Source organism: Zea mays, chromosome 7 (assembly GCF_902167145.1).
Source record: "Zea mays cultivar B73 chromosome 7, Zm-B73-REFERENCE-NAM-5.0, whole genome shotgun sequence".
Classification (NCBI taxonomy): domain Eukaryota; kingdom Viridiplantae; phylum Streptophyta; class Magnoliopsida; order Poales; family Poaceae; genus Zea; species Zea mays.
This window is the reverse complement of record NC_050102.1, coordinates 3,992,221-4,063,886: the sequence shown is the minus strand read 5'-3', so window position 1 is coordinate 4,063,886 and position 71,666 is coordinate 3,992,221. Positions and strand designations below refer to the sequence as shown.

At 48.1% G+C, this 71,666-nt stretch overlaps 2 protein-coding genes, 1 long non-coding RNA gene and 2 pseudogenes across 7 annotated transcripts; 2 read left to right on the top strand and 3 right to left on the bottom strand.

Moving 5' to 3' along the window:
• Window positions 1-40,785: 40,785 nt before the first annotated feature.
• On the top strand, window positions 40,786-42,657 carry LOC100501471 (uncharacterized). The gene is made up of 2 exons (NM_001368224.1): window positions 40,786-41,577; window positions 41,717-42,657. The coding sequence occupies exons 1-2, from the start codon at window positions 40,916-40,918 to the stop codon at window positions 42,396-42,398; spliced, it is 1,344 nt and encodes a 447-aa protein (NP_001355153.1). The 5' UTR covers window positions 40,786-40,915; the 3' UTR covers window positions 42,399-42,657.
• A 3,559-nt stretch (window positions 42,658-46,216) lies between these two features.
• Window positions 46,217-47,289, bottom strand: LOC115208754 (DUF594 pseudogene; annotated as a pseudogene). Its single transcript, NR_163897.1, has one exon. The product of NR_163897.1 is annotated as a DUF594 pseudogene (transcript).
• Window positions 47,290-48,136: 847 nt separating this feature from the next.
• LOC103631923 (uncharacterized) lies at window positions 48,137-48,792 on the bottom strand. The gene has a single exon (NM_001371230.1). The coding sequence runs from the start codon at window positions 48,768-48,770 to the stop codon at window positions 48,408-48,410; it is 363 nt and encodes a 120-aa protein (NP_001358159.1). The 5' UTR covers window positions 48,771-48,792; the 3' UTR covers window positions 48,137-48,407.
• Window positions 48,793-52,229: 3,437 nt separating this feature from the next.
• On the bottom strand, window positions 52,230-52,700 carry LOC103633665 (heme oxygenase pseudogene; annotated as a pseudogene). Its single transcript, NR_163896.1, has 2 exons — window positions 52,428-52,700; window positions 52,230-52,319 (listed from the first exon to the last, which is right to left on the bottom strand). The product of NR_163896.1 is annotated as a heme oxygenase pseudogene (transcript).
• Window positions 52,701-57,972: 5,272 nt separating this feature from the next.
• On the top strand, window positions 57,973-62,102 carry LOC118472897 (uncharacterized). Of its 3 annotated transcripts, none has more exons than XR_004851324.1 (3): window positions 57,973-58,288; window positions 58,396-58,506; window positions 58,839-62,102. It is a non-coding gene; the product is annotated as an uncharacterized lncRNA (long non-coding RNA). The 3 variants fall into 3 exon arrangements; XR_004851325.1 differs by having other exon boundaries at window positions 57,982-58,288; window positions 58,396-61,330; window positions 61,440-62,102; XR_004851323.1 differs by having other exon boundaries at window positions 58,396-62,102.
• The last annotated feature ends 9,564 nt before the right edge of the window (window positions 62,103-71,666 follow it).

The following is a 71,666-nucleotide window of genomic DNA, read 5'->3' as shown; positions in this document are numbered from 1 at the left end:
GCCAAATACACTAAAGACTTCAACCTGCATCAGCTGATCAAGAGAATGGCTCTAAAGGGAGACATGACTTGAGATCCTTGTTTGAAGTCTAGATACATTCTTGGTCCGACAAAGAAATTATCTAGGCATTTATTGATATGTGCTTGATCTTGGTTCACTACACACGAATATAGCCTAATCTTGGGTTTAGGCAATTAAGTCACCAACTCTCTATTGGTCATAACTCAACCTGATGGTTCTCAGATCAGGGTTGAGAATTACTTTTTGCTGGACTAACCAGTTCATGCCCAAAATGACATCTATGTCTTGACTTTTTAGAACAACCATATTAGTAGGAAAGTCCCGTCTGGCCAATGTTAAGGGCACCTGGTAAGCCATTTTTTTACTGTTGGTAGCTTTACTATTGGGCATAGAAGACCATTCGTCAACCAACTTCATAGAGGGAGGGGGCCTGAAAAGGTCTGGTTCACCATCAAGTGCTTCTCCCGCTACATGAGAAGGTCCGGCTTCCATCCCAACAGGATTCACAGGGACGTTCGGGTGTAGTTGTGAATACAACACATGAACTCCTCCATGTAGTGTATTATAATACACATGCAAGTTATCCATGACTAAGCTAAGCTCCTCCACATGGGCTCGAGCTTTGGCTTCCTTAGTCCAGGCGAGTAAACGAGAGTTAACCACCCAATCGAGTGCTAAATCTCGTTTCGCGAGTTGGTCTTGCAAGTAGCGGACGGCTACATCCGCGATCCATAGATCATTCCTGTGACGGAATTCTGATTGAAGCAGTTCGACTTGTGCTTCCAGATCCCGATAGGATCGTTGCTACCACTGCTACTTTCTTCATGTCTTGGGGCAAGTTAATGGCGGAATATGCCAATAGGTCTAGTAGATTTGCGCGCGGTCTTTCTGATGCGCGACAACATTTCTCTAAGGGGGAAATTTTATTAATATAATGCTTAGCATGATGCATGTATAATTACAGAATCAACCTTAGTCGATTCAACCTTCTATACATTGCACTCTTCCTATCTGGTCTTTAAGATAGACTCTTCAGAATACTTAGGTAAGAAGAGAAAATAATTTTTAGATAAGACTTTTGAAAATCCTTTTGAAGATGCCTCATAATATCTGCCAAGAAGGGCTACGCTCCGATACCAGCTGTGACGGAACCTCCCAAGTAACTAGGCCCACCTACAGTTGTCCTTGTCCAACAGACATCAGACACCCTGTAGATGTTCCTAAGTCACTTGACAAGTTCGGTATCTTTCCTTACCTCACCAGGAACGTCTCACCCGTCTTGCAGACATTACAGAACATCGGAGATATGCGGAAGAAGTTACATAAACTTACATTTATTTCAAAAGCAAGCTTGAGTTATTTTATTACAGACCAGAACTAAAAGTGAGTGCAGAGTAGTAATATTATACAAACCAAGGGAGGCATAAACTCCTCCCGATAAGCTATAAGCAAAAGATTCTAAGAGGAGGACCGAGTCCTCCCGCACTTCAGTCTTGTTTTTCCTCATTTGGTACCACCTTGGAGCAAAAGCAACAAAAATTTGTCGCTTCCTCACCTAAAAACAACAAAGGGATAAACCCTGAGTATGGAATTACTCAGCAAGTCTTACACGACTAAGGAAAAGACTCTCAAGGGTATGCTGGATAAATAGGAGTCAAGGAGAGGCTTTAGCAAAAATCAACTTATACTTTTGCAGAAGTAGCTTACTAAAGTGAGTCCTTGCTTTCAAACTTTTAACGCCATATTAAGTATTAATAGACTCTATTTGCATCTAGTCTAATTTCACATCACATCAAGACAACATCATTTTTATCCATAGTGTTCACATCCTGACTTTAGGTTGCAGGGAAGTGACCAAGTCTTCATAACCGCGAAGGTACGGCGATCCGAATCGATTATACTCAGCTGAGGATCTCCAATCACACGACATATGTAGCACTTAACCCTTGCATATGTCAACCCGCCACCGGGGTTCTTAAGACCGGATCAGGTTCACGCAAACCGAGAGCACAGATACACCACCGTCCAGCCTCTTGCCACGGAGGGTACACGCTACTCTCGCCACCGCTCCACGCCCATTTCGTGTTATCTTATTCCGGCCTTAGTCTGCCCGAGGCAAGGCTTACCCATGACGAGGCATGTGACCAGTTAAAGGGTCCTCGGTCAGCACGCCTACATACGCGTTAATCCTTAACCAACTTGGGTAGAACATCACCTGTTCCTAACCCAAGTCTCAATTTAAGTATTTCCATCCTTAGGATTGTGTCTGTTCCTTAGGATGAAAAAGCATCACGGGGAACTTTGCAGTAAGATCCCACTATTGCTCCAAATAAAAATATTCTTGCAGGTAGAAGCCATCCTCTCCATGGTTAAATTGAGGACAACCTCTATCCACAAGATCTAAGCAAGGCTAAGCATTTTTGTAAATCATATTTTTGATACTTCACGGAAGTATCTATAAAGGTATGGATATCAAGGAAAGCAATGCATCAAAGGGTTCCAAGCAACTCCTATGAACCTAATGCACATTTCACTAGACTTAAAGTGTGCGAAAAGTATTTAAAAACACAAGGAAAGGGGTTGCATGCACCGGGGCTTGCCTTCGTTTACAGGTGATTCGGGTTCGGATCCACAGATATCGAAGTAGAAACTATTCCCGGCCTGGGATTCCGAAGGTGGTGGTGTCCTGTCTTCGGGGACTTCTACCTCTTCTTCACGTTCTAATCATAACCATACATAAGTATAAGAATGGATGCCATGGGATGCTCATGAGGATGCAAAGATAACATAAACTTATTATTTATGTCTTGAGTACAACTTTCCTTCACGGTACTCCGAGAACCTAGGGTTTCCGGAGTCGGTAAAGGAGTTCACAGGGCAGGGGGGGTGGTTTTGGGTTTGGTGATCAAACAAGGTCCAAATCAATTCAAACTCTACCCAAGGCTTCTAAATATTGTTTTAAGTTCCCACAAAAAGTTTGGGCATTTTTGGAATTACCATTTGTTTTCTAAAAATCCAGAACTATTGATTTAAGCTATTTTAAATGCCTTAAAATTCCTTATTTAACCTAAAATTCATGAAAATATTTTTATTAAATTCTAGGTAAAATAATAAGCCTAGGAAAATTGGTTTCACAATTTTATGAATTTTCTTTAGTTTTCTACACATTTCTCAAGTTTCTCAGAAAAAGAAAATGAAAAAGTGTGAATAGAACTGGGCCAGAAGCAGCCCATACGGCCCAGCCACTCTGAGAAACGGGGCGCGCCCGCGCGCTGGCTACTTTGCATAGGGGCCCTCGCGTTTCTGTCTAAGTGCGAACGGGTTTAGTTACTATTCTTAAGAGTCTCTGACGATTTGCAGATAGGTCCTCAATCTTCTAATTCTTTACACCATGAAGCCCTGGACGGCGGTCCAAGCTAGGAGCCGAGCTCCAACGAGCTAGACCGACCGGATGACGCCACGGCTGGAGTTCTCAAGCGACAGGAACCAAATTAGGCTCCATCCGCACCTTTCCCCTCAATCAATTTTGCTAGGGACGGTCTATCACGTTCTAGCCACGGTGTCAGTGCGGGTGTTCAAGTGAATTATGTGTTCCGGATCACCGAAGGCTGGGCTGGATAAATTGAAGCCAGGGAGAGATTCCTGGGTTCACCAGGGATCCTGGACACGCTTTGGTTTGGGCAATACAAGACCCGAAGAGCAGGGCGACGGTGAGGGTGGATTACGGCGGTATTCTTCAGAGCAAGCACGCGTTCTGGTGAAAGGCTTTGGCCGAATTTCAATTGGTTGATACCGGGGGCAATAGGAGGCTAACAGCAAGCAAAAACATGAAATAATTGAATAGGTACTCACCCGAGGACTGCTGGCAAGGCTACCGCGCGGCGGATCCAGGTGAGGGCACGGTGGCCACCGATTAACCGGAGCTTGCCACTTCACTGCTTTAACGCCACGTCGCAAGATTCCTTTACCGTGGCCGCCAACGACCCATCCCGAACGGCGGTGGCGTTCTTATCGCCGGCGACGAGCGTCTGAGCTGGCGTTCTGATCCTCATACTGTACCATGTGAATTGCAAGCAGCCGGTCTGACAGAGCACTTTGGAGCCAGATTTTATCTTAATTCCAAATGGCAACATAAGTCAAGCTCTGCAGCAAACCTGTAGAGCATTATACCATCTACAATGTTGCCATATGATTCTGCCACAAAAACACATTGGAGCATGCTTAAAATTAAGCCCTAAGTCCATGTCATCCCACTGTTAATCTGAATTTCAGACAATATTAGCCTGACAGCCTGACTTCAGGCTTAATTATCTCTAAATTCTTCTTAACAACTGAGCTCACATTCTTAAGCAAAGCTGTTCTCCTTTGACAGATCCTCAAATTTGGTGTGGTGTCCTAGGGCAAAATCTCCTTTGTTTAGAAGTTACAAGGTCACAAAGATGAGCGCAATACACTGAAATTAGACTTAGTCAAAAGAGTTCAAATGTGACTCTTTTGCAAATAAGTCCAAAACTCAGGGTTTGGCTTGCAAATCATCTTAAATGTGAACCATGTGACTTTACATATTTAAACATAGTAGTTTTTACACTTTGGTCCAAATGTGATTCAACTTTGTGTTTGGGGATATTTTACAACTATTTCCCTAAAGCCTTTAGGTTTTCTCCTCTTGGGTTAAGTTTTACCCCTTTAACCTCTATTTAGGGTTAAGTCCCTTAACCAGGGTTCTATTTGCAAAAACATTAAAACAATACAACTTGTTTGAAATTTTTGCCTAGTGAATGCACTCTAGGTGTATCAAACATATGCAATACCAATGCTATGATGTCATGCTCAAATTTTAGTTATAGTAACACCAGGGGTGTTACATTAGTTTTCTGTGATTTTTAGCACAGAGACCTATTATTACTATGGGATGCCAGCAAAAATAACCTTTAGGACAGAACCTACCCCTAACTATGAGGTGTAGTGTAAAGTGGCCCATTTTGCCTAACTGTTGTTATTTTTGTTTAAAGCCTAGCTTTTATACTTTAAGCCTCAAATTCTTAAAACAAGCTAGAATAGCCAGTGACAACCCACTGTAATTTTTACAGAATTTTTGGAAATTATTAAAACCCTGTTGTAGTTCAAACCTACACTAAAAAACCCTAAATGGAAATTAAGGAAAGAAAAATGAAAGATGTGAATTAATGTTATCCTAAAACCTTTGTAATCTGTCCACTAAAATGTATCAAGGTAATACCAATCCACTATGTTATCCTCACTAAAAACCCAAGCCTAAGGAGTATTGAACCTAACCCACTGGAAGCCCCGCATGACTAAGAAACCCTAAGTTACTTCTTAACTTAGTTCTCTTCCGCATAATATTATTACATCCTGCATAATCATGACATGCATGTTCATTGCATTCGATAGACTATAATCTTGCTGACGGAGAGTACATCCTCGTGCCGGAGCAAGGAGCTGCTCAGGAGGTAGCCCCAGATCCAGCACTCGAGCCTGCACCAGAGGACCTGCCTGCCACTGCTTTGGAAGGCAAGCCCCGGTTTTATGCATAACCTGTTATTTATGCTATTTTACTTCACTTAATGATTGTAGGATTGATTGTGCACTTAGGTGTAGGAATTGTTTGAAGCCCTAGTTGCATGATCTCAGGAATCCTTTTGAAATGAATACTAGTATGACAGGTCGAGTAGTTGCTTTATTTAATTAGGATCTCGGTAGAAGACGAGTGATTTTTCTAGCACTCGCGCGAGATCAGGAAATCGATTGTACCCACTTTCACACTGTCATGATACTAGTTGGTGGACAACAATCCATGGGGATTGGTTGTTTACAAGGTAAAGATGGGAATAAGGATTAAGGTGTGGTACCGTGTGTCAAGCGTTTGAACGTACTAAGCACATGCCGAGAAATATGGTAAATCGGTAAGCCTAGTACCTGATTGAACCTGGCAGCAGATTGCCCTCCTCACGCGACCTGAGACGAGGTCTCCCATTCCGGTTATGGTGGGTACAAGTGCGGTCACTGCACGACGGCCAGTCGGGGTCAGTGAGGCATTGTACGCCAAGGCGGTGAGCCCCTCTCTGCTGACGGGGAATCGATGGGGACGGTTGATGTGTGTGGGGATGGAATGCCCCTACATGTCGTGTGTTTAGGTTTACCTTGCAAGGATAAAAACTCGATTCGAATCGTCTGCTTCTCGCAGATAATGAGACTGCTTGATCCATGCTGCTACATTGAGTAACAAGTGGAAGTATGATGAGTTGAGATAAGATGTTGATTGTTAATAATGCTTGCTACCATGTATGAGTAGATAGTCCACTTTTAGCCTTAAGAGAGTCACACTTAACTTTGACTAAGTTAAAACTTTGATTTAGAAACTCAGCTAGTGCTTTTGGCAACCAAACCCCACAGCCAAACAGCTGCATGTCTAGAGGTAGAGGAGTAGACTCCTCACACCGGGTAAGTCTAGCTGAGTATTAGTATACTCAGCCTTGCTTGTGGCATAATTTTTACAGGTTCTCTGGAGGAGATGGTTGCTGGGATAACTTGGCCGTCCACCTTGCCACCGGGTTGGACTGTTGAGTGGGACCCTGCCTCGGCTGAGGAGGAGCATGTGGAGTGATGGGACAGGCTTCCCCATCTCTCGGTTAAATTATCGTTAGTTTTATTCCGTTGCACTTCGAACAATGATGGTTACTTTTGCAAAAACTCCGATGATGATGATGGTGATGTAATAATTTAACATTGTGACATGTTTGGTTTTATGCTTTATTGTATTTGCTCTGTGACTCACCTTCGAGTGAGCTTGTGGTACTTGATCCTGTCAGTGGCCGTGTCGGACTAGATCCGAGGGATTGACGGGTTATTCTCATTTAAGTGTGGTCTAGCCTCTAAGGCGGGACTTGGGCACTTAAGTTGGAATAATTCGGGCAGTTCCGCCACAGCTGGTATCGGAGCTTGTACCACCACAGAGGAATCAATAAAATGTAAATACCATCAATTTTCTAAATAAAACTTGATAGAAACAAGGTTGGATAGATAGTAGGACGAGCAGGATAAACCTAGGACGTGAAGCCTTAGGTTAATAGAAGGGTAGCTAGGTGGCTAAGTAACTAGGCCCTACAGGCCACTTTTTTTCGGATGGGAGTTCCTCCCTACTTCTTTCATCTTATTGTGAGGTCGTTCAGGACGAGCATGCATGCATTCATGATTAAGCAAATAGATAACTGAGTAAAGGACTTAAAAACAAGATAACAACCAACTAGGTCTCCAGTGCCTTTTCATTAACTAAAGAAGGGCTGAGTTTTATTTTTTTTCCTTGTTCTTTTATAATTCTTTTTCTTTTACTTACGCTTAACCGTACACAGATGACTTCCCACGGATCCTCCGATGACGGAAATGCACTGACCCACACTGACGGACTTGCACGAGAGGGCTTTCCCCGCATTTTGTGGGAAGTACTTCAGGGGGCCGGATACACGACACCCCCTCAGTACGCGGTGCAGCAGTTCGAGAAGCACCGAGTGCCTCGTTGTAGGGTGAGGATGACCTTGGAGCCTCATCCCCTGCAGCCAGGATGGCGCTCCTTGGACTCCGAGTCTTTCGAGTACCGGGCAGAGGACACGATCGAGGCGATCGCTCTGCATGGATTGACTACCTTCTGCGGATTCCATCCCTTGGAGCTGGCTACCCACCCCATTGGCTTGTTCCCCGCTGAGAAGGAGGACGACCCAATGTGGAAGGATCGGGTGGAGCATGCCAAGGATATCTGGGCCATCTACCCAGGTCAGACTGCGCACTTGACAGTACGGTGCATGAATGCTTTGTACCGTCTGCAAGTGATGCACGGTGAGGCAATGTCCCATCTGATGGCACTGCTGGAGGCAACAAAGATTACATTGGACAACCGAGAGGAACTTGTGGTTGACTTGTCTCAAGAAATGGTGGAGAAGGACTTGCAGGTGGAGCAGCTGTCCACTGACATTCAGGAGTTGGAGGAGCTGGTAGGCACCCGGGAGAACACCATCGAGGTTCTGGAGGATCAGCTCCTTAACACTCAGCAGCAGCTCGCTGAGGCTAACGAGCACCTGGACATGCACCACTAGGAGATCCAGGACCAGGAGGCCAACGAGGACGTCGACCTTGAGGGAGGAGATGAGCCTGCCTCCAGTGTGGACACTGCTGGCTCGGGAAGACCACCTTCCCCCGAGTCGAGTGTTGCTTCGTTCGCTCACTAGGTGTCCAGGGTAGGCTTAGAAGTTGGATAGTCGGACTCCTCGCAGCTAGCTTAGCTTTTGCACCCTTGGGGTACTAGGCTAGATAGAGTTGAGTCATTTTGGAACAAATTGATGTAATCGTGCTAAAACTCTCTTGGGAGCTGGTTTGATGGATGCTATTATCAGTTTAGATTTGGAAGGAGGAATTTACGCCTCTTGAAACCCCTTTTGTAGAAGTCGGAGTCTATCATGCTGTTTTGACTTTTCCCCGTGATAAAATCTTGAAATTTGGAACTGTGGTGTTAAGTAAGTATGTGATTTTTTCAGATGGCCGGGAGGCAGCGTCGTGGCCAGAACGAGCACGTTCCTCCACCGCCGCCACCACCTCCCACTCTGCAGGAGCTCATGGCTCAGCAGAATGAGATCCTGAGGCAGCTGGCTCAGCGTCAGCCACCACCTCAGCATTATGGTGGTGGAGACCATCAGCGTCACCCCGCGGCGGCTACATACCAGGAGTTCCTTAGCACCCAGCCTCCATTGTTCACGAGGGCGGAGGACCCACTTGACGCAGATGTATGGCTGCGAGTGGTGGAAACCAAATTCCCACTACTCCATGGGGCTTGCTCAGAGGTCACCAAAGTCAGGTTCGCCACCCAGCAGCTTTGCGGACCCACAAGGACTTGGTGGGATCATTTTCTTGCTATGCAGCCAGAGGACCGAGAGGTGGAGTGGAGGGAGTTCAAGGCAGCTTTTAGAGGACACCATATACCCGCCGGGATCATGGACAGGAAGCTCAATGAGTTCTTGGCACTCACTCAGGGCAACAGGACAGTGTTGCAATATGCCCAGGCCTTTAATGACTTGTGCCAGTATGCGGGATATCATGCAGATACAGATGAGAAGAAGAGGGATCGGTTCAGGAGGGGGCTCAGCACTAAGCTCCGGGATCGTCTCAACACCGTCAGGGCCAACAGCTACAATGAGTTGGTCAACATGGCCATCTCCCAGGAGGACTACATTACAGCTAGGCAGGCAGAGAAGAAGAGGAAGACCCCTGTGGCAGGACCCTCAGCTCAGCCACAGCGCTTCAGGATTGTGTCCGACACCCAGGGTAGGGGACCCCAGCAGCAGCAAGGGCGATGGGTGATCCGACCTCAGCAGCAGCAGCAGCAGGCACCCAACCGCACCCAATTTCCAGCTCAGAGGAGCAATCAGCAGCAGCAGCAGCAGTACCGCCCGGCCAATGACAACAGATGCTTCACATGTGGCAACACTGGGCATCATGCCAAGAATTGCCCCAGGAACCAGCAGAGGCAGGGGCAGAATGCTAATCAGAACCAAGGCAAGAGGCAGAGGGTGCAAGTGAGGCAAGGCAGGCTGAACTTCACCACCATGGCTGACATTCCTGAGGGAGCACCCGTCATGACTGGTATCTTTACAGTTTTGAATTATCCTGCGATTATTTTATTTGATTCGGGCGCATCGCATAGTTTTATCAGTGCTAAGTTTAGTGCCAAGTGCCAGTTGCCCTTTCACCATACCGATGGGGGCATTACAATTTCAACGCCAGGAGGCAGAGTTGCCACTTATCAAATCAACAGGCAAGTGCCTATAAAATTTGGTAGTCTGGTGATTAGGACCACCCTTCTCATCTTAGGATTGGATAGCGTGGATATTATTTTGGGAGCTGACTGGTTGACTAGGCATCAGGCAGTATTGGACATTGCAGCCAGAGCCATTGAAATTCATTCCCCTGCTTATGGCGAGACTGTTTTATATTTACCCGACCAGGGTTGTACCCGATCTTGTGCCTTTGTTATGATAGAATCCCCGGTGGAAAAGATCCCAGTGGTCTGCGACTACCCAGATGTTTTCCCAGACGAATTGCCAGGGATGCCACCTGACCGAGATATTGAGTTCGCCATCGAATTGCAACCCGGGACTGCTCCTATCTCCAAGAGACCCTATAGGATGCCTCCCGCGGAATTGGCGAAATTGAAGAAACAATTGCAAGAATTGTTGGACAAGGGGTTCATTCGTCCAAGCACTTCACCATGGGGATGTCCAGCCTTATTTGTGAAGAAAAAGGATGAGAGTTTGAGGATGTGTGTTGACTACCGCCCTCTCAATGCGGTAACTATTAAGAACAAATACCCACTGCCCCGCATTGATGTTCTGTTTGATCAGTTGGTAGGAGCCAAGGTATTCTCCAAGATAGACCTTCGCTCAGGATACCATCAGATCAAGATCCGTGCCAGCGATATTCCCAAGACGGCTTTCTCTACCAGATATGGACTATATGAGTTTCTGGTGATGTCTTTTGGGCTGACCAATGCCCCGGCTTATTTCATGTACCTGATGAACTCAGTGTTTATGCCAGAATTGGACAAGTTCGTGGTCGTTTTCATTGATGATATTCTGGTCTATTCCAAGAATGAGGACGAACATACTGAGCACCTGCACATTGTGCTTCAGCGACTGCGCGATCATCATCTTTATGCTAAGTTGTCTAAATGTGAGTTCTGGCTGAGGGAGATTAAATTCCTGGGTCACACGATTTCTCAGGATGGGGTATCAGTTGATCCTGAGAAGGTACAAGAGGTAATGGATTGGAAACCCCCGACTACAGTGAGGCAGATTTGGAGTTTTCTGGGATTGGCAGGGTATTATCGACGATTTATTCCGGATTTCTCCAGAATTGCCAAACCAATGACTGAACTGTTGAAGAAGGGAGTCAAATTTGAGTGGAGCCAAAAGTGTGAAGATGCCTTTCATACCTTGAGGCAGCATTTGACAACAGCCCTAGTGCTGGCCCAACCTGACAACACCAAGTCATTTGAAGTTTATTGCGATGCTTCTGGTACCGGATTGGGATGTGTCTTGATGCAAGAGAACAGAGTGATTGCTTATGCTTCCCGGGCACTTAGGCCCCATGAGCAGAACTACCCTACACATGATCTAGAATTGGCAGCGGTAGTCCATGCTCTAAAGATATGGAGACACTACTTGATGGGAGCTCACTGTAACATCTACACTGATCACAAGAGTCTCAAATACATCTTCACTCAGGCAGATCTGAACATGAGGCAAAGGAGATGGTTGGAGTTAATCAAGGACTATGACTTGGAGGTGCATTACCACCCTGGTAAGGCCAATGTTGTGGCAGATGCCTTGAGCAGAAAGACCCAGTGTAATTGTATGAGCATGGATGTGGGAGTGACCACCCTGTGTGATGAGTTGTGCAAGCTGAACCTGGAAGTTGTCTCTTCGGGTAACCTAAGCTATATCTCGGTGGAACCCACGTTGCAAGAGCAGATCATCAGGGCCCAGGCTGAGGATAAGGGTGTTCAGGTTATCAAGGATATGATCAAGCAAAAGGCAGAAAAATACAAGTGTTTCCGACAGGACAGCAAGAGAATTCTATGGTTTGGAGATCGATTGGTTGTTCCCAAGGACCCTGAGCTCAGAAAGCAAATATTGGATGAAGCTCACCTTTCAAAATTCTCCATGCACCCTGGTAGCAACAAGATGTACCATGATCTCATATCTCTATATTGGTGGACTAGAATGAAAAGGGAAATTGCCAAGTACATATCCGAATGTGACACCTGCCAGAGAATTAAGGCTAGTCACTTGAAGGCAGCAGGCCATTTGCAACCCCTTCCCATACCATCTTGGAAATGGGAGGACATTTGCATGGACTTCATAGTGGGATTACCCAATACCTCCAGGCACCATGATTCTATTTGGGTTATCGTAGACAGATTGACCAAGACTGCTCATTTCTTGCCAGTGCACACCACCCACAGGACAGAGAAGTACGCAGAAATTTATGTTGATCAGATAGTAAGGTTGCATGGTATTCCCAAGACCATTATATCTGACAGAGGAGCACCCTTTGTGGCACGATTTTGGGAGCAATTGCAAGAGTCGCTTGGGACCCATGTCATCCGAAGCTCAGCATATCACCCACAAACAGATGGCCAGACCGAAAGGGTGAATCAGATTTTGGAAGACATGTTGCGAGCATGTGCACTACATTATGGAAAGGATTGGGACAAGTGTCTGTCCTTGGCAGAATTTTCTTACAATAACAGCTATCAGTCCAGTCTGAAGATGGCACCTTTTGAGGCATTATATGGGAGGAGGTGTAGGACCCCACTAAACTGGTCTCAAGCAGAAGAAAGGGAAATTTTTGGGCCAGACTTGGTACTCGAGGCAGAGGCAAAGGTCAGGGTCATTACCAAGAACTTAGAAGCTGCTCAGGCCAGGCAAAGGAGCTATCATGACAAGAGGCGGAAGCCTCTACAGTTTGAGGTGGGAGATCATGTCTATCTTAAGGTATCACCCACCAAGGGTGTCCAGAGATTCGGGATCAAGGGCAAGTTAGCTCCTCGCTACATTGGACCCTATAAGATCAAGGCAAGCTGTGGACCCGTAGCCTACCAATTGGAATTACCACCTCACATGTCAGCAGTTCATAATATGTTCCATGTATCTCAGCTGCGGAAATGTGTTCGTCTACCCACTGAAGTGCTACCGGAACCAGACATTGAGATAGAACCAGAGTACCCCGTCAAGGTGCTAGATCAAAAAGAGAGATCAACTCGGGCAAGGTCGATCAGAATGTATAAAGTTCAGTGGAGTCACCATTCAGCGGAAGAAGCTACATGGGAGACTGAGGATTTTCTACGCTCTCGCTTCCCCGACTTTCTGCCCAAAGGAGTCGGTACGTAACCCCAAAACCCCACCCCCACCTGCCCTTTGAAATCAATTATAAGAAAAACTTAGATAACAAGGATAGTCTAAGTTGTGGATTTAATTTAAGAAGGGCTTCCTTCTGAAGTTGCAAAGAGGATGACATTCGAAGAGCAGTAAATAAGAGAAACTTATGTATAAAGGGGAAAACAACACCAGCACACCTTCAAGCATCCCTCCAAAGGGCTCTAACTGAAATCTCGGGGCGAGATTCCTTTAAGGGGGAGGGCTGTAACACCCCAGGTGTTACTCAGGGTGTCCACCCTAGGGTTACCCCCTTTTTCACCCATTATCACATGAAGATTGAATTGGGCAAAGTATACCAAACTTGGAATTCTAGGTCCTAAGCAAGTGTAACCCACCTTGGATGTCATGCCCTGGCTTATCATGCACATCTAAGTGGGGATCTCCCCAAAACCCTAAAGCAAAACCCCCATAGGCAATGGGAGCCCTAATTGAAGCCATGACCAAAAGATCATGTAAACCTTATGATCATGGTTTGGGCCAAATATAAAAGTTGTAATATACTTAATAACCTACAATTAATAGTAAGGAAGTACCCCCAAAAAGTTTTCAGAAAAGCCCTAAAAAGTTCACCTAAGATTCAGCACAAGGGAGAATTCAGTTTTTGCCTAAGTACAAAAACTAACCTTTGCACAAAGACTCCACATGTTCACCTTAATCCCCTTTTCAAAACCCTTCGACCCAATTGACAAAATGGCGCCAAATTAACCCTAGAACACCCTGGAAAGAGATGACACCTACCCTAGGGCGCTAGACACGACTTGACACCCCTTTTGTCTCGGTTCGGGCTCAGCTGACACAGCAAACTTCTCCCCTCTCTATCTCCCTACCCCTACCATATCTCGACTTGGAACTCACAGCGAAAAGATAGGATTTGGAGCAGAGAAGCGACCGTACACAGTGACTTTGCCAAGATACGCACGCTATGGCGCTCTAATCGGCCGTTGAACCATGGCAGAAGCAAGCTTCCACGTGTTCGACGCGAGCTGGCATCCGGGGGCGCGCTCAGAGCACGCCCGTGCGCGAACCCCCGCGCGCCCGCAGCCGCCCGTGACCACGCCCATGCCACGGCTATAAAGCCCACCCTAGTGCTTGGCTGCCTTCCCCGTTGCATCCTCCGTACCTCGCCGGACTTGCCCGAGCCAGCCATTACCTCCGGCGACCTCCCCGCGACCCGCCAGTGCCGCCCGAGAGCAACCACCGTGGCCAGCCCCTCTCCCGTCCTCCTCCGTTCGATCCAAGCCCTCAGATAGCTTCCTGGTGAGGCCGAGAGACTTGCTCAAGCTTAACCTGTGGACCCGCGTCACCGGAATAACTCAATCGTGCTCACCGGAGTTCAAAGACCCGCCGGCGCACGTGGACCGGGTAAGCCCCTGCACCGTTTTCAAATTCCTTGCGCGCATGGCCTCTGTGTCACCCCGTGAAGCTCCTCGTGCACCCTAATTGAACTATACCGCCGTGGTTTGGCCGGAGCAGGAGCCACCGACGACCCCCGCCGCCTGTGCTCGTGGCCAGGGTAGCTCCGACCACCTCCGACACCGACCCGCACACCGACGTGACCGTCGCGACCTCCCGGACGTCACTGACCACCCCGCCGGAGCTCTACTGCCGCCGGTAAGCCCCACCACCGTAATCTATACCGCGGGTACTGTTTAAGCCGGTCAGGGAGCGCGGGTTAGATTTCAGTTAAGTCCAGGGGGCTTTGCGCAATGTCAGTGACCCAAGCCAATAGTGGACCAAGGGCTGTTCTGTGAGAAAAGAAAAGGAAAAAAACCCCAGGGGCCTCAGCGTAAACCTGTTTTCTTTTCCATTTTCGAATTTCTTTTCTTTTTGTTATAACAGATAGCTAAATAAATGCATAACTCGAAGAATAATCCTCCAAAAATGTTTAAACCAATTTTGCTAGATTCTGGAATTCATGAACTATCAGATAAAAATAATAGAACCTATGTCTTCTGTATTCCTTTCTGAAGTTTTGAATTAAATAAGAAAACTGCTCAAAACTCAATATTAGAAGGAAAAATAGGAATATTGTTTGACCAGGGTTAGAAAAATTTTGAGAAGTTTATATCTATCTACTAGACCAAGTAAAAATGTTAAACCCCTCTGTCTACTCCATTTAAATTAGTTTTACCCCTTATTCTATAATATGCTTAAGGATAAGGAAAATAGGAAATGTAATTTAATTAATGAACCAGAGAGTGCCTCTATTTTTTATTAGGTTACTTATTCAATATAGTTCCCTGGAAAAATATATCATACCCTCTTTTAGTGTAAAATAAGTAAGACCCCTTTTGTTTTAATAAAACAAGTAAAACTTAGGAAAACTCTACAAAAATAACCCCAAGCTAAAAACACCCCCACCCTTGGGATAACTATTGTTTTATTAGAGAGAACTTAGGAAAAATATGAAATCTGCTGTTTGACATTTTTCAAATAATAATGTAGTAGAAAGTGCCTTTTTAACATTAAATTTAAGAAAATCATAACTAAATAACCACCCCTTAGTTTTCTGTGATTTTTAGCACAGAGACCTATTATTACTATGGGATGCCAGCAAAAATAACCTTTAGGACAGAACCTACCCCTAACTATGAGGTGTAGTGTAAAGTGGCCCATTTTGCCTAACTGTTGTTATTTTTGTTTAAAGCCTAGCTTTTATACTTTAAGCCTCAAATTCTTAAAACAAGCTAGAATAGCCAGTGACAACCCACTGTAATTTTTACAGAATTTTTGGAAATTATTAAAACCCTGTTGTAGTTCAAACCTACACTAAAAAACCCTAAATGGAAATTAAGGAAAGAAAAATGAAAGATGTGAATTAATGTTATCCTAAAACCTTTGTAATCTGTCCACTAAAATGTATCAAGGTAATACCAATCCACTATGTTATCCTCACTAAAAACCTAAGCCTAAGGAGTATTGAACCTAACCCACTGGAAGCCCCGCATGACTAAGAAACCCTAAGTTACTTCTTAACTTAGTTCTCTTCCGCATAATATTATTACATCCTGCATAATCATGACATGCATGTTCATTGCATTCGATAGACTGTAATCTTGCTGACGGAGAGTACATCCTCGTGCCGGAGCAAGGAGCTGCTCAGGAGGTAGCCCCAGATCCAGCACTCGAGCCTGCACCAGAGGACCTGCCTACCACTGCTTTGGAAGGCAAGCCCCGGTTTTATGCATAACCTGTTATTTATGCTATTTTACTTCACTTAATGATTGTAGGATTGATTGTGCACTTAGGTGTAGGAATTGTTTGAAGCCCTAGTTGCATGATCTCAGGAATCCTTTTGAAATGAATACTAGTATGACAGGTCGAGTAGTTGCTTTATTTAATTAGGATCTCGGTAGAAGACGAGTGATTTTTCTAGCACTCGCGCGAGATCAGGAAATCGATTGTACCCACTTTCACACTGTCATGATACTAGTTGGTGGACAACAATCCATGGGGATTGGTTGTTTACAAGGTAAAGATGGGAATAAGGATTAAGGTGTGGTACCGTGTGTCAAGCGTTTGAACGTACTAAGCACATGCCGAGAAATATGGTAAATCGGTAAGCCTAGTACCTGATTGAACCTGGCAGCAGATTGCCCTCCTCACGCGACCTGAGACGAGGTCTCCCATTCCGGTTATGGTGGGTACAAGTGCGGTCACTGCACGACGGCCAGTCGGGGTCAGTGAGGCATTGTACGCCAAGGCGGTGAGCCCCTCTCTGCTGACGGGGAATCGATGGGGACGGTTGATGTGTGTGGGGATGGAATGCCCCTACATGTCGTGTGTTTAGGTTTACCTTGCAAGGATAAAAACTCGATTCGAATCGTCTGCTTCTCGCAGATAATGAGACTGCTTGATCCATGCTGCTACATTGAGTAACAAGTGGAAGTATGATGAGTTGAGATAAGATGTTGATTGTTAATAATGCTTGCTACCATGTATGAGTAGATAGTCCACTTTTAGCCTTAAGAGAGTCACACTTAACTTTGACTAAGTTAAAACTTTGATTTAGAAACTCAGCTAGTGCTTTTGGCAACCAAACCCCACAGCCAAACAGCTGCATGTCTAGAGGTAGAGGAGTAGACTCCTCACACCGGGTAAGTCTAGCTGAGTATTAGTATACTCAGCCTTGCTTGTGGCATAATTTTTACAGGTTCTCTGGAGGAGATGGTTGCTGGGATAACTTGGTCGTCCACCTTGCCACCGGGTTGGACTGTTGAGTGGGACCCTGCCTCGGCTGAGGAGGAGCATGTGGAGTGATGGGACAGGCTTCCCCATCTCTCGGTTAAATTATCGTTAGTTTTATTCCGCTGCACTTCGAACAATGATGGTTACTTTTGCAAAAACTCCGATGATGATGATGGTGATGTAATAATTTAACATTGTGACATGTATGGTTTTATGCTTTATTGTATTTGCTCTGTGACTCACCTTCGAGTGAGATTGTGGTACTTGATCCTGTCAGTGGCCGTGTCGGAATAGATCCGAGGGATTGACGGGTTATTCCCATTTAAGTGTGGTCTAGCCTCTAAGGCGGGACTTGGGCACTTAAGTTGGAATAATTCGGGCAGTTCCGCCACAGCGGGGGGTTCCCCCCTTTTTAGCCCCCGAGGGAGGGTCAGGCTCTGCCGAGGCGAGGCTGACCCTTCCTTGACGACTAAGACTTGCGTGGGAGCGAGGTATACGAACAACTTGAAAACATCTTAAGGGTAGAGGCGACGTAACTGTTGGATGTTCCAAGCGTTGCCGTAGACCTCGCCTTGCCTGTTGGCCAGCTTGTACGTTCCGAGCTTCAGAACTTTGGTGGTGACAAGCGGTCCTTCCCGGGGGTGCGTGTAGCCCCCGGGTGCCCCCAACAAGGGCTCGGGGTGCTGTGCGATGGTCGCAATCCTCTCTGGGTGGGCTTCGATGCCCCGCCTGGACATGATAAACCCCAAGACCAGGATTGAGCTTGGCGCTTTTCGCCTCTTTGATGAACTCCGCCGCCATTAGCTTGTGGATCTCCCCGCCTATGGCTCTGCGCTTCTCCTCGTCGAATCGGCGCAGAGGCTGCCTGACGGGTCGGGCTCCGACCCGAATATTCAGCGAGTGCTTGGCGACATCCCCCGGTATGCCGGGCATGTCCGAGGGACTCCACGAGAGGACGTCGGCGTTTGCGCGGAGAAAGTCGACGAGCACTGCTTCCTATTTGAGATTGAGCCCGGAGCCGATCCGGATATGCTTGGAGGCGTCGCCGCTGGGGTCGAGGGGGACGGCCTTAACCGTCCCCACTGGCTCGAAGTTGCCGGCATGGCGTTTCACGTCTGGCACCTCCTTAGAGAGGCTTTCCAGGTCGGCGATGAGGGCCTCGGCGTACTCCACGCACTCCACGTCGCATTCGAACGCGTGTTTGTACGTGGGGCCGACGGTGATGACCCCGTTGGGGCCCGGCATCTTGAGCTTCAGGTAGGTGTAGTTGGGGACGGCCATGAACTTCGCGTAGCATGGCTTTCCCAGTGCCGCGTGGTAGGTTCCTCGGAACCTGACCACCTCGAACGTCAGAGTCTCCCTTTGGAAGTTGGAGGGCGTTCCGAAGCAGACGGGAAGGTCGAGTCGTCCGAGGGGCTGGACGTGCTTCCCGGGAATGATCCCGTGGAAGGGCGCAGCGCCTGCTCGGACGGAGGACAGATCGACGCGCAGGAGCCCGAGGGTCTCGGCGTAGATGATGTTGAGGCTGCTGCCTCCGTCCATAAGGACCTTGGTGAGCCTAACGTCACCGATGACGGGGTCGACGACGAGCGGGTATTTCCCCGGGCTCGGCACGTGGTCGGGGTGGTCAGCTTGGTTGAAGGTGATGGGCTTGTCGGACCAGTCTAGGTAGACCGGCGCCGCCACCTTCACCGAGCAGACCTCCCGGCGCTCTTGCTTGCGGTGCCGAGCCGAGGCATTCGCCGCTTGTCCATCATAGATCATAAAGCAGTCGCGGACCTCGGGGAACTCTCCTGCTTGGTGATCTTCCTTCTTGTCATTGTCGCGGGCCCTGCCACCCTCCGCGGGTGGCCCAGCCCTGTGGAAGTGGCGCCGAAGCATGACGCACTCCTCAAGGGTGTGCTTGACGGGCCCCTGATGATAGGGGCACGACTCCTTGAGCATCTTGTCGAAGAGGTTGGCACCTCCGGGGGGTTTCCGAGGGTTCTTGTACTCGGCGGCGGCGACAAGGTCCGCGTCGGCGGCATCGCGTTTCGCTTGCGACTTCTTCTTGCCTTTCTTCTTGGCGCCACGCTGAGTCGACGCCTCGGGAGCATCTTCCGGTGGGTGGCCCTGGGGCTGCTTGTCCTTTCGGAAGATAGCCTCGACTGCCTCCTGGCCGGAGGCGAACTTGGTGGCGATGTCCATCAGCTCGCTCGCCCTGGTGGGGGTCTTGCGACCCAACTTGCTCACCAGGTCGCAGCAGGTGGTGCCGGCGAGGAATGCGCCAATGACATCCGAGTCGGTGATGTTGGGCAGCTCGGTGCGCTGCTTCGAGAATCGCCGGATGTAGTCCCGGAGAGACTCTCCCGGCTGCTGCCGGCAGCTTCGGAGGTCCCAGGAATTCCCGGGGCACACATATGTGCCCTGGAAATTGCCGACGAAGGCTTGGACTAGGTCGTCCCAGTTGGAGATCTGCCCCGGAGGCAGGTGCTCCAGCCAGGCGCGAGCGGTGTCGGAGAGGAACAGGGGGAGGTTGCGGATGATGAGGTTGTCGTCGTCCGTTCCACCCAGTTGGCAGGCCAGGCGGTAGTCCGCGAGCCACAGTTCCGGTCTCGTCTCCCCCGAGTACTTTGTGATAGTAGTCGGGGGTCGGAACCGGGTCGGCAACGGTGCCCGTCGGATGGCCCGGCTGAAGGCCTGCGGACCGGGCGGTTCGGGCGAGGGACTCCGATCCTCCCCGCTGTCGTAGCGTCCCCCACGCCTGGGGTGGTAGCCTCGGCGCACCCTCTCGTCGAGGTGGGCCCGACGGTCGCGGTGACGGTGCTCGTTGCCGAGGCGACCCGGGGCCGCAGGCGCGGTGTTGCGCGTGCGCCCGGTGTAGACCGAGGCTTCCCGCATGAATCGGGAAGTCGCGGCATGAGGTTCCGAGGGGTATCCCTGCCTTCAGGAGGCAGAGCTCTCGGCCCATCGGACCGCGGCGCCTTCCAGGAGATTCTTGAGCTCCCCCTGGATTCGCCGGCCCTCGGTGGTTGATGGCTCCGGCATCGCGCGGAGGAGCATCCCTGCGGCAGCCAGGTTCTGGCCGACGCCACTAGATGCGGGTGGCGGCCTGACCCTGGCGTTGTCGGCGACGCGGTGCTGGAAACCCTGGGGCAGATGACGTATTTCTCCGGCCGGGGGTTGGCCCGCCCATGCCTGCCCGACGTCCCGACGGATCGGCTCAAGCGCCCCTGCTCCCTCGTCGAACCTGGCCTGCGCCCCGCGGATTTGCTCGAGCTGTGGGTCATGGCCCCCGCCTGAACGGGGACCACAGCTAGCTCCCGTGGGATGTCGACGCGGGGCACTGGCCTAGGGAGATCACCGTCCTCCGGCATGCTGAGATGATTGCCTTCGGAGGGACCCCCTAGATCGACGTGGAAACATTCGTGGCTTGGGCCGCAGTCCTCGTCGCCGAGGCTGCGGCTACCGTCGGAACAGTCGGAGAGGCAGTAGTCGTAGGCGGTCATGAAATCCCGCATGGCACTGGGGTTGCCAAGTCTAGAGAAATCCCAACAGATGCTGGGCCCGTCGTCTTCCTCGGACCCAGAGGGCCCGTAGGTCGAGACGTCCGTCAGCCGGTCCCAAGGCGACCGCATGCGAAACCCCAGAGGGTTTGGACTCGCCTCTACGAGAGCGTCCGCCAAAGCGAGGTCGCTAGGCGGGTTGAGGCTGAATCCAAATGACGTAGGATGGGAATCGGTCGGTACCTTTTGGTCGACGAGCGGCGATGAAGTCACGTCGGGGACTGACTGCACCGTCGTCTCAGGTGCGAGGGTGACGTCCAGCAAGCTCTCCGCGAGCGCGCTGGCGTCGTCCGCTTGCTCGGGATGGGCGTGTCGCGGGGAGACGGCGCTCGTCTTCGACTCAGGCGCGAAGTCGATACCTAGTGCGCTCCTCGTTGGGGTGCCGGTGCTGTCGGCTCGCTCAACAGCCAACGAGGCGCTGCCTCCTGCTTGGCCTTGGTCGCCCTGCCTTCCCCTCCGTCGGCGGGGGAAAGGGCAGGATGAGCTCGAAGGTCGTTCTTCCACCACGCGGGGAAGACGTCGTCGATTCCGCCGCCGGCGGGCGGGTCGTCGGCCGCCATTATCGTCATCGCGCGGCGGTGGAAGGAGTATCATGTCGTAGCCGCCGTCGAGGGACATGAACTCAAGACTCCCGAAACGGAGCACCGTCCCGGGTTGGAGAGGTTGTTGGAGACAGCCCATCTGGAGCTTGACGGGAAGCTGTTCGTCAACACGCAGCAGGCCCCTACCTGGCGCGCCAACTGTCGGCGTTTCGAGACCGGGGGGTCCCTGGGCCGACGAGTGAGTGTCGCCGCGTGCCCCAGCCCAGATGGGTCGAGCGCGAGGGCGAGCGCGAAGGGGGGAGAGCGAGGCGGCCGGAGACCGGCGTGAGAGAGGTGGGAGGAATCCCGTGGCCTTCGTGTTCGTCCCGTGCCCAGGTCGGGTGCGCTTGCAGTAGGGGGTTACAAGCGTCCACGCGGGAGAGGGAGCGAGCGGCCCCAAGCGAGCGCCTGTCTCGTCCTCGTCCCCGCGCGGCCAACCTTCTCTAAGAGGGCCCTGGTCCTTCCTTTTATAGGCGTAAGGAGAGGATCCAGGTGTACAATGGGGGGTGTAGCAGAGTGCTACGTGTCTAGCGGGGGAGAGCTAGCGCCCTAAGTACATGCCGTCGTGGCAGCCGGAGAGATTTTGGCACCCAGCTGGCGTGATGTCGTGGCCGTCGGAGGAGCGATGGAGCCTGGCGAAGGGACAACTGTCGGAGCGGTTGGGTCCTTGCTGACGTCCTCTTGCTTCCGTAAGGGGGCTGAGAGCCGCCGTCGTCACAGAGCATGCGGGGCGCCATCATTGCCTATCTGGCGGAGCTAGCCAGATGGGACGCCGGTCTGGTTCCCTGCGGCCTCGAGTCAGCTCGGGGTAGGGTGATGATGGCGCCTCCTGTTGACGTGGCTGGCCTGCGCCCTAGGTTGGGCGATGCGGAGGCTCCTCCGAAGCCGAGGTCGAGTCTGTCTTCCGTGGCCGAGGCCGAGTCCGAGCCCCTGGGTCGGGCGAGGCGGAGGTCATCGGCTGAGGCCAGGGCGGAGTCCGAGCCCTGGGGTCGGGCGAAGCGGAGTTCGTCGTCTTCTGGGACTTAGCCCGAGTCCGAGCCCTGGGTCGGGCGGAGCGGAGTTCGCCGTCTTCCGGGACTTAGCTCGAGTCCGAGCCCTGGGTCGGGCGGAGCGGAGTTCGCCGTCTTCCGGGACTTAGCCTGAGTCCGAGCCCTGGGTCGGGCGGAGCGGAGTTCGCCGTCTTCCGGGACTTAGCCCGAGTCCGAGCCCTGGGTCGGGCGGAGCGGAGTTCGCCGTCTTCCGAGGCTGAGCCCGAGTCCGAGCCCTGGGTCGGGCGAAGCAGAGCTTCCTATGGTTCCTCCGGCGGGGCATGACTGCCTGTCAGCCTCACTCTGTCAAATGGCACCGCAGTCGGAGTGGCGCAGGCGGCGCTGTCCTTCTGTCAGGCCGGTCAGCGGAGCGGCGAAGTGACGACGGTCACTTCGGCTCTACCGGGGGGCGCGCGTCAGGATAAAGGTGTCAGGCCACCTTTGCATTAAATGCTCCTGCGACTTGGTCGGTCGGTGCGGCGATTTAGTCAGGGTTGCTTCTTAGCGAAGGCTAGGCCTCGGGCGAGCCGGAAATATGTTCGCCGTTGGAGGGGGGCCTCGGGCGAGACGGAAATCCTCCGGGGTCGATTGCCCTTGTCCGAGGCTAGGCTCGGGCGAGGCGTGATCGAGTCGCTCGAATGGACTAATCCCTGACTTAGTCGCACCCATCAGGCCTTAGCAGCTTTATGTTGATGGGGGTTACCAGCTGAGAATTAGGAGTCTTGAGGGTACCCCTAATTATGGTCCCCGACAACTCTGATGTTTTATGACATTTATCTCTATACACTCTGTGATTATATATGTTGTCTTCTTTGGCGCATGTATGAGATACACCCGGCTTTGTTCCTTAAAGCCCGGGTGTGACAGAAGGCGCTGACACGGATCCTTCCACCAAACACCGGCGCGCCAGGTCAGGCGTCCACTCAGTCTAAAAGCGCTCGGGATGAACTTACAAGGCCATGGCGAACTACGGCGACGCAAAGCAGAGATCTCATAGGCGAAAGGGCACAGCGAGTGGGAGAGAAGCAAAGGCATAGCTGCTACTCAAGGGATGAACCCCTTTTAAAGGCAGATTCCTTCGCTCGCGCCCCAAAAGGCCACGAGAAGTCTCCCCCGATGCACACCGCAACACCCAGCCTATGACACAGGGGCCTGGTCCCACAAGTCACACGGCTGGCGCGATGGTCTCCTAGTGCGCAGAAGACGAACCGCCACACGTGGAGCGAATCGCCGCACCTCTTCGTCTCCGCCGAAAGCAGCAGCCCAGCCTCTGGCGTGGGGGCCCAGGCCGCGAGTCATACTCTTCAGGCGTTGGCCTCTGCGTGCGGAGAAGGTGAACCACCGTGTGAGGTGCATGCCACCGCCTGCGGTAGTGCGCCTCTTCACCTCCGCAGAAACCAACAGCCTAGTCTCTGACGCGGGGGCCCGGGCCCACGAGTCATCCTCCTTGGGCGCCGGTTCCTGGGTGCAGAAAAGTCAAACCGCCGCCCACTCTAGTACCATGCCTCCTCGGGGCCGCCGCAGAAGACAGAGAAGGTGATTTTTCAAAACCAAATGCAGTGGTATCAAGGCACCCCACGCATGGCCCAGTAAAGCCATCAAGAGCGGAGACCGCAGGTCAGTCAGCCGCGGGGACAGGTGTGGCAGTTGATGTGACCGATGGCACGCTGATAGCGCGAGCGCGTCGAGTTAATGCGGCGCGCGCAGAGGAGGCGCCCCAGTCACCGGTCATGCCAAGTTGACGCAAGGTACAAGCTTTGGCCCCACCTGCAGGCTCGTATCCTCCCCTAAGGCGGGCCCGGGGGACACTGTCGGTACCCTGGATCAGGGGTACCCCTTGCTACAGTATGAGGACGCGGTGCCCACGCGATTATCTCTAGTCACGTGGTGAACAACACCCGACTCCACCATATGGATGGCTCCAGGGTCACCATGTGGCCAGAGAAAGCGATACACTCCAAGATGCCAACAGTGGGTCCGGACCCCATGGTAAAGTGTCGGACCCCTGTACATGTAGACCGGACCTCCGGAGCAAGATCCAGGACCCCCGCGAGTGTAGCCTGGACCTCCGGGTCGGGTCCCGGACCCCTCTGCGTGGGATCCGAACTGCCCACAGCCGGGTCCCAGGACTCAGGGGCAGGGAATACCTAGGCCCTGCTCAGGCAGGGGTCCAGTGCTGCCATGTGTCCAGGCCCAGCCTGGTATAGACCTGCCCGCATAACGCTACTGCTCTCTGCCCAGGCGGAGACCCGATGCTGACACGTGGCCTACCACGCGTGACGTAAGCCGGCGGTTGGAGCTTAACGTAAGGCCTCTGGGCCGCACTGTCTCTGCATTTATTGCAGAGAAGACGCGTCGCCTGACTATCCCGCTGACAGGTGATGTGCCCCATCGACATTTATTGTGTCCTATCCACTCAGCTAGCAGGCGGCGTCCAGGCCATCCTGCAGGTGGCATGCCTGTCCATTGCCAAACAGTACGTTCGTGCTACAAGGTGCACTGTGCTCATCCATCATCACTCGTACGTTGCCAGGGAAGCTTCCCCTGCACGCCAGTGCTACGCAGATCGCGGATATCAGGGCGCGAGGAAGATCGCACTAGGGACGAGCATTAGTCGCTCCAAGTATTACATCCGTTATGTCCCTGGGCCCACATGTCGGGGCTCAGCACCCTTGTACGTGCCCCCCTTAGACTATAAAAGGGAGGGCACACTGCGTTACAGGGGGGACAGGCTCAGACTTATTCAGACTCTAGCCATCCTAGACACAACTCAAGCTCACGAGCAATACAACACACAATAGAGTAGGGTATTACGCTCCGGCGGCTCGAACCACTCAAAACCCCTGTGTGTTCTTGTGTGTTCATCCCCCCAATCTCTAACAAGCAAAACGCTTAGGCCCCTCCTCATCTTAGGATTTAGGGCGGGTGCATTCCGCCACCCGGCCGAAGATTTCCTCTCTGACACCCTCCAAGGCAAAGGGGAAAAACCACGGGCACCGGCCAGCAACAATCTCACTATTTTCGGGTGGTTACAGATCGCAGGAGATTTTACAATGAGATGACTATCTCCTGCGGCTTACAAAGATATTTATAGAGGTGAAACCCTAAAACGAGTAGGGTAACGATCTGGCCCAAGCCTCCCGGCGACGGGCCTCCGCTTCGCTCGCCAACTTGGTCGCCTTCTTCAGAATTTGGATCACAAACTCAACAATATGAACTATGTGATATCCTGACACATGGCTTAATAGTATTGATAGAATACTTATACCAACAAGGTGCATTGTCTTTTTTGGAAGCCTGTCTCGAAAAAACCTCGGGGTTAAGTGTGCTTGACCCAGAGCAATCTTGTGATGGATGACCGACCAGGAAGTCTTCTCGAGTGCACATGAGTAAGAAAAAAGTACGCACGAAAGACTCGTGTTTCTATGGGTTAGTATATATTACTAGAGGGCTGGCAGGAGTAAGTACTATCGACAAAGGCAGTTTTGTTTAAGTTGTCCGTCTTTGTTAATCAACGCCTATAAAACCTAGAAGTCGCCTTCTTCCTCACGGCTTACTTCTCTCCATTAAACCACCCTCCATCTCTCCTAATTAACATTCTTCGATCTCTCAATCTTTTCCAATTAATTAATATTATGTATATAATTTCCAAGAATATGGAAAGATCAAAATGGATGTACAAATTTAAAAAAATGGAAGTGGAATACTTGGTTAAGGTAAAAAAGTTTGTTGTCGTTGCGAAGAAATATTGAGAGAGTCTAGATCGAATGACAACCATCTGCCTGTGTTCTCGATCGCTACAAGAACATGAAAGGCCATGACGACGCCACGGTGCTATATATCTCATTTGATCAGGTTTGGTTTTTTCAAGGACTACACAGTCTGGACTTTCCACGACGAGAGAGGAGATGTTAGTGTAGGTGGTTCATCATCTGGTGGAGGAAACTCATCGAGGACAAATGCAGGTGGGCCACTAGCTGGCATCACCGTTGCTGGTGACAATAACGATGTTGGTCATCATGATTACATGACAATGGATGATTTGTTCGGTGATGATGCTGGCAACAAGGGTGGCGATGAGGATGTTGGTGCTACATTGCTAGAGCCTAAGGATGTGGAGCTTTTCGAGAACATAGCTAACCGCCTTGACGAAGATGACATTTTATTTGGGAACCCGAGGTGGCTCGAAAATTTCAGAGAGATGAAGCAGTCGGCAACTGATCCGCTCTATGAGAAGGGTGATTGTTCGAAGCATATGACAACACTGCGTTTTAATCTCAAGTTGCTTATAGTGAAGGATCGTCATGGTTTCTCAGTAATTGGCTTCAAAAAGATGTTAGATGTACTTAATGAAGCTTTTCCTAAGGGTAATACAAAGTGCGTGTGAATACTTATCGAGCAAAGAAGCTGATCCGCCTAGTGGCAATGATACTTAAGAAGTTTGATGCCTGCACTAACCACTGCATACTGTATCGGGGTGAGTACAAGAAATTAGCGGGGCGAGTACGAGAAATTAGAGAGTTGTCCACACTACAACACTAGTCGATGGAAGATGAATGTTGGCTGCCACGTGGATGATAATCCCTCTAGTATGATGAAGAAGACCAAGAAGACCAAGCAGAATTACCCACCTCAGGATGAAGACGAAGAGGGGTTACACACTAAGGAGGAGTCTTGCGTTGTCGATGTGGTACCCTGGCCCATATGGATTATGTGATATCCCGACCCAAGGCTTAATAGGGTTAATAGAATACTTATACTAACGAGGTGCATCTTCTTTTTTCGAAGCCTGTATCACAAAAACCTCGGGGTTAAGTGTGCTTTTCCCAAAGCAATTTTGGGACGAGTGATTGACCGTGAAGTCTTATCAGATGTGTATGAGTGAGAACAAAGTATGTGCGAAAGACTTGTGTTGGTCTGTAGGGATGATCTATGGTTCTAGTAACGCTGGTCTAGGAGTGGATGGGGTGTTACAAATGGTATCAGAGCCGACCCTTGTGTTTCATGGGCATGTGTGGGCTAGGGGTTCGAGTATATGGTGTATAGCACATGTGGGCTCAGAGTGATCACATGTCATGGCATATGACGATACTAGACATACAGACGTGACCAAGAGCAAGAGGGGAGGTATTTGACTTGGGGTTAACCGACGAGGATGACAATCTTTTAAAGAGGGATGATTGTGATATCTTGACCCATATGAATTGTGTGATATCCTGACCCATGGCTTAATAGTATTGATAGAATACTTATACCAACAAGGTGCATCGTCTTTTTTGAAAGCATGTCTCGAAAAAACCTCGGGGTTAAGTGTGCTTGACCCAGAGCAATCTTGTGATGGGTGACCAACCAGAAAGTCTTCTTGAGTGCGCATGAGTGAGGAAAAGTGCGCATAAAAGACTCGTGTTTTTATTGGATAGTATATGGTACTAGAGGCAGAAGTAAGTACCGTCGATACAGGAGTGGTCGAGTGGACGGGGAGTTTTCATGAAACCATTACATTTATAAAACAGAATAAAAGATGGTACAAAACACTCCATGGATGCTCGCTAGTCAGACTTACATTTATGAGACACATAAAACTTGTTCAGTTCTCTGATGACATCAAAAGAAATGGTAGGCTTAATTAGGCTTATGATGTAAATTAAACCAGTACATTTGTTTCGCCTAATGACATCGTCATCTAGATAACTCCAACTACTTTGAAGCACATAACAATTAAAGCTCGTGCATCAATTATCACCAAGCCAATCTACACCACCAAGACTATCTCCAACACCATCATCCTCGTCACTGGAACTTCCCCCTTCCGAAGAAGACTCTAATAAGGTCTTGCTGAGCCACTCATAAGTTTTTCCATTCGAGTCAGAAGGACAACCGGGCGAAGGCTGCTGCTGGTCGCCACCAATTCCGCCGTCATGTGAAACTTCACTGTTTTCTAAGACTGATTGAGGATTCGCGTGGTTTTGTGATGCTGGCACATCTGGATTTAAATCCAGTGCCTGCGAAGGAACCTCGACCTGTACAGATCGTTGTGCTGATGTGGGTAGTGGGGGTGGTGAAGGTAGCAGAGAAGTTTGTCCTGAGATGTTGTTGCCAGCGATGGCGGCCACCCCCTGGCTCTGGTAGCTGTACTGGTGGGCTTCATTAGGTAGACGAGGCACCATCGAAGAAGAGCGCTGCGACAACTGGATGTGTCGGAGCAGCATCCTGGATATGGTTCGTAGAGACGATGGCTGCTGCACAGGTGGGCTCGTAAGAGAGAAGGACTGTGGAAGAGTGCACGGTGCTCTCAAAATGGGCAGGGATGGCGGTTGCGATTGCGACGAAACCCATGGCAGCCGTCGTGGTGGCCGCGGTCGACCCTGAGAATGCAAAGGCGGCGGCGGACGACCTCTCATCAAACCGCCGGCTTCAGCTGTCCGAGCAGGAGCAGGAGGAGGAAGTAGGGCTCGAATCTCCTGATCGACCCGTGAAAGCCCACGGAGCAGCTCATGGAGGTCGTCAGCGCAGAGATCGTCTACCTTGCTGCAGACAATAAGCTTGCCCATCCTCGACCCATCCCTGATCGCCTTGACGCGCGCCAGGGAGTCCGCGGCCCGCTGCTCCTGCGCGGCCTTCTTTTCCTCTAGCTCCGCCAGCTCGCGCTGCAGCCTGGCCATCGCGTCCTTTTCGCGGTCGTCGGGACCCTGCGGCGGTGCGCGCGCCGCCGCACCGCCCGCCTCATCCTCCTCTGAGAGGAAAGAATCCACGATTGGACCCAACGACGGGGCGCTGAAGCTGGACATCTTCCCGTTCTCGGCCTCCGCCACAATGGCGATCCTTGCGCCGGTGAGGGTGGACAGATTCGCGGCCATTTTGAAGAGCCCGTCACGCCGCTTGGAGAAGGAGATGCTTCGGCTGTTGGCGTCCTCGATGTACCTGATGCCGGATCTCCTTGGACGCCTAGGCGTTCTCATGATGAGTGGTATAGTAGTAAATAAATGGTGTGTGCTGTGCGGATGATCGGAGGCGTTGTTGTGTTCGGATGGCATGCCAAGGAGCTCCAGCCGTACGCATCCCTTATACTCCTTGGCATGTGTGTAGGTGGAGAGAGGAAGGGGGTGTTTGGTTACATCCCGCTAAAATTTAGCTCATGTCCCATCGAATGTTTGAACCTCCATTCCGGGTATTAAATGTAGTCGGATTATAAAACTAATTTATCAGCCGAAGATTAAAAGACGAGACGAATCTAGTCCAGTTGGTTGAGTCTATATTTCATACTCCTATTTAAAAGTCAAACGCTTGATTTGACCCGGGCTAAACTTTAGCAGGAGCAACCAAACACCCTAGAAGAAGATAACACTGGTCAAAGTGGGGTCCACTTTTAGGAAACTGTAAATCTAATGACGCTCCCTATATAGATGTTGGCTATTTAATTTTCTCCGTAAATATAGTGTACAGTTAATCTGGCCTGAGATGAGGTCTTCCCATTTTGTCTAATATTTATTGCAAAAGCCCTTTTTTCTGCCGGCATCCGGCTATAGATAAAGCTTTTCGGTTTGAATTAGGGTGTGAAAACGGATGTATATGGATAGCATGTTACGCTGAATTCTATCTATCCTAGTATATTTTAATCCGATTCGAGATCAGATATGCATAGTTAGAAATGTGATGGATACGGATACACTGATTGGATATTTATTTGGGTAAATAAGTGACCGATACGAATATTATTTGGTTGGATTCATACGGATATCGGATACTTGTCGAATAATGTGCATGAATCGATTATAGTTTACTATAATTCAGTTCGCACGTAAAGAAGGCACTCATCAACTGGAAACGGGAGCCGAGCTTGGCAGATTTGCCTGTCAGTCTCTGTTGCGAGTTGCGACCACAGTAGTTTGGTTAGTTCATCTGATGGCCCATTTGTAAAATGCATCGCTGCCTGCAAGTCTTCCTAGGTACTTGGGCCTCTCAAATTTGCACTTTGCTTGGTTTGCGCATGCAGAGCCAAGGGATCAGTGGATACACGACGATACTGCAGCCTAGTAGTGCACACCGCTGGTTTTGTTTTGTTAATTACTCCACCTCGAGATGGCCAAACGGGCCGCCCGGCCCGGCCCGGTCCGGGCCCGGTGAAGCCCGCCAAAAACCGGACCGGGCCTGCTGAGCCAGCGGGCTTAATTTTCTGTCCAAGCCCGGCCCGCAGCGGGCCTAAATGGGCCGGGCCGGCCCGTTTAGCACGAAAAAAACGGGTCGGTAAGCACGTTTTAGTGTAAAAAACGGGCTTAACGGGCTTAAGGTAAATGAGTCGTGCCGGGCTAGCCCGTCGTGCCTAGTTTCCTGTCCAAACCCGCCCGCTTATTCTACCGTGCCGGGCTCAGACCGGGCCCAAAAAGCGGGCTTCATGCCGGGCTCACGGGCCTCGTGCCGCAGCAGGATGGCGTGGTCAAATTAATAAAAGCCCTGTTCCCATGGTCTGGCTGATCACAGTGGAGCATCTCTGTCGCTTCTAACTGATCATGGCGCTTGGCTGGCGGTTCCTTGAGTCTAATATGCCATTCTATTTCACTAATGTTCCATACCCAAAATCACCTGTAAAAATTAATCCCTATCATAGATATAGAACTTCTTTCTTCTACTACTAGTGTACGTGTAGAAGAAGGACCGATGCAAACGTACATGATTTCCGGGCGGAGATTTAGCGCTGTGGGTGTTGTTGTTGTTGTTGGGACAGTGGTGGCAGGCCAGCGGTCATTAGCGCCATGATTAGTGCCTGCCAGCCTGCCTAGAAGAGGACCACAGAGACGACAGGACGGGCGCGAAGCAAAGAGAAAGCTTCATTAATCTTTGCTTAGCTTCACCACATACCCTAGCTTTATTTATTAGCGTAGTTTTGAGAGGTTGAGGGCCCTAGCAACCACTAACCAGCTACTGCTATTCCTTTTTTTATAGGACAGGAGGGGCGAGCCCCTACTGAAAATTTTATTAAAACTTTAAAACAACAGAGTTATAAGCAAACAGAAAAGAAGATTACAAAGGATAAAACTACAAAACTACAAAAGGGAAAAAGAAAAAAAAGATGAGCTCTACTGCCAATGCTGAAGCCATGCACGAATTGTCGAATCGAAACGGCCTTTAGCTCTAAGCATGACCAGATGAAGTTCCCTTGCAAACTCATTTTTGCAATGCTGCACAGTCGGAGCTTTATTCTGAAAAAGCCATGCATTACGGATTTTCCAAATGCTCCAGGTCATGAGAATGACAATTTCCATAGAGAATGGAACATTGAGCTGTTGCATTAGATTTACTGCAGCGTCCACAGGATTAGCAATTCTAGGGGACGTCAAACCAATAGAAGTCCAGCAAGCCTTTGCAAAATTACATTTAAGGAAAAGATGGTAAAGAGTTTCCTCCTTTTGCCAGATACAGTTCTCACAAGTGTAGGACTCAAGGTTCATGTTTTTCCTTTTCAGCATATCTCTTGTATTGAGTCTGTTTTTTAGCCAAAGCCAAAAAAAGACCTTATGTTTTGGTTGACACTTATTTCTCCAAAGCGATCTGAAGATCTGGTGAACCTGGGCCTGACCCATCAAATGTTTATAAGTTTTTTTTTAGAGAATATGTCTGCTCCCCAAATGAGTTTCCAAGCATCATTTGTGTTGGTCACCATGATTTGGCCCCAGGTTGCGTCTAAGTCTAGAAATTGTTCATGAGCTTGCACTGACAGAGGTAGCTGAAAAATTTCAATAAGTTGTTCCTTTTGGAGAGCTTCTTTGATGGTAAGTTTGCTGTTGCAAGCGAAGGAAAATAACTCAGGGTATTGATTAGCCGGGATGCCCGAATTCCACATATCTTCCCAGAAAAGAATGGTTCTTCCATCCCCGATATTTGGGGCAGCCAGTCCCTTGTAATCTTGGACAAGCGTAAGCAAGCTTTTCCACCAAAAGGAGCCAATTTTTGAGCAACCAGGCAGTCTAGCTGTCCTGTAATAGTTGCTCCAAACCAGGTTAACCCAGGGAATATCATGATTGTTGAAAAACTTGTGTAAAAACTTCAGAAGAAAGGCTTTATTGTGAGTCTCTAATCTTACCACTCCCAGGCCCCCATTTTTTTAGTCTGTGTAATCATACTCCAGGCAGCTAGAGCAGGTTTCTTTGAATTGACGTCGTTTCCCCTCCAGAGACAGTGTTTCCGATAAGAATCAATCTTCTTTACCGTGGTAACCGGGATTTTCAGAGTACACATCAAAAAGGTCGGGAGAGCTGAAAATACCGAGTTAACAAGCTCAAGCCTGCCAGCCTGGGAGAGGAGGGCAGAGGTGCATGATAATCTCTTTTGAATCCTCTGAATGAGTGGTAAAAAGTGACAGATTTTAGGCTTTGATAGACCCAGCGGAACACCAAGATAGGTAAAGGGCATTGAACCTATCTAACAGTTGAGAGTTCCTGCAAGGATCGCCATTTTAGCAGGACTGACGTTGATGGGGTACATACTTGATTTGTTGTAGTTCACCTTCAACCCCGTCGAAGATGCAAAAGAGTTCAGGACAGCTCTGAGAAAGAAGAGCTGTCTAGGGCAAGCTTCCAAAATCAGTAGTGTGTCATCCGCATATTGGACTATCGGAAAATCTTGACCACAATTCTCGGGCAATGGTAACTTGAGTAGGTCTTGTCGTCGCGCTTTATTAATGATGCTCTGTAACAGATCCGCCGCGAGAACAAAAAGAAGAGGCGAGAGGGGATCTCCCTGCCTAACCTCACGCTTGCAGTGAAAGGTTTTCCCAGGAACACCATTGAGAAGAACTGAAGACGTGCCAGACCGAAGAATATCCCTAATCCAGCTCATCCATCTGGGCCCGAAGCCATTGTGCAGCAATACCTGAAGAATGAACTCATGCTCTAGAGAATCAAAAGCCTTTTCAAAGTCCAATTTGAGCACAATAATCTCTTTTTTTGAAATATGACAAAGATGAATATATTCAAATGCCCAGGCCAGACAGTCTTGAATGGTTCTTCCTTTGATGAAGCCATAATGATTTTTGTGGACAAGGGAAGTCATCACTGTCTGTAACCGGTTAGCCAGCAGCTTAGTGATGATTTTCATACTATTATTCAGAAGCGAGATTGGTCTGAAATCGCCCACTACTCTGGCATTATCCTTCTTCGGTATCAGGACAATATAAGAACCATTAATGCTTCGAAGGCAAACATCCCCGTGGTAAAATTGGTCACATAAGTCAGAAGTCTTGTGAAATAATCGGCCAACATTTTTTGATAAAGTTGGTATTAAACCCATCAGGTTCCGGGGATTTATCAGAAGGAAGGGCCGCGACAATACTATCAATTTCTTGCTTTGAAAAAGGCTCATCTAACCAATGCAAGTCACTGTGGCAGAGCAACAAACTAGGAAGATCAAAGACATTGTCCACGAAATCGGAGGAGCCCAAGCGACGTTTGAACGCATTCCAAAGCAAGTTGGCTTTGAGATCATGCTCTGTAAAGACTGAACCACTTTCATCTGAGAGCAACGCAATTGTATTGCGGCCATGCCTTACCGTTGCATGAGCATGAAAGAATCTGGAGCAGATATCTCCATCCGTAACCCATTTGATGGAGGCCCGTTGCTTCCAATAAATTTTTTGCAGCTAAAGCAACTCAGCAGCCTTGTGTTGCAATAACTCGCGGAAATTCCATTCTTCAATCAAAAGGTCACGATGCTCCTCGATAAGATCAATGAATTCAATAATCAACTTAATTTGTCTCACAGTTTTGTCAATTTTTGGCAGAGACCGCTGCCACTCTTTTAGAATCTTTCTGGTGGACTTGAACTTTGCTGTTAAATTCTTCGCTTTGTCCAAAAGGCTTGGCAGACCCGTCCACGAATTTTGAAAAACTGCCATGAACTCGTTAAACTGTAACCAGAAGTTTTCAAATCTAAAGATCTTGGGCTTAGGAACCTTTGACTTAAAAGAAATCAAGCAGGGCACATGATCTGAAATATCCCTGGGCAGCGTTGTAGCGAGAGTATTAGGGTAGCAGATCGACCATTCTTGCGACATGAAAAACCAATCGAGTCTCTTAAGAAGGGGCTCCCTTTGTTTATTCGACCAAGTAAAGGAGACGCCATGGAGAGGGATTTCCAATAGGTCTAGCTGGTTGATTGCCTCGTTAAAGCTCAGCATCAGGTTAATGTCTCCCCCAACGGTATTTCTATTTTCAGGCCTACGCGTAAGGTTAAAGTCCCCAGCAATCAACCAACGCTTTTCCGAGGGCATGTTAATATTGGAAAACCAGTGAAGGAATTCAATCTTCCCAGTTGGGGAACAGGGCGCATAAACGTTGGTGATAATCCAAGATTCCTTCGACGAAATAGCAAAAAAATTCAACCGAAAGAGCATACTCGTTTTGGAAGATAACACTGCCAACCAGCTTCGAACTATTCCAAACAGTAATGAAACCCCCCGAGTTTCCTATCGAAGGGACAAAAGCAAACTCATCAAAAGAATTGGGACAGGACCTTCTTAAGTCTGCCCTAACAAAAGATTCCTTCTTCGTCTCCTGCAAGCAGATGATATCGCAATTGGATTCCCTAGTCACACAATGAATTCCATTCCCCTTAACCACAACGTTAATACCTCGGACATTAAAACTTAAAACAGACCAGTCAGAGTAATTAATAGCATTGTGACTATTCATCATAGGGATTAAGTTCGTCGATGGGAAGGAGCCCAAACCCAATAACTGGGAGGGCAAAAGTGTATCTGTTAAGACAAAACAGAGCACAGCCAGAAACCACCAAGTTCGTGAACACAGAAATCAGATAGAAACGCCAGGGCCGAGACAGCCCAAAAGCCTGGCGAGGTTGAGAACTGCAAAAAACACCCACCCGAGGCAGAATTAACATATCAGTTGTCATCATCTGAAGAGTCTTGTTTCTTGTCCCCCTTATCTTTTTTGCCTGACTTGTTGGAGCCAACACAGCCAGGCGGATTCTTCTTTTTCTTCAGGGCTTTGTCAGCCAATTCCTCCTCTGACAGATTACAAAAGCGCTCGCCTAAGCGCCTGATAGTTTTAGCTGAAAGTGAGGGGGGGGCCCTCACACTTGTGCTGACACAACAAACAATTCTTCTTTTGGCAAGAGCCTTGCCTGAATCCAGCCCGGGCGTCACGAAGCCTCTTGCTTCTCCTCAGGTCTGATTCCACAACAACAATATTAGGCTTGGAGGAGGTTGAGTCCGAAGGGACAGAGGTGTCGTCAGCAGATTCCCCAGAAACGACCAAATCAAGAAACTTGTCATCAGGACACTTCCTGGGGATGACAAAAGGGAGTGTCACAGTCTCTGGCTCCAACAAAGCTGAAGGAATATCTGAAGACAGGAATTTTTTGGACCAACTAAAGGAATCTTCGTGCATCAAGTTGGATAAGAAAAAGGGCGCCCACTTCTTGGGAACCTGCACCGAGGTCGCTGAGCAGTCAGCCGGAGCAAAAAATCTCTCCCAGATCCTGTAAAACTGGGCATTCCTTTTCCTTTCTAAGTGGCTCAGCAAAACAGGATCTGAATGCCAGTCATGCGAAAACATAAAGTTCAACCCCACGTTATTGTGCCCATTAACAATAGGCTCCACCGGCTGGGCATCAGGAATAACTATATCCCCAGGCACAAGAGGTACATCCTGAATAGGTGGGCCATCAACCTCTTGGGGCCCAATCATAGGATGGTCGGCAGGGGCATTAAAGTTGGGCACCGGCCCCACAGCCACCGGATCCTCAGGAATCTGCCCATTCTGAATCTGCCCATTCCGCAGCAAGGCACCATGAATGTGACCAGAAGAACTATCTGAGGACAGGTCCGAATGGGGGTTGCTGACTTGCTGCTCTTCAGGTGGCTGGTCCAGAAGGGGCTGCTGAGGTTGCTGAACAGGAGGATCATTGACAATCCATTGGTCCCAGTCACCTTGAATGCTGTCTGCAGGCTGAGCTTGAACGTTGTCATCTGGTGGAAAATTAAGATCCCAACCCACCGCCGGCACAGGTTGACCCAGACCAAAAAACTCAAAAGGAAGCTGCTGCCCATCCGCCGGGGCCGCTGGCACCGGGTCCTCATCTTGAGGCTGACCCCCCAACAGAGTTTGCTGGATGATCTTACACTGCACCGTCCACGAATCCCCAAGAAAGCCATCAGCGTCTGAAAAAACAATGAACTGCGGGACCTCCTCCAGAGACGTGACCCGCACCCTGAGCAAAGTCCTATAAATATTGCGTCTGTCCTCTTCCCACAGAATCAATCTGCCAAAGGAGCCAATAGCCACCTGCAAGTGCTCTGAAGAACGGTAGTCCAGAGGGGATCCCAACAACATAAGCCAGCATTCTCGATTAAAATAAAGGGCTCTATGGTTCCAAGCATCATTGTGCCGCTGAACAGTGAAGGAAGCATCAAGATACTGTTGCGGACCGAGCAGAACAAGGTTGTCTCTTTCAAGAATGATGCTGAACTGAACCAAAACCTGCCCCAGGTGCGACCGCTGAATATCACGCACCCCAAGCCGACGGTGTTCCACGAGGTATTCTCTAACCACATCCCTCACCGCCGGGAAAGTAATCACATGGTCAGGTAAAGGTTGAATGTTGATAATAGCCCAGTCCTCATGCAATGGCGGGAGACGCCGAGAAACTGACCTGGCCATAATTTCCCGGTGAAGGACCACCGAAGCGCTGAAGCCCGGAGGGAGGAAGGGTTCGGGATCAACGCGCCTAAACGCCATCGGAGCAGGAAGCGAGGATCGGCAACCAGCAGACGAAGACGGAGCAGGTTGGGGTTTTGTTGAAGTGACGCCCAGAGAAAGCGTCAGGGACTGAGGAGGTGCCGATACAGATTTTTTAATACTTCTCGGGCGAACTCCTCGAAGCAACTGAAAATGGGCGGTCCACCGGACAGAGACGCATCCGGTGAGCGAAACCAGGAGCTGTGATCAGGAGAATTTTGGTTTCCCACCAAAAGGGCCCGACTCCCAAAGGCAGGGAACGAAGTCAGAGGAGAACCGAAGGAAGTAAACTTGCTGGGACAGAAAAAATCCAAGTGCCCCCAGCCCTTACAGAAATAACAGCATAGAGTCTTAGAGCCCGGCAGCCCAACAGGCCCGCGAGCACGCACGGGACGCCATTGCAGGTTGCAGGGACGAGACCGGCCGGAGTTCGAAATTTGAAATTTAGAACGGTTAGGAATCTGCCACCAAGAGCAACACCAGAACTATTAGGGTCCAAGAACCGAGGGAGACCAGTTCTTCCTTTAGAAGAAGAAAGCCACGGTCCCGAAGTCTGAGGGTGAAGACGGTTGAACACGGAGACCCTCGGGTGAAGCCGAGGCATAGCATGCGGTCGCCAGCTGCTAAGAGCCTAGGCACGATTAGTGAAAGGATGGCCCAAACGATTGAAAACCGAAGAACCAGCCCGAGCATCATGCTGAGCACCACCAGGCGACCTGGTAGGGTTTCGAATCGGAACAGCATTGGCACCGGTGAGAGGGAGCTTAACCACGTCCGCATATGACGGATTATTCCTGACCCGGACCTTCGACCAGGAGGCAGCTTCCTCATCCAAAAAAAGCCTGAATTCATGCTTCCAATTAGGTCCACCACGATTCCAGAGGTTGAAGAAGGCTCTGAACTCCTTACGCTCAATGGAACCCAAGTTATAAATGTGAAAACCCACCGCCATCGAAGAAACTGAAAACCGAAAAACGCGGTCAGCCAGCTGAAGCACTTCAAAATCCGCGGCGAGCCCACCAAGAGCAGCCTAGAGAAGATGCCCGACCGAGACCGAATTCAACTTGAAGATGCATCTGCCAAAGGAGACCACCAGCCAGAAGGGCGACCGCAAACAGGGGCGAGCAGGGCAAACTGAAGCTTCCAGGGCATCCCAGAGGGAGTCCGCGAAGGCCAAGCCTGGCCGAAAGTCCAGGAGAGAGAAATCCATTGCAGGAAAACAAGAAGACCGGGGAGAAGGGCACGAGAGGCAGGAGAACCTGAGCTAGGCCAACACGGTCAAATGGCATGCAGGAACCGCAATCGCCATGGTCGGTACTCGCGAGCCGCCGCCTCTTCACCTTTAACCAAGCCAGGAGCCATCTGTTTTCACCCAGTGTTTACTGCTATTCCTTACTTGGACGCAACCAAAAAACAGAACGATCCGATTGAACGAAGTTGTTGTTTGCAGTACAGTACTACTTAGGGCCTGTTTGGAGAAGGTTGGAAAATTGAGGAGAGAAAGATAGGGAGAGAGAGAGGTGACAAGGACTAGCACATTGGCGCTACGATATATAGCGTCGAGTCGTATGATCTCGACGTCATTACTTACAATGTCGATCCTCAAAAGCAATATTAGGTTATTCCTAGTGGTGATTTCATTCGAGTTTTATCATCTTGTTAAACGCCTGGCCACATTAGCAAGTATGATGACAAGATAGAGATTTAGTAAGGGAAAAAAAACTCCTACGAGAAAAGTATTTAATACATAGCAGCAGTGCACACAACCTATGGCCGGCATGCATGTCTTAGCCGGCTTGAGGCATGCGCAATCTGAATCGCCCGCTCCAATCTGATTTTGTCGGCTTATAGCCTAATATTATTATACTTGCTGTTATATATTGGAACGGAGGGAGTAACAGTGATCAGTATGAGGTCATCTATATGTACCTCTCTCTCGCCCCTCCCGTGACAAGTTTTAATACGTGGTCCAATGCGCTGCCAGTAATCATCGTGCAGTGGGTGACCACGACTGTGTTAATGCAACAAACGTACATCCAGGACCATGTTTTTTTGGCCTCTAATCTTGGCCTCAACCTCAGTCAAGAGCGCAGGTTTGTATATGTTTGGGCTCCCTTTTCAAAAACAAAAAAAAAAGAATGTTAACAGTATGCTACTGATCGAACTACTGAAGGCAGTTTTTGTGCAGCGCTTGCAAAAACGGGCTTTGTTTTTTATACTTTATATTTAAGAACAAATGAAAACAGTAGTAATCATACGTGCAATGCCTCTCGTACAGTCGTACATGGCACGAACTAATGCCTCGTTCCCATACACGTCTTATATGCAATCCGAAAGAACAAGTGATAATATACAGGGTCGCTAATCATACGGACACGTTTGCTAGTTTTGTTATGGAAAAAAAAAACAAAAGTCTACCGAGTGAACCACCGGAGAAAGTATAAAATAGGGTTTGAATTCGAAGTGGGATAAGCACGTCGGACAGCGGGACAGGCAGGCAGGCCGTCCGTCCATCCGAAGCAGCCTGTTTCTAGCTGTCCAACCACTCTTTCTTTTAATTTTTTTTTCCATCGAATACTACTCATAGAAAAAAAAAACCCCAGCTTGTGTAGCGCTTCGCGGGTCCTACGTGCCGCTTTGGACCCACCGAGCAGTCTGTACGAAAAGTAGGCGAGCAGAGCAAGTGTTTTTTTTCTCTGTCCGCAAAAGAAAAGCATACTACTGCATCAGCTGCGATTGGATTGGAGAGCGATCGACAGGGGCAATGGAATCCCAATGATTGCGCCCGTGACACCATTTGTCTTCTCATCTTAAAAACATTTCTTAGAAAATTATTATAGCGAAACGTTGTGTAAGCTGTGAGATAGTTGATAGAATTTATGTTGACATGCTTATGTATTATCATAATCTAGATATCTAAATTATATAATCCATCTAATGTATTATTATAATCTAGATATATAGATTATATAATCCACCTAATTATGTTATTTGTTTACCTCTCAACTTATTTAAACAGGTCCATAATCAAAGCCTCAGACTAGCTCTATTTGAGAACTACACAGTGCCACAGTGGGATGCCTTTGGACCGGCCTGTAACTTTTATCGATTCAAACCAAACTAATTTGATTTTTACAGGCGAAGGGACACAACTCTAATCTTTCACTGCACCGCAAAGACCTCCCGCGCCCAGTGACAGCAGGACCGGGACTCCTGATGGCATGGCAGGCTCACCGGCACCGTGGGCCCACGAGCTACGGCTTCCGCCGCCGCTCTGTCCGGCTGGTCCTTTTCGCCGCTGGCCTGGTAAAAAGGCGCGGTAAAATCGCTAGCCGTTGCTGCCAGGCTGCCCAAGCCGGCGGGTAACGAAAAAAGCGGCCACAGGGGCGACCCCACGCTGCCCCACCGCAAAAGCGCATCGCATGCAGCTGGGCTGGACTGCACTGCACTGCACTGCACTGCAGTCCACTACAGTAGACAGAGAGGACCATCCTGAACCACCTTCTCACACTGACATCTGGGATCCACTAGCGAGCGAAAGAAGGGCGCGCGACAGCTCACGGGATCATCCAGGCTGGCCGTGGGCCGCCAGGCCTATGATCCCTCGTCACCACTCCTTCCCCATCGCGGAATTGAAACAAAACACACCACTCCACCCCATCCATCCCACCCCACCAGTCTCTGGCAGGTTCTCCCCCCCACCCCTCTCCGTCTCCGATCCCGTCCGCATTGCTTCGCGCCGGACCAAGGAGGAAGGGTCGGCGTCGCAGGCATTGCGGTCTGCTAGCCACGAGGGCCATGGACCCGTGCCCGTTCGTGCGGGTGCTGGTCGGCAACCTGGCGCTGAAGATGCCGGCATCGGCGCCCCCCGCCGCCGCCGCGGCGTCCGGCTCCGGCGTGCACCCGGCCACGCCGCCCTGCTACTACTGCCGCATCCGCCTCAACAAGCTGCCCTACCAGACGGCGCCCGCGCCGCTGCTGCCGGCCACCGAGGAGGGCTCGGCGCCGGCGCCGGCGTCGTGCGCGGCCGCCTTCCACGCCTCCAAGGCCGACCTGGACCGGGCCGCCGCCAGGCCCGCGCTCTTCCTCGGCGGCCGCCTCCGCACCGCGCGCCTCAAGGTGGCCGTGTACGCCGGCCGCGGGGGCGGTGAAGGCGGCGGGAGGCTGCTCGGCAAGCTCGTCTTCCGGTTCGACCTCAGGCGCGCCGTGGCCGAGCCCTTCGTCTTCCTCAGCGGCTGGTTCGACATCGGCAAGCGCGGCGCCGGGAAGCCGGCGGCGGCCAACGCCGCGCGCGCGCAGCTCAACCTCACCGTCCTGGGCGAGCCTGACCCGAGGTTCGTCTTCGAGTTCGACGGCGAGCCCGAGTGCAGCCCGCAGGTGCTCCAGGTTAAGGGGAGCATGAAGCAGCCCATGTTCACGTGCAAGTTCTCCTGCCGCAGCAACAGCGACCTGCGCTCGCGGTTAGTGGCGGTGGCACCAAGTTCCTTCCCCCCCCCCCCCCCCCCCCCCCCCCCCCCACACACACACACACACACACACACACACATTGCAACCGCAAATCTGGCCGCAATCCCTCACCATCGATGGTGGTCGATCCAGGTCCGTGCAGTCCGACTCGGGCGCCGTCGGCCCGCGCAACTGGCTGGCGAAGCTGTGGTCCGAGCGCGAGCGCGAGCGCGCGGGGAAGGAGCGCAAGGGGTGGTCGGTGACGGTGCACGACCTGTCGGGGTCGCCGGTGGCGCTGGCGTCGATGGTGACGCCGTTCGTGGCGTCCCCGGGGACGGACCGCGTGGGCCGCTCCAACCCGGGCGGCTGGCTCATCCTCCGCCGCCGCGTGGACGGGACCTGGACGCCGTGGGGCCGCCTCGAGTGCTGGCGCGATCGCGGCGGCAGCGCCGGGGACGCCCAGCTGGGCTACCGCTTCGAGCTGGTGCCCGACCACAACAGCAACGTCACGGGCTCGGGCGTGTGCGTGGCCGAGTCCGGCGTCCCGGCGGCCCGCGGCGGGCGGTTCGCCATCGACCTGACCACGGCCGGATCCCCCGGGCGGGGCAGCGGCGAGTTGAGCCGCCACGCGCTCTGGCCCCCGGGCGGCTTCGTGATGTCGGCCGCCGTGCAGGGGGAGGGCCGGCGCGGCAGGCCCTCCGTGGAGATCGGCGTGGCGCACGTCGGGTGCGCCGAGGACGCCGCCGCGTTCGTCGCTCTGGCGGCCGCCGTCGACCTCAGCATGGACGCGTGCCGACTCTTCTCCTGCAAGCTGCGCCGGGAGCTGTCGGCGTGAACGGCGAGGGGGGAGGGAGATTGGGTGGTGATCGGACGAACTTGTTTTCGTTGTTTGTCTGTAATCCCGCTGAAACTGGACTGTTCGTCTTCTAGGTGCCTTTTGTAGCCTAGAAGAAGCCATAAAACTGGGGTCTGGGGTGAGCGAGGCGAGGTGTGTGTTGTTGGGTGTTTTCTTTTTTTTTTTTTGGATTCCCAGCCTCTCCGCATCGTGCTGCTACCGAAGTGGTAGAGATCAAATTTTCAAAGCTGTTTGTGCTGTTCGTCGAGTGTTCTTGTTGTGACCTCTGTTGCCTGTACCTCTGAACGCTTCCCATTTTGCCGCCGACGTCTCCTCCTCGTGGGAGAGGGGCCTGACCGAAGGCTCCTGCCGCAAGCAAAGCGTCGCGTCGCGGCGCGGCGAGTAGAGAGGATCCACCGCCATCGCTCACGTCGTGTGGCGTGGCATGGCAATTGGCAACCACGCTCAGATTCAGAATGTTGAATGAAAAAGGGACTGTTTGGTGCGTCACACTTTAGCTAAAGTTAGTAGTTTAGACTAAAATTAATCGTTTTCAAATTGAAAAACTAATCTTAGTTAAACTAAAATTAATCGTTCAAATTGAAAAACTAATCTTATTTAGAAAAGTTAAGTAAAGTGTGATAAATTAGGTAGCGAACCAAACAGACTTAAAATTTGTAAGTTTTTTATTCGAACAAAAACACACTTGCCACCTGATGTGCTCGTTGTTTGTCATCAACAGAGATACTTCTCGGTTTAATACAAATGATTGAAAGGGTTCTCATGCAGACCTCGTTCCCATCTATTTACACCGTGTGAGTGTGACAACCACTTTTTTTGTCTCATAATATAATACATGCTCTCTCTATGCATACTTATATCAATACAATGATATAGACACAATTAAATATCTTTTTTGGTCTTTGAACCAGAGATGGTTAACAGGTGTAGACCTAACCCAAAATATGAGTAGGGGCCTTGATAGAGGGTTACTAACAAATAGGCCTTTATAATTACAGTAAATAAGTTAAAGGGTCCACTAAAACAAAAAAAAATGAGTAGGACCCGTGCCCCCATTTACCCTAACGTCGGTCCGTCCCTGGTGGTTACGCCTTATATACTGGAACGAAGGGAGTACTTAGAGCTTAACTTTTTTTAATTTCTTAATCATTTAGCTTATAATACCAACTCCTTAATATATTGGCGCACCAAAACCAAAGGGTGACAACAGCCAACCATGCACATCAAAACTGAGGGTGTTCCCTTCATTCTAATGTGACCTTCGGCACTGTTCTCACTCTTAAAAAAATGATTCAATATTTAATGTGGAGTTGTGGACCTTCGTCTAGAGATCTTCTCCTCAACACCCTCGATGAGGTTGGATTAAGAAAGTGCATGGTCATGCCAATGTGATTTAAAAGTTAATCTTGATGTGAATAAAGAGTTATTCACAAGTTATAATCCACTATAAGACTGATCAAAATGTTGAGTTAATATTGTTTAAATTTAATATTGCAGGATCGCCTATTCACCCACCTGTAGGTGCTCACAATATCAAGGTTTTAGTCGATATGATCTTTTATGTGCACACGAGATTCAATATGTGCTGCTAGACGCTGCTATTGACTAATGGCTCAAAAGTTTTTTTTAATTATGGTCGTCTACGCAATAACCTAACGGTCACACACTTAAGGGGTTGGAACAATTGCTGGATGACCAACTGTAATGTAAGTGGGAGATTGTTGAATATATGTCTAAAAGACAATTATGATCCATGAGAATGCTAACAGGCCTTTAGGGTAAAAGCCATTAGCAAGGGTTTTTATATACGAAGGTGCTAGTGTGTTTGAGATGAGCATCTTAGATGTCGTCGGAGCCTCTCTTAGGGCTATAGACGCTTAAGATGTCATCGACGTTTCTCTTGCTACGCATGTAGTGCTAGCACACGAGTGTTACGTGTGGATGCCACCGCTGCTGTTAATACAGTATTGATGGATAAGAGGATGACATGTTGTTGCTTCTGCTTTTAGGCAATGATGTTCGTCTACTTCCACTATATCAACGCGTTTCTGTTTCTCTGCGCCACGTGTCTAATGGTAATAATACGTGATTTTTTTAATCATATGGTATCTTGGTTGAACGTGGTAGATATGTTAGTGAATAATGTACCCATTTTTTGAACGTGAACGACACAGTCTACACCTAGCCCGCTACTAGCCACAGCACGTGGTCGATTCGGCTCCCTGTCACGTCGTAGGTATTATACAAGTTCAAAGGCATCTTTATAATCGGTAGACAACACATTATAAATTTGAGGACCAGTCCAGGTTAATCCAGAAGAGTACACGCAAACTCTATGAGACGAAGTTAAGGTGACAATGAGCTCTAATTTTTACACTATAAGATTTAAGTATTAGATCGGATTAGGATCGAGTTCACCCATCCGAAGAGTAGCTCCATTCTACACAGCTTCATAGGTACTGAACAGAGATTTGTTAGTACAAACATGATACGAGCAAGCAGAATCGAGGATCTATTGGGCATCATCAGCAGCACAACCAGCAAAGATAATAAGAACATCACCATTATCAGAATTATTTTCGGATGCAACAGAGACAATACCACCGTTCTTACCCTTCTCCTTGTTCCTCTTCTCCCTTGTTCTGCAGTTTGTAACAGTTCTCAATTACATGGTTCGTCTTCTTGCAGTATTTGCAAAATAATTCATCGGATGGGCCCCTTGACTTGGAGCGACCCCTCTAGTTCTTTCCCTTTCCTTTGCCACCTGAGTTGGACTTTTTCTGCTCAGTGCGGCCATGGACATACAAAGCTTCTCCACTCGAGCCAGCAGCATCTTCCGAGTTAACCATCTGTCTCATCTTTTCTTTCGCAGTCAAAGCTTCATACACTTCAGCCACGGTTAGAGTATCACGACTGTATAGGATGGTATCTCAAAAATTGCTAAACGATGCAGGGAGGGAACACAGGAGAAGAAGAGCTAGGTCTTCATCATCAAACTTTACCTCCATAGACGTCAGATCGGCCGCGATCTCCTTAAACACCGATATGTGCGTCAGAATGGAGCCTCCTTCCTCCAACTTGTGGGAGAACAACTTCATTTTGACATGCATCTTGCTGGTCAGATCCTTTGACATACAGATCGACTCCAGCTTCAACCAAAGAGCAGTGGCGGTTTTCTCCGTCAGAACCTCATGCAGGATATTGTTAGACAGATGAAGGTGAATATGTGCGAACGCCTTATGATCCTTGTGCCTTTCCTCATCAGTCCATGTCCTGGCGTCCTTGTTGCCAAATCCATCTAGGGCATCATCCAGGTCGCGATCAGACTACGAGAGAATCGCCCACATCTTCACCTGCCACAGCGAGAAACACGTGTCGAGATCCAGCAGCGGAAGATCGTACTTCATTGTCATCGACATCTGTGCGCCGGCAGGAAACCCTAGCACACCGATCACCAAACAACTAGCTCCGATACCACTTGTTAAGAATGAATATGACACAAAGAAAATCAATCACAGAGAAGACACAAATTTAACGTGGAAAACCCCTTCAAGGCGAAGGGGAAAAACCCACGGACGCCGGCCAGCAACAATCTCACTATTTTCGGGTGGTTACAGATCGTAGGAGATTTACAAATGAGATGACTATCTCCTGCGGCTTACAAAGATGTTTATAGAGTTGAAACCTTAAAACGAGTAGGAAAGACGTCGTGCTTGAAAAACAGCTCGACGATGGGCCTCTGCTTCGCTTGTCAATTTGGTCGCCTTCTTCAGAATTTAGATCACAAACTCAACAAGGCCGACTCCCGATCCCAACATGGGAGAGCAACGCCCAGAGCAGCGTTATCAGCTCACCACCCCGTGCAATGCAATGTCCGAGGCAGCGACGTACAGGATCATCTCCGACCAGAATTCCGCCAGCACCATCCACGCAGTTTCCTCGCCTTCCATCAGCTCCACCAGCTGCTTTCCAAGCACGACGCCTTTCCTGAGCCCCTCGTGCCTGGAGTAGACGCTCAGCGACTGGATCACTGGCCTGCTCACATACTCGGCCTCTGGTCCCAGTACCGCAGCACAGCCGGCGCTGCACCCTGCGAGGGCACGCCTAGCGTCGTCCTTCACCGTCTCATACAGGGCGGTGCTCCACTCCTCATGGTCAGGGAGCAGGTCCGGATACCAGGCCATCAGGTACGCGCAGTAGCGTGAGAGGTGAGTGGCAGCGATCTTGTGACGGTTCAGCTGTTCTTGGCAGCCGCCGCCGCCACACTGGTATGGATGCCTCACCTCGAGGATGCATGTGGCAATGTGCCATGTGAGTATGATGCCAGAGGTACCAGCAGTAGTGCTGCTACTACCACTGCAACAAGCCCACAGGAACCTCTCGCCGCCGACTCGGCTTCGGAGCAGAGAACTTCTGCCATTACTGAGCGGTTGCCCCACGCCGATGTCGCGTGCCACAGCATCGTCGAGGATGCACGCCTTAACTGCCGGTGGTATCTTCACGCTCCTGTCTAGGTCAGGGAGACCCAGGAGGCGTCGGAGAAGAAGGAGCGGGATTGTTCTGGGGTGCACTGTTATATAGTTTCAGTTCTCTGTTGGCTTACGTTTCATTTCAGTATAGTTGTAATAAGCGGCTGAGTCAGGGGCTTGTCCTGATCGCCGGGTTAGACGCCTGCGTAAAAGCGCGCTTGCGCGTGTGATCGTGCCCGGTCTTCTCGCTCCCGAACGGTGCGCACGTCGTGCTCGTCATGGCGCCGTTCGTGATAGAGGCGGGTTGATCGGTTGGCAGACTGAATAATCAATATAAACAGAAAAGACCAAACAGATAGCGGCTCTCTGCATTTTTGCTCAGACCATCCGAAATTACATCGGGTTTGGTGAAGGTATGCAAGATCAGTACTCATGATAATCCTGATGATATGATGACGAAACATGTTCCTGTTGCTAAGTTTGAGCTATGCTCAAGGTTAATTGGTATTACAAATTAGTCCCTAGTGGCTGTTGGCGTCGGCATGATGATGATGCATTGTGTGAGGTGGAGTTTGCTATTAGGATACTACAAAGAATTTGTCTCAAGGTGGAGTTTGTGATCCAAATTCTGAAGAAGGCATCCAAATTGGCAAGCGAAACTGAGGCTTGGGCCAGAGCGTAGCGATGCCAATTGGCTTTCGGCCCACATCCCAGGGACGCCTAGGAGGGTGTGGGGGGCTCCGGCGCTCCGCCCCCTGCGGTACAGATCGTTCCCTACTCACCTTAGGGTTTCGTCTCTATAAATACACTTACAATCCGCAGGAAATCATCACCTCATTGTAAATCTCCTGCGATCTGTAATCACCCGAAAAATAGTGATATTGTTACTAGTCAGCGCCCGTGGTTTTTCCCCTTCGTTTTAGAGGGGTTTTCGACGTTAAGTCTGTGTCTTCTCTGTGTTTGATATACTTTGTGTCGTATTGATTCATAACACAAACATGTGTTTTCCTTCCTTTTAGTTTTTGCAGTATATGTAATACGATGGATGCTAATCATTGGCAAAACAATAGAAATAGCAGGTCAGGTTGTGCTCTCAAGGCGTGGTCAAATCCTTCATATATTGATCAGCATCTTGCTTGCTAACAATTTTGGTGTTGCTTTTTTCGTTTGAATAAAATCCAGGCATAAGATTTTTGGATTTTTGCCATTATGGCAGTGCGAGCAATAAAATTGCTCTACAGATATGCCTTGCACACATCCAACATGCCCCCCTTTATTATTTAATCACCAGAAGACGTAAATATATATAATACAACACCCCCTTCTGCTGCCCGGTTGCCTGACACACGACTAACACATATACGTACATAAGCATCCATGGATGGATGGATGCCTTGAAACACGTATCACTCGAACAAAAGCTCACGAGGTAGAGCGTATATATATACGTACGCACGTCGTCGGCCGGCGCATGCTGTGTGAGAGTAGTAGTGGCTTCATTCACGTACACAGAATGGCCTCAAGCAGCAGCAGGAGTAAATATGATGTAGCAGCGACGATCATCATAGTTACAGGAGCAAGCAGGAGTGAGGCAGGTAATGTATTTGCATGTCTCCCCCGTGTAGCACAGCGTGGCTGACAGCATCGTCACCTTGGGCGTCGTGGCGAGGGAGCCATCCGGCACGGCTCCGCGCGGCGAGCGGGCGGCCATGGCCGTCGGTGGAGCTGCCATCAGCTGCAGAACCAGCAGTATGGCCACCACCGCCGCCGCACCGGCCACTTCCTTCTTGCTGCCACCCTTCATCATGATCGGTGGATATATATGCTCTCTCTCCTTGGTTCCAGCAGCCTCACCGATCCCGGCCATTTTATAGGCAGTCATAAGCAACTGTGTAGCACATCTGCGAGGTAGAAACAGGTAATACACTGTGTAGCACATCTGAGGTAGAAACAGCTGTGGCAGATGGATCACAACTGGCTGTATTTTAAGCTGCATGAGGTTCACGTTGTGGAACCCACTTGGGTTGGATCGCGCGCTGAAGCCCAATCACCTCTTCCAACTGCTATTTCCGCTCGGTGTCATCAAGACAGAGAGAGATTCAGAGATTCTAGAGAACAACAGTGCTCAAGGAAAACAACCCATACCCGCTCGTTAACTGTCGTGTTATCTGTAGTAGTAAATTCAGGCCGCGCACGTCGACGGTTAACTGTTGTGTTATCCTCTTTAGTTTAGTTTGCTACCTAACTTGTCATACTTTGTTTAATTTTTTGTATCTAAGGTTAGTTCTTTAATTTGGATGACTAATTTTAGATAAAGTGTGACACAGTTAGCGGAATAGTACTATCCGGATTTTTTTTTTTGGCGCCAGTCCGGGCAACAAATACAACTGGGCTCTGGCCCCCCTATATACAACAAAATTGGCTTTCACCAAACAACACGTCAGCCCAGACACATATTTCATTGGCGTCATTTTCTTTACACATTATAAAATTGAAACAAAAAGACTCACACTTCAGCTGCTTCTGTCACTCTACTTCAGAAAAAAAAATCATCTATTTTTCTTGATGCCTGTTTGATATATAGGTGTTTATATATATAGAGAGAGATAATGAGTCCCTCTCATCAAGATATCCATATCATAATGGTACGGTATTTTATGGATAAAAAAGTACATCGTACGTATCACAAATCTACAATAATAGAATGGCCATCTCTGAAAACAGTTTGATTTAGGTGCGGTCTGGTACAACAACGTCGTAGTATTTTTCCATCAGACAAGTAGATCAACATTTCATGCATAAGGAATACGATGGGTAAAATATATTTCATTTTAGACTAAATATACATTTATTAATTAACCTATGAATATAGTTTGTATGTATATCTATATTTATTATCATTCAAATGAGTGTGGACGGAAAAAAAGAGGCTAGAAAGAACTATATTTCAAACTGAGGGAGTATAAAAGACACAAATTTATACAAGTTTCAAGTATAAAGTACACTACATCCAGTGCAGAAAGCTTCTCTTTATGCTATGCACTTGGGTTACAGGCCGTTGGATTCTAGTTCTATGATGAGTTGTGTGGAATGTCACTTAGGGGACCCCTATCCCTCCTCATATAGCCCGTAGAATAGATTGCCGATGGAGTCCTAAATCCTAATCGACCTTAACATGAAGTTCCTAGTTCGTTATAAGGAAATCTAGTCATATCCAAGGGGATTTTTTTTTGCGCCAGTCCCGGCAACAAATACAACTGGGCTCTGGCCCCCCTATATACAACAAAATTGGCTTTCACCAAACAACACGTCAGCCCAGACACATATTTCATTGGCGTCATTTTCTTTACACATTATAAAATTGAAACAAAAAGACTCACACTTCTGCTTCTGTCACTCTACTTCAGAAAAAAAATCATCTGTTTTTTCTTTATGCCTGTTTGATATATAGGTGTTTATATATATAGAGAGAGAGATAATGAGTCCCTCTCATCAAGATATCCATATCATAATGGTATGGTATTTTATGGATAAAAAAGTACATCGTATCACAAATCTACAATAATAGAATGGCCATCTCTGAAAACAGTTTGATTTAGGTGCGGTCTGGTACAACAACGTCGTAGTATTTTTCCATCTGACAAGTAGATCAACGTTTCATGCATAAGGAATAAAATGGGTAAAATATATTTTGTTTTAGACTAAATATATATTTATTAATTAACCTATAAATATAGTTGTTATGTATGTCTATATTTATTATCATTCGAATGAGTGGACGAAAAAAGAGACAAAAAAGTACTATATTTTCGAACGATGGAGTATAAAAGGCACAAATTTATATAAGTTTCAAGTACAAAGTACACTACGTCCAGTGCAGAAAGCTTCTCTTTGTGATATGCACTCGAGTTACAGGGTCGTTGGATTCTAGTTATAGTGCAGAAAGTTTCTATGATGAGTTGTGTGGAATATGTCAGTTAGGGGTCCCCTATATATCCCTCCTCATATAGCCCATAGAATAGGTTGCCCATGGAGTCCTAAATCCTAATCGACCTTAAGACAAAGTTTCCTAGTTGGTTATAAGGAAATCTAGTCATATCCAAGGGGATCTTGCCAAGTTACTTGGCTTCTAAGCATATCTAGTTGATAACTTGTCTTCAGTAGTCAAGGCACCTTGTACTGTATGAGATATCCCTTCTACAAGGCCGATCCATCCCCTCCCATGTAGGCTTTTCTCCTTGCGGTGAGGATAGATGAGGTCCCAATAAAATGTCAAACATGGCACTTTTTAGTGCTCAACAAGGCCAGAGGAGGTGTGGAGACGAGCAGCACCTAAGGATATGTTTGGTTGCCTGGTCCAGCCTGAGCCTGGCTCAGTGAGAGAACCAGGCTCAAGGGAGCCCGTATATAATGAGCCAACCTAAAATGTTTGGTTGCCTGGTCAAAATAAACCTGGCCCATATAACACATTGTTTGGTTCTCATTTTTTTTAGCTTGGCCCAATTGGGTTACCGCCAATTTTGATGTGTTAGATACAGTTCTCGCCAAATTTCAAAATTTTAAACGTTATTAAACAAATTACAACAGTTTTGAACTAAAAATATGATTTTGACCTATAAATTGAACTAATTACAATCATCTAAATATGATTTACACCCATAGATTACAACAGATTTTGAAAAATACCCCATCAGGTCTCTGGGTCTCTGTACAGTAGGAGCAACTTACACATACAGATACAGTAGGAGCAACTTACCAGTACAGAAAAATTACAACAGATCCTTTGTAATACCCCATAAGGGATACAGATACAGTAGGAGCAACTTACCAGTACAGAAAAATGACCATGAACATTGTAAACAGATCCTTCTGATGAATTACAACAGATTTGAACTAAAAATATGATTTTGAAACATAAATTAAACTAATTACAATCATTTGGATATGATTTACAACCATAGCAACTTACCATTAGAGAAAAATGACTATGAATTACAATAATCTGAATTAAACAGGAGCTTGTGTTACCATGCTAGTTGTAATTAGTTCATATGATTGTAAACAGATCATGGTAAACACCTCCTGCTAGTTGTAAACAGATCATGGTAAATAGATCATTGTAAATAGATCATAAACAAATGATCTTACAAATTAGTTCTTCGTTCATATGGTTTTCAGACATAACACACTCATAATCAGTTAGTTCATCACCTTTTTTGACGATGATTCGGCCTCCGGCAGCATGAGCGAAGTACACGTAGTAGAAATGGCAAACAAACGCCGGGGGGTTCTTCTCAGATAGCTCTACCAGAAAGGAAGCGTACGCAATGCCCAGATGGTTCCAGAACTACGTGACCTTGCTGCCTGAACCATTCCAGATCCCTGCCGAGCGGCTCCGATCTCTCCAAACCAGTATCCCTGAACTCGGCATCTGGAAACACGTATCAAATGAATTAGCAAGCATGCACGCAGCATCGTTGTACTGTACGAAAAACTCAAAAAGACACCGAGGAAAAGAGTAGCACCGCACTGCACTCACACCAGGGGACGGCGGCGCGGTCGACGATGGCCTCGAGCGTCTAGAAGACGAGCTTGCTATCGACGAGGAAGCGGAGGTACCCCTCGACAGTGGTCTGCCACTTGGCGACGGGTGGCTCCAGGGGCGCCTCCTTCGTGCCGTCCCTGGCCTGGTCCCTGGAGTGCAGCCGCATGGCCGCCGCCCGCATCTCCTCGGTGAACGGGGCGTCCACGTCCTTTTCTCCCGTGGCAGGGGTCATCTCCTCCGGCGCTGGAGTCCCACTCCCACCACGTGGCCTATGACACGGCGCTGGTCGACGCCGACGCGCTGCTGGGGCTCCGCGCCCACCCGGCCTGCGTCGCGCAGCCTGACTGGAGAGGCGAGAGGCGAGTGAACTCTAGAGAGAGGCGAGAGCCGCGGTGGCAGCTGCGAGTGAACTCGAGAGGCGAGAGACGAGTGAACCCTAGCGCAGTGGGCAAGCACGAGCCAGGCTGATGCACGAAGGAAGTTACCAGCGTTTCAATTGGGCCTGGCCACGAAGTGAGATGCGGCTCGCCTCAGTCAGGCCCTCAAGCTGGGTCAGGATACCAAACATAGCGTGCTTGTTTCAAATGGACCTGGCCGTGCGCTGGGCCAGACAACCAAACATATCCTAAGTGACTCAATTAGTAGCCGATTCATGGGTTGTTACAGTTTGATGTTCTCTATAGTATGTTAAAGCCACTATTAACCAATTTATGGGTCAACCATCAGAACCCTAAGTTGCTAGGTCAAACGGATTGTGTCACACCCGGCTTTAAGGAACAAAGCCAGGTGCATCTCATACATGCGCCAAGAAGACAACATATATAATAACAGAGTGTATAGAGATAAATGTCATAAAACATCAGAGTATTTAATACATAGCGGAAGACTTATTACAAAATAAAATAATAAAGATAAAACGAACTAAGGATCGTCGGCGCCAATGTCAACTGAGAAACGCCACCTAGATCAGATCATACTCCTCGCCTTGTGGCTCCTCCTGAACCACCTGCTCTTCTCCTGTGGGGGGGGGTGTGAGACAGCAAGGGTGAGCTCACACATGATCATCGCTCAACAAGTTGTGGGGAATAATGTGACATGAACTCACCAAAGGTGGGAGCTCATGGAGTGTAAGGCTTATCAAAGAGAATGGTTAAAGCTGAGCATTGCTTTTAATGTTGGTCAAACTTTTATTAGCAGTTACTAAGTGTAAGTAAATACCAAACCATAATAAAATAATAGAGAACAAAATTAATAATAAACCCATGCAAATGCAAATGACAAATTGAGTTTAAGTTCCATAATTTAATCATCAGAGAGTCCTGAGCCGCTCATGACCGTGAGCTCGGCTAGTATACCAGTTTTACACTCTGCAGAGGTTGTACCCTTTACCCACAAGTCGTGTATCCCATGTCGCCAGGGTTAGCTAGGCCCTTAGACACTCCCGAGGTGAATGGCTAGGGATCCACTACGAGGCCTTTACAAAGTTCCACTAGCTTCCGAAAACCCGCTACAGTTTATGGGAAGAGCACTTGCAAGAATCCCCCGTCCGACCGCCATCGCAGCTAAATCAACCCGAGAACCTCCTTGCATGCAACTCCCCTACTGCCCTTGCCCCTTTCGGGTAAGGTAGTCTTCCACTAGCTTTCCTAATTAATCAGCCAAGGGCGTCCATAAACCCTTGTGGTGGCACGTGTTTCTCAAGTTAAGCTCTATGTTCCAATTAACATTAATGATCTTGACATGAACATAAATAGAATAACAAAAGAATTGGAACATAGATATAATAAATGATTATCCCAAAACCATGTAAAGCAATAGCAAAACTACCAAAGTGATTCAGGGGTAAACAAGGTAATGAGATAAACAATCTAGGGTGACCTATCGGGTCCCGTCAAAATTAACCTATGCATGGTAGATGATTATAAAGAACATTATTGGGTAACAAAAGTGAATCAAGGGCACAACTTGCCTTCAATGAGCTCCTGCTCAGCTACTTCAACCTGCTGTTCACCAGGATCCTCAGCAACGGGCTCTTCTACTCGCCACAATACAAACAAGCACAGGATACGGGGAAAATTAACATTACACCAAACATATAAACAAAATACACAGAGATATTCTACACATTAAAATAGAATCCTAGGAACAGGAATTATAATTTTTGGAGTTATAGAATTTAAGTTATGGATTTTCAAAGGTTTTATGTGCTTTAAATAGAATTAAGTGTGAGATTAATTTTCCTACTGTTGTCATGATAAAACAGAGGCTCTAGGCGATAGAGAATAAAATTACAAAATTTTAGGAACTGGAATGGATTAATTTGGAGTTAGTATGAATTTTCTATGAATTTATAAAGTTTTAGTAATTATTTTCCTATTAAAAATCCATTTATAAATTATTTTTCTCTGGTTTTACACTGCTCTGGACTGGGCGTCATTTTCCAGAGAGTGCAGGGGGCTAGGCGCAAAAGATCCTAAGACTCAGAACACTATGCAGTAGGACGGCGGGTTTATTTCAATGAAACCGAGGGGCCAAAGTGTAAATCCGCGCCCGCGAAGGGGTATGCAGCGCCTGGGATCGTCCGATTAGAGATTGACGCATAGGATTAGATCCGCGCTTTATGAAATCCCGCCCAGATCTGGGCCACACGATCACAATCTAACCGCCCGAACTCCACGATACGAAGGGGTACGCAAGTTTTAATCTACCCCATCCGCTCACCATCCTACAGTCCTGGCTTCTTCATCTCGTTCCTCTAATCCTCGCCATCCGATAAAAGATCTACGGCCCGCGCTGTCTCTTCTCCTCCTACCCAAGCAGCGGCGTCGCCGCCATGGCTTCACGGTGGAGGACACGGCCGAGACCCAATCGGCCATCCCCGAGCACCCCTGTCAAATTAAACGAGGCTACACGAAGCTAGTCGAACGGCGAGTGTTATGATGTAGTTCCTACCGACGATTGTAATGTGATGAACTCCCCCCACGGAGTTGTGCGGACCCATGGCCAGGCTGCGCGATTGGTGAGAAATTCACCACGCACGGCTGGCACCCGGAGCAATACAACTATGCGCTACACTATGATAAGTAGAGAGCACCGATCACGAGGCTTATTACCTTCAATGGCGTCTTGACATAATCCACCTCTGGAGCAGTGCGGCCCGCGGCGGAGAAGTGCTTCCGGCGAGGAATTCCCCGCTGTCTGGTTGCTCCCTGTGTCCCAGAGATCTCCACACGGTTCCTGGATGCCCCACCGAAGTCCACCGGTCTACCTCGCGAACCACTGGCGATGGCGTATGCCAATACCGACGGAGGCGGCACTCACTTCCGCGGTCTGAACAATGGCGGCGGGGGTTTCTGGGGAAGGCGCTCGTGCGATGACGGCAGATGAGGGGAGAACGGGTCACGGGAGCTCCTATTTAACTTCCGAAGTTCCGACCTGGGAGGAGGGAAGGGTCTTCGCCACGCTCCGCGCCGCGCGGCGGCAATCTCGCGCGACTCCGTTGCGTTCGGGAAGAGAACGCTGACAAGGAGGCCCAGCCGGTCAGCGACTCGGTCCACCCAACGGTGAGCGCCGCCAACCATGGCCCACCTGCCAGTGAGCGCAAGGGCGCGCGCGTGCGGGAGTCCGGCCAGATGGGCCGCGCGGGTTAGATTTGTTAGGTGGGCCGAATTCAGGTTGTTGGCCCATCCAGGTATAGTATTCCTTTTTCTTTTTCTTTTATTTTCTTCTTTCTCCATTATTTCACAAATTCAATTTAAAATACCAATTCAAATTCAAACCTGTGACTGGTTCATTCATATTGGTGCAATTAAAAGTATTAGGTTTGAGAATATTTATTCAAATATATTATTCATGTTTCCATATTCCTTCTCTTTTCTAGATTCAAGAATTTCTTTTAGGATTTAATTTTCCCTTTTTGGTCTTTAATATTTTCTTGTTACAAAATGCACACCACAAATAAAATATTCAGCATGATGCAAGGATTTAGTAGCATATCTTTTTATTAATTGTTCTTGGACATGGTGTTCACATATGATGATGCATGATGATCAAACTCGCATAAAGAGAAAATGTTTTCTCTATTGGTATTATTTCTAGCAATCACAAAGTGGGTGTTACAGATTGGAAGTTGACTCGACACAGTCCAAATCCATCTTGACTGTGTATTTTGCCTTCTCTTACTCTAGACTAGTTCTACTAGAGTTACTAAAGGCTTTAGTTTGTGAAGTCGAGTGTCTGATGTACATGTTCTTGGTCCATCTAAGTGGACAGACGGTGCACTTGCTATGTGTAGCCCCAAGCCTCCATGCAATTCAAAGAATAGGTGGAGGTGAGTGGAGTAATTTGTTTTGTGTTCTTTGAGTCCCTAGGTACATGGCAGGTGCACCGAATGGGTGCAGTCCCCAAACCTCTACTCGACTTGATAAATTTAGGTGGAGGGTCTAGACGTGATTTCTAAATATAGCTTAGTGAACCCTAAGTGATTCGAAGGTTAGAGGTCAATGTGGTTGTTCTTTATGAGGTGTACAGAGTGGTCTGTTTCGCTAAATAGGTACAAAATATTGCTCTATTGTAGGGTTCTAGCCATGGGATGGGGTGCACTCAACTTGGTGATGAAGTGAATATGTGTATCAAATGGTTGAATTGTTTATCCAAGATCTTGGAGCTTTGCACATTTTATAATCTAGTTGGCGAAGACATCGAAATGGATAAGGTCCTTTCATTAAGAACTTTGTCATCTAATAGATTAGATAAGTGTCTATGTAGTTATGATCACTCTTCATATAATTCATCTAGTCCTATGACAAGTATCACAAAAACAAAAATAAACATAGACATTTTTGGACATTCTAGTTCATTATAAATATAGCAAGTTCGACACTTGCTCGTGTGTACGGACGATCAGGCTTCTAAGGAGCGTCGTTGTGTGTTGTGGCTACTTGGAACGCTACTGCGAACATGTGCCTACGATGACTGTGTTCTACTACTTTGAGCAACATATGATGTTGATTCGTGTGAATGGATGTACCAATACCTTGAGCATGGATCCTCCACAATGTATAAGTTTATCTCTAAATTTCTTAAATTTAGCGTGATTATGTGATCAATGCATTTTTCATATATTTCTTTGCTAAATTTGTGAGCAGTAATATTTCATACAACAGACACACATCGATCATCACAACTATACTGCCATATTTCTAGATTAAATTAAAATAAAAATACCTACTTTCGTACTCCTGTTTTAAGTTTTAATCACTTCCACGTCCATATGTGCCCATCATCATTTGCAACCCGCATGAACTGTGTAGCTTCACCATGTGTTATTGGACGGCAACCGAGCCATATACCTGCTGCGGTGCTCCCTGTACGTGCCTCCTCACCTGCATATATACTATACTTACTATATATGAAAGCCGGTAAGAAACGTGCATTCCTAGCCTTCCATGTCAATTGAATTATTTTCAGCCCCTCGATCATCAATCAAGGGCTTGCGTCCGGTAGCGGGTAAAAAAGATAAAACTCTACATACTCCCACAGTCCCTCTGCCTCTCGAGAGTTCCGTCCACACATGCTTCTAGATGCCTCTCCTCTCCTCGCTTCATCCACCTCATCTCACTCCAGCGTCTTCCATTTGACCTCGGTGCCTTCTCCTCTTGCTTGTGGCCACAGTCTGAGCCATGCCGCGCGTGCGACGACCAGTAGAAACCGCTCTCGAGCGCGACGCTGCAGCAGGCACAGGCGAGGTCCCGCTCATCCAGATCACACCAGCCCATCGACGACAGCAACACCTTCTCGGGCGCCGCCGCCGCGACGCAGTCCTCGCACATGTCTCCGGCGTCCACGAGCTAGCGGTACGTGCTACAGTAGCCAAGGCGCGACAGGTCTTTGGCGTGCGCATCACACAGCAAGCGGCGCTGGCGCTCGGCGCCCCACCTCCGCTGACGCCTCTGTGGTGCAGGTGGGTCCCGAAGAGGCTGCCGATGCCGAGGCGGGAGCAGAGCGCGCACGGCGGCGAGAGATCGAAGAAGCCGGCGAACCGAGCTATGAGGATTAGGATTTTGGTTTTAAGGTTCTTTTTTTAGCTCGAGCATCCTTATAAAAAAATTATTTCAATGGCTGTTTCCTTAGAGCTAGTTTGACAACTCCATTTTCCCAAGAAAAAATGAACTAATTTCCCTTGAAAAATGAAAATCCCCCCTATATTATTTCTCTATGTGTCGCACTACATTATAAATATCAAGTAATTGTAATGGTGCTTCTTTCCTTTAAATATGCGTATTAATTCTTGCAGCAGTTAAGTCTACATGCACATTTGTGTATCTATTTACGTAGCGAACTGCCAAATATCATGTGTGGAGCTATTTTTACAAGTTTATTAACCACATTCCTTGTCATGCGCAGGGTAATTTTTCCCAATCACTATATGCTCCTATACTCTTCTCAAATATTGATGTGGTATGCGAGTAACAAAACTTCTTCTCAATATAAATAGGTTTGGTAGTGTGGCCTTACTGTTACGTTACTTTCCTTCTTTTAAAAAAATTAAATGTAACTACAAGATATTGACCATGGATATCTATTGTTTGTAGCATGATATATATTTCGAATGTGTGTTAATCATGGCCAGGTCGCACAATGTGTCATGCTATATAGTAAATATCAAATAATTGCAATTGAGCTTCTTTTCTGTGAATAAAATTCAGCTCAACATAAATAGGTTTAGTAGTGTGTGTTTACTGTTAATATTTTCATGACATTTGTTATTAACAACTTTGGAACTAAGTTGATTATATCTATACTCATACTTTTATTATTTCCCTTTACATCGATAATTTGTACATGTGTGTGCTTATTCATTTTCACATATCCTGATTTGAGTTTTTTTCTCCTCAACAGGTGAGTTGTAGGTACTATCTGTCTATTGTATGATAGTTACGCTTATAAATTCTATATGTGCAATATATTAATATTGCTGCTTCGATGTTGATTGCTTTACAACAGTTTGCTGTTGCTCAAGCCATTTATTTTCTTTTCGAAATCTGCGCTTTCATAAATATTAATAGTTGTTGGCCACTTACTGTTAGCAAAAAAAAATTACCTAAAATCTAAGAGCTTAGTTGATTGTATTATTAACCATACATTTATTGTTTCTATTTACATCAAGAATTTTCACTTATGTGTGCTTATTGATTTGCACAGTTGTTAGCATGGCTTTTTTTATTTATCTTGCTCCCCTACAGGTGAGTTGTATGTACTATCTACCTGACCAACAGCATTTACGCTTACAAATTATTTCTATGTGATCTATTAGTATTTCTTGTTCGATTGCTTCACACATCTTTGTTGTTGCTCAGGTCATATTTTTTTCAATTGTATGTTTGCATACAGACTAATAGCTACGCACAGTCCATTTGTTGTTATCAGAACAACAAAAAACTTATATGTGCACCGATATATTTATTATTTGTCTTTGCATCGATGATTCACGTGGATATACACTTATTCATTTTACAATTTTCCATAAGATTGTTTTATTCCTTTGCAGGTAAGCTCTAAAGCCTGTCTCTTTAATTGACACTATATACATTTATGTATTTTTCCAAACAAGTATAAAGTCATATAGGTTACTTTGTGGTTGATTAATATATTATGCGTGGTAAAGTATATATTCTATGCGGAGAAGTGGAAACGACCTCATCGTTGATTGCGGTGTTCTGGTACTCGCTGTTCTAAACTTTCTGTTGCAGTAAGATACCCCTCCCTCCTTGATTGTAGGTCCTCAATTCACACATGAGTTTATGTTTTAGGTTGTTTTTTTCCTGGAATACTCTATGTCGACTAAACAATTTTGGTTCTTTCGATTTCCTTCATGTGAAGTAAAGATGTTATACTATGCCTTGGCTACATGTGCCATGTTTGACTATTATTATTATTTAAGGTAACTTATAGTTTCTGTTTGCACTACATTCATCGTTGTTTACGCTTTCCTTTATGATTTACCTTCAAAGATCATAAAATATTTGGGCCAGAAAAAAATGGTTAAGCTCTAGGCCATGAATGACCTTCAACCGTTAGGACATAGAATTCAGCTTATTTTCAGGAATGGAACTATTTGTCTTGGTGATAGCTGGCTTGTGTTTGCTTCCAATAATAAAGGTGAACAAGGTTGCATATTGTTTTGTTGATATACTTCTGTGGACTCTTTGCTTTAAGTGGTCATCTTTGACCATACCACATGTCCAAAAAGGTACTTAAGCAGTGATGGAACTATCACATTTGGTACACTTAATTTTATAGTGTTGCTTGTCTCTCTTTTATACCTTTTTGTGGTTTTTGCGCCATACACTCATCTCTTTTTTACAGCTTGCCAACTAAAATTTGTTTTTTGTTTTGCATTTGCTTTAGGCCTAATGAAAGGCAAAACAGTTGTCGATGTTGTGGGAAAGTTCACCTGGTATTTTATTCTTTGCTCGAGCTAACATTCAAGCTTCTTTTGTGTGTTTATCCTTGATCCTTTATAATCCTTTTAGTGATGCATATGGGAATGACTAAGTCAACAAATATGTGTGCAGGACCCAATAAGACAAGAAAAAGGCAAAGAGCACAATAGTTCTCATATGCCTAATTATTCCCTTGATTCATGATTATAGCTTTGCCTCCTGATTTAATGTCCCTTTCCTATCATTTGAGATATACAGGTCACCCTAAGGTAAGAGAGGTATTTCCTTTATTGGAGATTACAATTTTGCCTCATGTTCCATTGGATTCTTTTTTTTGTTGTCATCATATATGTTTAGCAGGCATAAAAGAAGAAAGACCATTTCTTGTGGAGATTTATGCTGATGACATAAATCCAACTACAACTATAAAAGGGAAGCACTACATCGGCTCTGGTGTGCTTAACTATATACTTGATTCGCGAATATAGTTTTGTTATTAAATTAGTAAAAATTCAAGCTATATCCTTTTGTGCTCTCTGACATTATGACATTTGTTTAGCAGGTACTTCAGTGAAAAGATTTCACCATATGCAGGTCCATGTTTATGACAAATCATAGTTCTCCGTTACATTACATCGATATAATCTTCACACGAAGTCTCAACAATATTTGGTTGCTCACTTACACCCCACCCTAGATTAACATGTTCTAATTTTTCTTTGTTAACTGCTGCAATTGACACATGCTAAATGACAATTTCTTTATAATGATCCAATTGAGTTTGTAATTGTACATGTTTTTGCCAAGTTTCATCAAGTACTGCTCCAACAGAACAAGCAATCATGGAATATTGAGCTAAGGTACTGGAGTCTCAAGAAAAGGTCTAGGAATCCTAAGAATGGATAGATAACGATGCTTAAATATGGATGACATCATTTATGTCTTCATAACCATCTACAGGCAGGTGGTAGTGTTTTTTGACGTTCATTCATGGGGCCCACCTTTCTAATGTGTAAGTAGATAACTACATTGATCTTAATCTGAGTTGTGTGTTGATGGTCGATGTAGTAAAGAAGGGACACTTAGACATTGTTGTTCATGGATTTATGTACTGCCAACAAACCTTCACTTCTGATTCTTATAGGCGGTGCCTGGTTCTAATGACTTGCATGTATTTTATGCATTGACTACATGATAAGAACCGTGCACGTTGTTGATGACCCAATTATTACCTCTGAATCAAGGTAATGTTTACCTTTAACGTGTTGTCTTTTGTTCCATAGAATCATTATGGATGACTGTTCGTAAAATTGCTATGGCAAATATTTACTGTTATCATGGTATATAACATCAAAATTTTGTCATGAATTTTCAAGCTTTTGTTTGTAAATATTTTAGCGTTTGTATCTGTTATGAAAATTTAATGCATCAGTCACATCAAATCGTTAATGAACTTTTATAATAAGCAATTTAAATGCTATGTCGTATGCTCTATTAATATTAACTGTTACCATGTTACAAAATTTCGCTAAATTCAAACGTGCGCGCTGGCGCGTGCCAATTCACTAGTATATATACATTGGCTTCATTGCTGCCGCTGCATTTACCGCGACCTGCCAGTACCACATCCCAAGCCGGCCAGCCCTTCCGCCGTATTGTGCCGGGAACCGAGGTCATCCCCGGCACCATACCCGCCGTAGCCCGGGGTCAAAGCTTTGATTGGCACCCTGGAACTCGCCCAGAACTGATCTGCAGCTTCATCATCGACACGTTGAGGACGAACACCACACGCCATGGCCCCGGGCAGCGCCAGCACCGGCCGCCGCACCATGCTGGGGAAACGACCCCTGCCTGCGCCTCCGGGTGGGCCATGTTGGATCACACGGCCCCGTACGTCTATAGACCTCGAGTGTTCCATCAGGTGGACTTATTTGGGACTTGGCCACTTGGGAGAATCGCGCCAGGAGCCGCATCCCCGGCCGCCGTCACCAACTGCACCCCGGGCTCCTTGCATGGCCGGCTTCAAACCACCACAGGAAGAAGAGTAGAAGACGGGGTAGAGGAAGTTGCATGAACTCCTGCCGCCGATCGCGGGGACGAAGAGGTAGCAACCATACGCTAGGCCGCCTAGCTGCACGAGACAAAAATCCACCAAGCCCAACTAGAAAGCGAAACTGGGCCCCCTCCAATCTGGCCAACCGCATGCCTAATCATGGAGATGAGATGTCAACTACCCATTTGGTTCTGTATTCTTTGATGTTTTTAATTATAAAGCTTAAAATGTTAATATCTACTAAATGATATGTGTTTTGAATTTCGGGCTTTGATGTGAATTTTAGGCTCTATGAATTTTGGGCTAGAATTTGAATTTTGAGCTTTTATAATTTCAGACTATCCGAAATGAGCCGAACACGTTTAACCAATAACATGTCGTGTTGTGGGCCGAGGGAAAATTGCAGCCTTGCCAACACATCACTTACGGTGATCGTTGCAAATACCCACCGTGCGGAGAATGGACCACGCCACGACGACCTAGCCAACCAACCAAAAGGAGCTAGGTGGTCTAAGGGTGGCTAATCTCCCTACCAAGAACAATTGCTTATTCAGCAAATATTTTTGAAGCTTCTTAATGAACATGACATTTGGCAATAAATTATCAAAAATAAATATTTAAGAATGAAAGCGCTTACTCAAGTTTTGACGATTAAGGGATTCTCAATTCTGGTATGACCTCATAAAGGTTAACGATGAATTTTTAGGATGGGGTTAGTTTGGGGTTGGTGATGGACAATCTACGAGGTTTTGTGAGGATAGATGGCTTATAAATAGATCTCTTAGAGAGCAATATCCAAATCTTTTTAATATTGTGAGAAATAAGACGACTCCAGTTGTAGATATCTTACCTCGTGCCATAACCAACCTGTCCTTCCGTAGACCAATAGTTGTGAGAAATGAATTTGTCATTTTTGTTGTCCACAATTAATTTGGGTTCTATGAGAGAGTTTTTTAGGTCTCAATGAGATGGACTTTTCTCAGTCTTATCTACACATTTTATTTTAATGAATAACCCCACTCGGAATCATAACGTTTTGTTTTAATTAATAACTAAAGCTCCCGCTCAAAATTTAATAAACATTGTGGTATTTAGAGAGGGGAGTAACTCCCACTAAATATAACCTAGCAAAACGAAGGTTGTAGGGAAATTGAATTGCGGTTTTTGTAATCAAAATAAATGTATTCATCACCTTTTCTTTGATTGTTACCATGCTAGAAATATACGGAGAACTATTTATTTGCCTTCCACATAGACGGACCATCTATTATTAATCATATTTTAGAGGCTTGATAATCCAACAAAGGAACTACATGTAAACAGAAACTTTTATTTGGAGTCGCGACAATGTTTTGGTCCATTTAGCTCTACCACAATGATGTTGTTTTTAACCATAAACCAATACCCTCAATTCTATAGATTATTTACAGAGGAACCTATTGGATCTGATTTTGGAGAATGTTTTAGAAGGGAATCACACCAAGAAGCCTTCAATATCTGTCAATCATTGGAGGTGGTGGCCATGGAAATCTTTATAAGCCGTGGATGACGATCCAATGCTAGGATTAAGGTTGCTTAATTTTTTATGCTTCTACACAGAGAATCTTTTACCTTTTCATAGTTGTTTGTGGATTTGTTTTTTCTTTTTAATTATAAGGTTGTATGTATGGGTCGAGGATATGATCCCTTGTCTCTAGGGCTCGCCAGTCCGAGAGCACGCCGAGGGAAGAGACCCTAGTCGTTGGGGCCCGTTGATCAACTAGAAGAAATGGATATGTCAACCGTGAAAGAACCCGCCCCCTGTTGAACCCTGCAGTACCGAGCCGAGGGTTGCGTGTGGTCAAACCTCATAGGAGGGGTCGGTGTGTCGGAGGGAAACCACTCGAGTCGATCATGTGCCCGGACCCAAACTGACCCATTGTAAGTAACTAGCCGCACTAACCATGCCTGGCACCGAGCCACTACGTCGTTTGGGCGAGACAACACATAGCTTCTGGGCAAAAGGCTTAGTGGCCTTCACCATGCCAGCGAAGTTCGAATAACTCCAAGCGTCGCAATAGCCTTCGCTCAACTCCTCCAGCTCGACCCCCCTTCATAGTGAGACGTTATAGTGACAAAGACCTGGCAGATCTCGTGGCACAAGGAGTCCTCAAGCTCCTAGAACAGACTAGCAAGGCCTTCAAGGCTGGAGACGAGTGATTTGAGCCCAGGCAAGGGAGTGCTCTAAAGCGCCCGTGCATAGCGTTCACCACATCCGACAAGAGAAGCCTCTACTTCTCCAGCTCCTCCAGGCGGCTCTGCACCACGATGAAGTTCCCCTCGATTGTGTCAAATTTCCCTTGCATGGCTAAGCAAACAAGACATAAGTCGTGAGAAGTAGGAAGCGAGTAGCGAACACCTAGCCTCAGAAGAAATCATTACAAGGTGTTACCTTGTAGAGAGGCTAGGAGATGCTCCTCCTTCCTAGTTCGACCACCCAACTCTTCCTCCAAGACCGTGGCTTGGGCCTTGACGACCTCTTTCCCTTGCTATAGGATACGGAGGTGGGAGCTTGCTTTCACGCTCTTGAGACAAGAAAGGGTCACCGATTCCGCATCCCTCTTCGTTTCTCCGACCAGGTTTTCGTAGGCATTCTAGATCAACACGACGTAGGCATGGGCTTCGGCTGCCTCACTTCTCGCCACCAGAAGATCACTGGCGGAATGCTCCCACGCCTCCCTTTGGTCGAGACGAAGATGTGACCTACTCGCCAGCATCCCTACGAGCGACTGAAAGCACAAAAACCGGACAACAAGTTGATTAGCGAAAGGAACGTTTCCCTCACCTAGACACCCACACATGGCTCACCGTAAGCTTTCGGTGTGCGGTTGAATGTTGATCGAGGCCATCCCACAATGCCTTCTTAGCCGCATTGCTCTCCTCATTCAACGCCCTTCACAAGGCCAAGGGTCGTCACCTGTAGCAGAGCGATCTGGAGCGAGTCGGACACCTGACCGACCATCAAGGCCTGGCAACGCGGTATAGGGTTCCCCACGATTAAGGAGGGATGTTGCCCGCTCTGGGGCTGCAATCTCCACCGTGCCAGCAAAGGCAACTTCCGAGCCCACTATAAAAATGAAAAGAGAAGGGTGAACCTCAACCACCCCACCGGACTCGTGCTAGAACTGCTCAGAGGTGTTAAGAGAAACGAACATGAGGCATCGACCCTAGTGGCGCCTTGTAGAGGCATTGGCAAAGAGGAACTCGACGACACGACCGCCCCCACCGCCCTCACCAACAGTAGGCATTGATTTCCTCCTCTTAGAATCCACTTTCCTTGTGCGCGACATGAAGGCTACAGGCTGAGGGGAGCTACTAAAAAACGAAAAAGATAAGAAGTTATGGCGAAAAAGGAGTCAGACAGTGGCGAAGTTATGGTGAAGTCAGCCTCCTCCATGATGGGGAAGCCTCTCGCCGCCTCGCCCAAAGAGGGCGAGAAGGAGTCAACAGTTGACATGGCATGGGAGGCATCTAGAATGGCCTAAAGTTTGGAGCCCGCACTCGCATCATCATCCTCGTCCTCATCTTCGTCGGTCGAGTCAGTCTCTATGCCGCGGTCCCTACGCATCTGACGCTCAACCCTCTATCGTTTTTTCTCCACCCTGTCTTTCTTATCCCTTTGTTGTTGCTCTGCCCACATGCGAGTCGCCTCCTTCTCCACTGCACTTTTAGGTAGGGGAGTGGGATCATCCCGCAGCATCAGAGAAGAGGGCTAGAGGAAAGGAGGAGGGAGGGGTCAGAGGGTGCAAAACCTATGAGAAAAAAGAGAAGGTGAAAAGAGTGGAATCGGGCATACTCATAAACTCCACAAAGCTCGGCTGAGATGCATCAGAGGGCAACGTGGAATTGGGAAGACGTATGGGATGACGGCCTTGTCCGCACCATTTTAGACTTCCATGGCATCCGGGAGCCAACGATCAATCATTGCGTCACTAGGGGACGGGGCGCTCAGCCGACTACCATCTAACGGGGCCACGACGATCATCTTGAAAAGTGGTAGCTGCTTGGCCATGAGAGGAGACACCCTCTAGCAAAGATAGTTCCCGATTATGCCCACTAGCATGACCCCGCAATCGTGAAGGATCACTACTGCTGCAATGGACCCGACCGTCCTTTTCTCCCCTAATTCGGGACGCCCCACGCCTAGCTTTAAGGGGCCTCCAGGGGCACCCCAGGAAGGAAAGCGGGGAGGCCATGGCCGGTGATGGGTGGAGCCCCATGGTTGCGCAACTAAAACCACTAACCGTTCCCGCCTTTGTTGGATGAACACAGTCGCAAAGGGATGTACCCCTTGGATTGTGTCCCCCGCAAGTGGATGGCCACACACCCGATTTGGGTCGCCCTTGCCAGGGCATCTAGTGTCGATCGCTTACGAGGCAACTCGGTAGAGAAGAGGTAACACCAAAGGCGGAAATGGGGGGACATCCCAAGTTTTCCCTCGCATAGGGAAATGAAAGCAGCCATGTGCTAAGCCCCATTAGGGTTCAAGTGATGCAACTGGATCTTGTAATTGTGCAATCACCCCACAAAGGAATGGTGGGGAGGCATCGTGAGGCTGCACTCATGGAAGTGCATGAATGAAACCACAAAGCCTGCGATGGATCTAGAACTTCTTCGGAGCCAGGGAGCAAGTAGTCTCCCTCGTGGAGGAGCCCACAAGAGACGAGGGCGTCCAGGTGGTTTTTTCGGTCAAAGCGACTCCAGAACCCCATGGAGGCTCCACACCGGGTGGCGGCGGCGCAAGGTGACCACGACAAGGGGGCAAGCGGAGCCCTAAGAAAGCAAGCCAGCGGAGGAGGTCGAATGACTTCAAGCTAATTACAACTGACTCACTAGGCTGCAGCCACCCTGATTAGGGGCCTACATTGGTAAGTAGCGGGAGATGGTAATTGACGTATCATTGGTTTCAATGTGCAGAGTTGGGATAGATGAAACGTGCGCCCTAGAATCGCGTGGCCCACAAGCCTGACCACTGGTCTAGGAGCTTGCCGCGCAGCGTAGGAAATGGCACCGAGGTCTAACTGTTCCCAAGCCGAGACTGGGTAAGATGACTCAACCCATCTTTTCAATAGTTGATAATATCTCTTGCCTGCCGAGAAAGATCAGTGAACCCTCATCGACCTATGACCACGAGGCGGCCCATACTATCCCGTAAAAATTTGGAGTTCGAAGGTCAGCCCGTGAAGGGTTCGTGATCGCTCCCAAAACCCTAGAGAAAGGGGCGATTATTAAGTAGGCACCGTAGGAGCCAGTACCCTAGTGCACGAGCGCCAAGGGCACTTCTAAATCAAGTTCGAGTCCTAGGGAACGTCGGACTCATGGTTTATCACAGAGAGAGGCAATGATCCATCGAACCCGATCGAACAGGGCCAACAACTATATGAGTCGAAACTTGGGTGTATTAGGACGGTCACCAACGGACCTTGCACCTAGATCCTATGAAAGGAGTTGGGGCCTCACTTGGATCACCCTTTTGTAGCTCCCCAAGCGCCATGATCTCGACCATTGAGGGAAGCATGGTACGGCTCACCCTTTCCCTTCCAGTGAATAGAATGAGCAGGAAGGAGTACCAAAAAGACGGTGCACATCCCTAGATGGATCCCTGTAGCGAACAGTTCGCAAAAAGAAAGACTCATTCAGATCAGTCGATCGAGGCCTACCGAGCCTCATGATCTCAACAATAGAGGGGATCACGGTACAACTCACCCTTCCCCTCCCGACGGACGGGTTACATGGGAAGAAGCAGTAAAAAGATGGGACACACCCTCAGATGGATCCCCTATAACGAACGGGGGACTCAAGGGATCACCCCACAAAAAAGGAAGCTTGCTATAACCTCTACCGTCAAAGGGGGCACTAAAAGGGAAATGTGCCCTTGGGCCATTTCTATAAATGTTTTGGTGATTAATATGTGGTAAATGTTAAAGAAATGCAAATCAAGAATCAAGGTATATCTCTGGCCTTAGTAATTTTTTAGATACTAACATATTTCTCTAAGTGCTAGGAACCTTGTCAAGAAAAGTGGAAATGGATTGGAGAAGTTTGGCTGAGTCCAGCCAAACCTGCACCAGCCTTCGGTGCACCGGACTGTCTGGTGTGCACCGGACAGTGTCTGGTGCACAGGCTGGTTCTGCAGCGAAGTCACTACTCTTGGGAATCGGTGAGGGGGACATGGCTAAAAATCACTGGACTGTCCGGTGGTGCAACAGACTGTCCGGTGAGCCATCAGCACCCACGCTCAATGCTCGGCGACGAACTCGTCACTGTCGGGAATTCACTAAGGACACCACGGCTAAAATTCACCGGACTGTTCGGTGAGCCAACGGCGCCCACGGCCAACGGTCGGCAGCGCGATCAACGGGCAACACGTGGCCCGAGCCAACGGTCACTTGGTCGCACTAGACTATCCGGGGTGCACCGGACAGTGTCCGGTGCGCCAAGGAGACCAAAGGCTCAACGGTCGGCTTCACCAGAAAAGGAAAGAGATCGGGCACCGGACAAGGAATATTCATGTCCGGTGGTGCACTGGACTGTCCGGTGCGCCACCCGATAGAAGGCAAGAATTGCCTTCTAAATGGAACTCCAACGGCTCCTAGCTTGCTTGGGGTTATAAAAGAGACCCCTAGGCGCATGGAGCACTACACCAAGCATTCACTAAATATTCTAAGACGCCTAGACTCCACAAATACGCATTTGGATCATCGTGACTAAGATTTGAGCACTAAGTGTGTTGTGAACTTGTGGCATTGTTCTTGTGTGCTCTCTTCTTGACTTGTGTGCGTATTGTTGCTGCGATTCTAGTCTTGTGTGTGTTTCTTTCCCTCCCTTACTCTTGTACTTTTGTTGTGATCAACCTTGTAAGGGTGAGAAGCTCCAACTTGTAGAGATTCCTCACAAACGGGAAAACATTGATAAGGAAGAAACCGTGGTATTCAAGTTGATCATTGGATCACTTGAAAGGGGTTGAGTGCAACCCTCGTCCATTGAGACGCCACAACGTGGAAGTAGGCAAGTGTTATACTTGACCGAACCACGAGATAAGATCACCGTGTCTCTTGTGCCATCTTTTATTGTGATTGGTTTCTCTTCTTGAGTTCTCACTTAATCACTTGTTCTATTGTTCCTAAGTTTAATGCTCATTCTAAAGGAACAATCAAGTGAAGAGTTCTCACTATAGCATCTTGGTTTTGATCTAACTAATATTTCATAACCAAGTTTGGACTATTTAGTATTTGATTTTTATAGGATCACCTATTCACCCCCCTCTAGGTGCTCTCAGGCATGAGACAACTCGCCCTTCCCCATTTGGCGAATAGATTGCATGGGAACAGACAATGCGCTCCCCTGGACAAACCCATCATTGCCAGCGGGGAACCCGGAGTAGGCTCCCAGATGTGAATAACGATATGACAGGCCACGAACGGAAACAGGCTCGGGCAACAACATGGCCAGATCCCGCTACCCACGATGCAACACTCCCGATTCCCCCAAATACACGTGGGACACAAAAACCAGGGACGAATGGCCCAGCGCCGGAGTGGGCCAGAGGTTTTCGAAACCACCTTCTAGGTCCTATGAATTACGCCGAGGCCACCTGGCGCGCAATCGAGGAGCAAGTGAAGTCCCAAAATAAGTATACCAAAACCCATTTTTTCACACTAAAGGATAATAGAATATCAGGAACAGGAAAGGGAGGGGAAACATTTCACCAACAAGTTTAGAAATAAATGACAACATTGCAAAAAGCATAGGGGCAGACACACCTGGGCCGTCCCATGATCGAAGCTACCTACGGATACATCCTAACTAGGGAGATCCATTGATCACATCCTCCAGTGGAAAGATGTCGACCATGGTTTCGGTGGCTATGTCGAAGTCATCCTCAAAGTCCTCCAGAGCACCGACGGTCGTGTCCTCCGACAAGTCCATAGTACCAAACTCGTAGCCCGACCAGAACTGCACAAAGGCCAGAGCCCCAGCGGCACCGCGATGAGCGCCACGATGGACGACCAGGCACTCCCGGTTAGCTACATTGAGAATTCGCTCTCCTCAATCGACACCCTAGGTCTGAACAAAGAAGATCACCTCATCCACGACCTCGCAAAGGCCCGCGACCTCCGACTCTAGTTCTAGAAATGGCACCGGTAACAAGGGAAAATAGTCAATGACAACCAAAGAGGGTTATTCACAAAAGCAGAAGACAACACGAAACCACAACGCGACGGTCTATCTTCATTTGGCGAGCAAGGAGACCGGCCACCTCGCCGTCGGTAGCCTCAAGCGTCGTGTGGGTAGTGACCAGTTTCTCCCAAAGATCCGAGGAAGTCTGTGATGAGAGTATTGAGATCCCTCCCTAGCAGAAAGACATCATGAAGTATTTTCTCTGCCTCATCAAAATCACCTGGCTACACGAAGAAGAAGATGAGACAAGCACAATCTTAAGAGTCTAGAGACAGAAGAAGAAGGAACATGTGTCCCGAGTCAATCATCTCTTGCTTGAGAGGATGTAGCACCGGGGACACTCTTCCGCTGGACGCTTGCCTGAGTTCATAAAGAGCCACAAAGAAATCATCCCTCAACAAAGAAAGTAAAGGCAAGGAACAACGAAGACACTCTAGGGAGGGATCATTTATATAAAGGCACGAGGCATGGCGATGCTACGCATATACCAAACACCACATATGGAAGGAGGCAACG

Bases quoted from the DNA above. Each gene is read 5' to 3' on its own strand.
- LOC100501471 (NM_001368224.1), top strand. From the start codon at position 40,916: ATGGACCCGTGCCCGTTCGTGCGGGTGCTGGTCGGCAACCTGGCGCTG. The intron at 41,578-41,716 runs GTTAGTGGCGGT...TGGTCGATCCAG, and splicing joins AACAGCGACCTGCGCTCGCG to GTCCGTGCAGTCCGACTCGG.
- LOC103631923 (NM_001371230.1), bottom strand. From the start codon at position 48,770: ATGACTGCCTATAAAATGGCCGGGATCGGTGAGGCTGCTGGAACCAAG.